At 45.6% G+C, this 71830-nt stretch overlaps 1 protein-coding gene across 1 annotated transcript; it reads left to right on the top strand.

Annotated features, from left to right (window-relative positions):
• Nucleotides 1-35810: 35810 nt before the first annotated feature.
• On the top strand, nucleotides 35811-67135 carry CASQ2 (calsequestrin 2). Its single transcript, XM_062512801.1, has 11 exons — nucleotides 35811-36044; nucleotides 49973-50057; nucleotides 51505-51605; nucleotides 53805-53916; nucleotides 54986-55059; nucleotides 55522-55652; nucleotides 59117-59162; nucleotides 61894-61948; nucleotides 62583-62683; nucleotides 63082-63156; nucleotides 66926-67135. The coding sequence occupies exons 1-11, from the start codon at nucleotides 35811-35813 to the stop codon at nucleotides 67133-67135; spliced, it is 1224 nt and encodes a 407-aa protein (XP_062368785.1).
• Nucleotides 67136-71830: the final 4695 nt, after the last annotated feature.

Here is a 71830-nt window from a genome sequence, read left to right as displayed (position 1 = left end):
CCCTGCTGCTTGTGCTCCCCCCCGGAGGGCTCCCGCCCGGCCAAGAGCTCGCTTTTCGAAGAGGAGTGTAAAACCGGATTGTCTCTTCAGGCTGTCAAGTGCCCCTTTATATATATCCAAAAACATCTACTTGTGACCTTAAACGTGTGACCCATGGGTGCAGTTAAAAATAACTATTTTTTATTTATGGTAGAAGGAGTTGACAATTTATTTTTTTCAAGATTTATTTATTTTTCAGAGTGGTGGCAATTTTACTTTGGATACTTCGTGCCAATTGGTTTCTATAGTCGGGTGTTTACACTTTCTCCTGTGGAATATTATGTTTGACTTTATGAGTGTTTGTTGGGATCAATACAGTGTTCATTTTCTTTTCTTTTTAATTTATTTTTTCCCTCCAATTATATTGCACTTGTGTACCACCAACGTCCCCTCCCTACCTGTTTATAAGTATATTTTATATATATCAATGCATTTGTTCTTGACCTTTTTTCTTTCTTTCCTTGTATGGGATCAACAACCACTAGCACTTAACTAGGAGAGGTTTGTTTTTTTTTTTTAAACTTGTTGTTATTCTGATCTCTAGTTGCGTCTGAAAAGTACTTTGCAAATCGTTTATAAGGGAAGTAGTTTCTTTGTGGGTGTTTATGTGAGTGTGCTATACATGCATGTGTGTGGGAGTGAGCGTGGGTGTGTATGTGTGTGGTATATTTTTAGGAAAGGACATTTTTTTCCTAAAAAAAAAAGAAAGAAAAAAAAAAGTAAATCCAGGACTGCTTTCCTTTGTGACAACCAAAAAAATTCTATAACCTGAAAATGTTTCATGTTCTTTGCTGTGAATCTCTTAAAACAAGAAGCGCATTTTAGGGACAAAAGAGTAAAAGAAAAAAAAAACACATCTGCTATCCAAAGATTTTAGTCTTTTTCAGGGTTTTTTTGTGTGTCTATGTTGCTTTATATAATGCAATATTTTGTAGTGAAAATAGATAAATCTGGTTTCTATCTGATGCGTTTTTCATATCTCTCATGAATGGTGAGCTGTTTTGCATATAAATAAAAGTATCAAATAAAAGCTGTTTTTTCCTAATTATTTTTCCCTGTTGGTCCTTCTGTCAGACAGACAAGAGATGACCTTATGGATAAGGATTGCAAAGGCTTCTCAAGTCATCTGTGGGAAGCTTCAACAGGTTACCTGTGTCTTCCTAGGGAGACTTGAACTGCAATCCCTCCACCACAGCTCCCCTGCTCCATCTGTTCTCAGCTGGCTGCCCTGCCCAAATGCAGACACAGGACCCGTGCTGTCACTTTCTCCCAGTCTCATCATGACTGGTATCTGGTCACATGTTCCAAAGTTCAAGCTGTATAATCCAATCTGATGCTCACAAGCATCTGTTTTGCTACCTCACTCTGGAATGTCTGGTTTTGCCACCCAAATGTATGTGCTGTGTCCTGCCTGAGTGTGCTGGGATTTCTTTCTCTTGTTTAAATTCAGCTTTTATCCTTCTCTGGGCAGGTCTTATTCTACTGAAGTCAAGGAAAAATCAAGGAAAAATCTTCTGCCCTTTCCCTGCTTTAGAAAACCTCAGCCATAATCTTTTATATAAGGCTTCATTGCCAAATCTTGTCATTTGAAACATGGAATGATACAGACTCAATGGCAGACAGGTTACTACCCGAGACTACTTCATTTATTAAACCCTTTTCTCATTTATCACAAGGGGTTAATTTTACCTATAACTTGAATACTGCCATTGACTCTGGTGGCTTCCTCATCCATTCTTACTTGCTGGAGAGATAAAACCCTCCCCTCCACCCCATTTTTATGGCTGACACTTAGCGCAGCGATTTAATTAAGTGTAGTCTTGACCAGCTGAAAAGCTCCATGAAGAAAACCTGTCAGAGAGACTGTTAATTCCATTTCCTACAAATATACACTTGCCATGTCCCAGGGGAGCACACACTGGTTTGGTAGTTCAGTGCACAGGTTTCAAATCCTGTATTTCAGGGCTCCATCAAGTTTGTAGCTGGCTTCCTTTTGGACAGGTTTGTTTCTTAGGTTCAATATCAGGGAGCTTTGTTGAATTTGATGTAATTGCCTGAGTGATATTATAAATCCTGCCATCCAAAAAGCATTCATGCTACCAGAATTTGGGTGGACTTAGTTAATAAAAACATAAACATATTATTTCCTTCTTGACCATTGGGAAGGCAAGTTTTAGGAGAAGAGAGTGCTCTGCAACACCTGCCTGTGAAGTATGGCTGCAGTCACTGGCAGTTGTAGGTGTGAACCCTACTTTTCCGCTAGCCTCACTTCCCCTTCTGGAAATCTCACACACATATCAGAGGCACAGGCTGAGACAATGCTTGAGTCTCAGGTTCCCAGACATGTGATCCTGTGCCCAAGTGATAAGCCAGAAAGGCTCCTGTGTTGTGAGCAAAGAAGAGCACAGCTTGAAGATGTATGGGAACAGGCTCAGGAAGTCAGAAAATTTGTGGGTTATTTCATTCTTATCATCCCTGAGACAACAAAGAGCCTGTCTGCACTCAGAGACAGAGCAGCAAGGGCTTTGCTTTTCGTAGTATCCAAAGGGTCAGATCTCAAGTTTAACCTACAAAAGGGTCAGGGCACTTAGCCTGAAGAGATGTCCTTTTCTTCCCAAGTTTTATCTGATGGAAGAAATTGCTTCTTCCTACAAGTCCTGTCTCACTTCCATACACTCACCACCTGTTTTAAATCCTGTCCCCACCATAACATCCCTCAGCTTCTATTTTTCCTGCTGGTGCCGAGAAGGAAGCTCATTCTCATCTAGAAGTTGAGTGTTGAAAACCACAATGTAGGTTTGACTCCCACATTCCACACCTTTTTGTGTTCTTAAGGAGCTGACTAGTATGCACAAGTTACAACTTTTTGCCTGTGCAAAAAACCAAAAACAAAAATAAACAACAACAACAAAACAAAACAAACAAACAAAAAACAAAACAAAAAAAAATGGCTTCATTGCTAAGTGCTCAGAAGTCTGGATTTATGAAGAATGGGTAAACAAATACTACTCCATCTCATTGCAAGTCTGGGTTAGATAGCAATAAAGTCTAATTATATAATAGAAGTTTGCCTATGTTTATGTTCCCTCAGCAATGAAGGAATGAATGACCTTGAATAACAATGCTATAGGAGGACTGGGGTTGGAACTGCTGAATGGAAGTTTATATCATGCTCAGCCATTACAACAATTGGCAGGGAAGAGACACAGTTAATATTTCCTGGTATTTTAGCTACATTCAGATACCTTCCTTTCACAATTGAAGAGGAGCTCATCTTACAAACCACGAAAGAAAGTGCACTCAGAGACAGAGAAGGCAGAGCACAGCCTCTGGACCTCTAGCTGACTCTAAATCAGGGACTTTAGGCCAGAATTCAATACGATATATAAAACATTTAAAACATTATATAAGAACTATATAAAACATTGCATGGAAACCTCCAGCATTCACAGAGAGCAAGCAGTTCTAATGGATAAACCTAGAATATCCCAGTACAAGGGATATCCAATGCATGCTAACATCAGGTTACAACACCTATTAAGACACATTTTCAGGCCTATATGGACTCACAGGGACACGGTGCAATACACACTCACATGGTATCATTAGGAAGCAGGGCAGCTAATGCATTCATCTGAACCCTGGAAATAGATCCTGACCCTGATACAGCAAACGAGGACAGACAGCAAGCCAAAAGTAACTTGTCCAAATAAACATAATGGTTTTGATAGGACTGGACAGCTGAGGGGGAACTGTATCTGAGTATCATACAGTTTCCTAAAAGATTAAAATATCTCAAGCACAAAATATTCCAAAATATAAAATTTATATTCTAAAATTTATACTGCTATTACATATGCACATACAAAAGGAAGAATTTCTAGACATAGACCATCACTATCCAGCAAAGTGCATGGTACTGTGCATTCAGGATCACATTACTCCCCAGCCACAAAGTTGTGTCTTATTGTTTGTATTAAAAAGTGCATGAGCCAGGTAGGATATGACCACTGATACTTAGAGCAGATGAATTCTGAGGGTCTTGGATGTGATTTGGTATTTTTGCTATATTTCTAGCAAAGGGAGTGTGTGTGTGTTTGAGAGAGAGATGGGGGGTGGGGATCCGAAGAGGATGCTGTATATGATACTCAACAAAGAAATGGATCTTTTCCAGTATATGGCTGTGAAGAAATAGCAGAGACATTCTATCTATCTATCTATCTATCTATCTATCTATCTATCTATCTATCTATCTATCTATCTCTATCTATCTATCTATCTATCTATCTATCTATCTATCTATCTATCTATCCACATATCTATCCATCTAGCCATCCTGTAGCCCAATTAACCCACTTCTTTTAGGGTGAATAAATGTGTTCTAATATCAGCCATTATTTTTCAGTACTCTCAGTTTATTCTCCAGGGTAGGACAGATCAATAACCACAATAGCAACCAACCCAAAACAAAAAGGCAATCTCCTGGTGCTTCTTATTTATTTCTTCAGAGCCGATTTAGTTTTTCCTGCCTCTTCCCCTGGTGACGGATTTTGCCTTTCCTGCCCAGAATGGCCGTGTTGTTTTATCCTGAGCTCTATTTGCATGTGAGCTTCAGATTCATCTTTGGCTCCTTGCACGGTTAGGGATGAGACCCTCCTGTCCCCAGAGAGGGGGGCAGGTGTTGCTCCAGTCGAGCGAATGGAACCAAATTACAGGACCGTCTGTCGCCTCCTCTGGGAGCCGGCAGAGGGAGGGGAGGAAGGGGAGGGGAGCAGGATGCCGTATGACAGAAAAGCAAAGCAGAACATCATACTGACGCCGATAAGAGCTTGAAAACACGAGTCGCCCCAACCCACAGCCCCACCCAAAACCATGCAGCAGCCACCTGAAAGAGAAATGTCAGGAGCAGAGACAGAAATAAATTGAGTCACTGAGCTGGAATAACTCAGGCTCAAAATGAAAGAGAGCTCAGACCCTGTCCCCTTTCAGACACAAGTGCAGGCACAAAGTTGCTGTTTTTCTCAGCGTACGGCCGTGCTCTTTCATGTCACCTCCTCTGTCCTTTCAGAGCAGGCTCCTCTGCCCACCACTGCTCTCCACCAAGTCCTCACAGCCCAGCTCTCACAACAGCTCCCTCGCCCTCCCTCCAGCCGCTCCTTCTGCCCTTCCCACAGCCACCCTGCCCTTCAAGCTCCCCAAGAGTGGCACAGCTGTGCAGAGGTGGTTCTGCTTGTCTGCCACCTCACCAGCCCATACCCTGCAGTGCAGCCAGTCCTTGCTCTCACAGGGAGCTCCTTGGTGCTCCATCTTAGGGCTGGTGTCTCACTTACCCGAGCAGACTTCTATTCAACTGATCTGAGAGGGGTAATGCTACAGAACTTAGACTTCTCAAACCCCCTTATTTGCTTCAGGCATTCTTACCAAATTAATAAAAGACCCCCATCTACCCCACCCCACCTTCCACCTTCTTTTTGCTGGTTTTTTCCTCCCAAACTTTCCTAGATATGAGTGTGCACACACATTGATGTATGCAATGATTGCTCTCAGAGCGGCTGGGCACAGAGTCACTTGGAAAGCAACAGGTGAACAGTTGTTCTGCTGTTCCTCACTAAAACAAGAAGATGATCAGAGAAGAAATCTGTGGAGAATTCAGAGGAGGAAGAAGTAATGAAAAAAGGTGCCATTAGGAGTGCTTAAATCAAAGTAGCATGGAGTGAATGAAGGGCAGAAGAAGCCAGGCCACATAGGTGGAGGAGCCTCATCAGTCAGAGACTGGGCATAACATGAAGGATTTTCTGTGGGGGTGGTGGGGTGTACATATGAACCTGAGGTCTACACCAGGGCATAATGAAGAACAAAGGGCACCTGAAAAGGCAGGCAGGAAACATAGGAAAAGATGACAGCAGGAAATGTGAGGAAGGAGAAGGATATGAGTGGCTGGGAAGAGCTGCTGGTATGGGTGGATGGGGAGAAAATGCTCTGGCAAAGTCAGAAAGAGCAGTTCGCTCAGGGGTTAAAAGTGAGTTCAGTCCAGGAACAGACAAGAACCAGGCAGGAAGGGAACTGGAAGGAGCTGTTAACTAAACATTCAAAACTACTCAGGAGAGATCACCACAACTTTAGTTGTGGTGAGAGTGATAGACTGGCACAGGAACATTTTTTCAAGGACCGAAAGACAAGGGGTTTGTCATATAACATCTATCCTCCAGAGAAATTCTGTCTCCTTGCTCAAAATGATTCTGTGCATAAAAGTGGCAGAAAGATTTGCAAACTCTAAATCTAAAGCTCAGCAAGGACTCACAGACAAGGTAAAAACAAAGAAAGAAAGAAAAGAAATGCAGAACAGAGCAAAGCAGGAGAAAGCAGAACTCCAGTGTGTGCAGTCACAGCATTCAAAGACAACTCTTTCCCACATATCATGGCCAGCATTCCCAATACCGAGGGTCTTCTGACCATTTAAGCAATTTTAAGATTTAAAACAGGCTTCAAGACTATCCCAGAAATTATCCCTATAGAATAGAGCTACAAAGCTGTATTGGACTTTTCTTATTCAAGATAATAAAGACAAGGACTGACCATGAAAAATTGCAGAAGGAATGTGTGAGACTGATAAAATAGCACAAGAAATTCAATTTAAATAAAGTGATAAGGTGATGCATGCAGGGAAGAACATTTCTAACTTCACATATAACTGATCAGTCCTGAGCCAAGCATAGAAGCAAGATCTTGTAGCTATGATATATTGATTCATGATAACATCAACTTGGGTCTTTGTGTCATGGAAAAAGAAAATGAAACGTAAGATTTTATTATACCACTGAAAGAACAGAACAGAACAGAAAAGGTAGAGCAAGGCAGAGAGCATCATTATGCCATTGCATAAAACCAAAGTAAGTCTGTATCCTCAATTCCACATGCAGCTCTGGTTCAGTCTCAAGTAAGAACAAAGTAAAAGTTCAAAAGCATCTGAGAATGTCAGCAAGGGTAATACAAAGCATGGAATAACTTCCATACAGCAAATGACTAAGTGAAAAGGACTGAGTCAGCAGTGATTTTACAGAAAGCCATCATATCCCAGTTAACAAGGGGATGGTGGAGAGGGATCAGTTGTTCCCTGTCTCATCTAATATAATTTCATACCAGGAGACATCAAATGAAACTGTTGGATGCCAGGCTCAAAACAAACAAAAGGAGGTGTCTTGTCACACCATGTGCAGTAAAACTGTGGAACTCCTCCCCTGGGATGTTGTGAAAGCAAAAATATTATACAAGTTCGAGGATAGAAGCTCACAAAGTAGAAATCTCCTCAGGACTTTTAAATATGTAGATGTCCCTCCCAACTCAGGCTCTCCTCAAACCACAAATGGCTAAAGGTCAGCAGACTTCAGTCAGAAGTATAATATACACCGCTGCTATTGTGATATTCCCCAGGCATCTGCTTTAGCTCCCATTTGCACCGGGATGCTGGGATAGATGAATTTTCAGTCTGGCTCAGTCTACTTCTTCATGATCTGAAGGAAATAGATCTTTGGCAGATGCCAGCATCTTTCAAGCCTTAGTCTCTTTGGACCTGAACACAAAAGCTGTCTGTAAGGTGAGTCTTCAGTAGGCCAATGTGACAAGATAAATATGATCTTTTAGATAGGGAGGGTGGAGGACTTGTTCCCTGGGGCAATAAGCATAACAAATGTGGTTTTCCTGAGAGTCAAAGGGTTGGAGTTCCATGTCAAACACATGAAGGTAAGCTTACAGCAGTTCCATGATCTCAAAGGAGTTATTTCTGATTGTCACCACAGTAACAATCCTAAGAAGGTTCCTGAAGATAATCATGGTATGGTAGGATAGTCAAATGTAAGAGAGGGCCTGCCTTGAATTCAGGCCCAGTCTCCTTGTCCTGACATATTTTGAAGACTTTACTTTGACAGGACTGCCTTCTGAACAGGTAGGTCCTATCAGTCAGGGTCACAGACTCTTATCTTGCTTGAATTGCCCCAAGAAGATCTAAGCTCTGGAGACCTTAAATAACATTGGTCTAGCAAAATGTTTGAAAGAAGAAAGGACTGTTGAGAGACTTGAAGAGTTTAGATTCAGCCATTGTGGTCATTAAACCCAGTAAATTTTGACATACTTTAGATTCAAGCCTCAAAAATGAGGAAGAAATAAGGAAAATTAAGGAGAAATTAAAATGGTAACAAGGAGAGAATTGAAAATAGTGGTTTAAATGAACTATGGGGGGAATGGACAATCATCTTCTAAGTTCATCCCACTGGTGCTTTTTTTGGGTGATCAAAGGTGTCTCAAACAAGCAGTCTCAGACCCCATATGCAGTCATTCAGAAAATCCCAGTACAGACCAGCTTAATTCTTGTGGCCAGAGGCCACCTCCAGTATGATCCAGGTCCTGCTGACCAGCTAGGAAGAGAGTCTTCAAAAGTAGTTTTGGGGCACCCAGTATGTTTTTTTTTGATGGGGACACAGAACACAAAAAGGATCCAGAGATTCCTAAATTATCTTTAAACACTAAAGACACTTTGCTGTATGTAATCATATCACATGTCTCAAAGGCTGCAATCTCTAGTTCAGGGTCTATCAGAGAAAGCATTGCTTTCAAAGTGTCTTAAAAAACTTTAGAGCAGCCCCCTTGTCTCTCCCAGTTCAGTGTTCCCCCCACAAGGCTCATCAGCTTTCTTGACCCATGAAATATCTTCAACAATGTGCAAAGTAAATTAGCACAAAACTTTCCTCCTCCATTTGCCTTGTAACAGTATTCTAGATTTTAACTGATTTGAACCTTACTCTGTGAAGGTGAATTTACCTCACTTGACCTTTTCTTGAATCATTCTTAAAGCACCTCTCAGTGGTGCATTTACAGTGCATTCTTGAAGTACAGACACTCATAATACCTCCTCTGTATCATTTCAAGACATCCAGGACCCTTGCTACCACACAATTTGCTTCTCAGTAGCACCCAAAAGGTGAAATTACAACATAAAATGGGATTCAGAGTACATATTTAACGAGTTCCTAGAATACAGTGTTATATGGGACCAAGGCCAGGGTCAAATCCCATCAGTTACACAGGGATTCTAGCACAAGGCTGCGTTGTAGAGCCAAAGGGCATCTTTTTTAAAACACGCAGATATTTTCAGCAGTCTCTTAAATGCCCCCACCAGAAAGAGAGGTTCAGGTGAGAGCTTACACAGGATGAACTATTGAGGCAGATCCTTGTGGGACAAATGTTTTGAAATATCAGAATCTGAAACCCAAGGAGCATTAATCACCAATGTTACTTCATGAACCAAGGACCAAATGCATGGTGAAGCTTGCACATGGCTGAGCACAGACTGTCTAGAGCAGAGTTAAACCATGCTGGTGGGATGGCACAGAGGAACCTGCATTACTTGCTAGCATAAACAAACTGTAATAGCATTCACTGCCCGTCTAGTCAGACCAACCACATTTAATTACCATGTATCCAAGTTGCAGTAATCTGGATACAGATAGATTCAAAGTAAATTGAGAGGAAATGAATTTAATGTTACAATGTAGAAAGGAAAAACACATTAAGATAAAGATGATTAGGTGGATTGGAAGAACCTTGTAAAAGACAATTAGGTTCAAAACTTCAGCGGGGGAATTTCTGTCGTGTGGAAACTTTACTACTGTCACACTGAGAGAAGCGTCCACACCTTGTCTTCTTCCTTTGCATGGTGGCTCCTTGAGTTTCTCTAAGAGTTGCAACTTCTAGCTTGACTGACACCAGCAAAGCCATTTCTCTAAATCTCTGAATCTCACAGCCAGTCTGGTATTTCTCTGTGTCTCACATCCTCCTGGGAGACAACATATGCTTCCCTTTTCCACCCTTTACGTGTTTAGACTGCAAATGCTCTGTCAGCAGTAAAAGGACCTGACCCACACAGCAGGAGAATTAGCAACCTGCCCAGTCCCACCCTGTCTGTGAAGCTGACCAGTCCCATCTAGCTTCATCCCACCATGAAAAGTATCTAAATCCTTGGCTAACACAGGTGCTCTCTCAGTGCCATGAGGTGACTGAGCCACTATGGTACATGCCTCTGGAGAAACAAGACCTGCTCTTACTTACTGACAGTAGTCACATGGGGATTTAATCACCCTTCCTAGTAGTGACATCTGAAAGAGATAAAAAAAGGGAGCTGGGCAGCCTGTGTATGCCCATCTGCAGTCAGCCAGTTTGTCAAGGCATTAGATTCATCCACCAAACTAGGAGTCAGCTTTCAAACAGATCAACGTCCCAGGCTGTTTTGATCCAGAGCTGTAGGTTAGCCTTGCTTTATTGCTGGCTACTGCTTTATGAGAGCAGGAACTATCTCTAATTATGGAGTAATTAGTGAGTAAAAGGTTGCACCCTTCAGCAAGCACTCAGAAGCAAGGAGGTTACCATCATTCTCTCCTGGAGGGACAGGTACAGGATGACCTTAGTCTCCATATGTGCTGCACTACAGCTTTGATTGTCACAAAATCCAGTTACTGATGTGTTTCACTATATAATGGGATCCCTGCTTGACATCCCTGCAACTTTGAAAAAAAACTTACAAAAAGCAGAAATATCCAGTGAGCCTCTGGATTAGCTGATTCAACAACGCAGAGTCTATTGTGTCTTAATGTCTCCTTTGAGAGAGCAATGCCACGGCTGGCAAGCCGCAGTAAGCCTGCTTGTTGTGCTCGTGCAACATCAACTGTCTCCTCGTGATCTGCTTGTCTTTGTCTGAGGCCCTTCCAGAATAGAGAGTGCATCATTCCAACTTCATTTTCACTCATGTTGTGAGAAGCTGCTCCTTATTTCTTCACTGGATGTATTTACCTGTCTTCCATAGTAGCAGGGCTGAACTCACAATTTGCAACTTTACCTCTGATTATAATGATGCATTATAGCAACTCCTGGGACCATGAATCACATATCACTTTTTTTTACGTTGGTTTTTCCTATGTTAGAGTCACCAGGGACTCTGATTCCCAGTGCTCTTGTCAGGATTTTTCTCATTCTTCAGTTTCCTACTGACCATGTGACAACCCACACTGTTGAGGTATTACTCAGAACTGTAGCAGTGCTAATCATCTGTCTGAATTTGGGTCTGTGTCCATCCTCAGTAAGTACTTTAGTACCCAGTCTGATAGATTGTAGAGTACAGATATTTTGGTATCAGGTATATTGATATATCCTTTATATGTTCTATATCGATCAGGTATACCATATGCAGGAAAAATGGCTTCCATGCAGTTGGAACCCTCTTGCTGGCTGACAATTACCTGCTTTTGGAATGGGACCTCTACACTTTTTCAGAGTCAGCAGAATCTGTGGGTGCAGATTTTGCTTCACAGTCTTGTTCACCTCATCCTCCAAAAACCCTAGGCACAGCTGTCACACAACACCTCTGAATTCTAATTTTGAGCATCTCATGGTTACTTGCCTGCCTTCCTTTTGGGATAAGGGAAAGAACAACGGCACGTTCAATCTGCTGCAACCTTGCTGCAATCCTCCTGTTTATCAGAGCTGGTACCTGCTGAGGAATTGTCTGTGCTGGGGTCCTGTCCAGGCCTGACATAAACAGCATTTTCCTCAGTGTTTACAGTTTGATTGCTTGATGCTCAATGCAGACCAGCTTAACAAGTCTTGCTCTATTGATTCTTGTGGTTTCACACAAACTAGCATTTTTGTTCATGTTTCCTTTACAGCGATCTTACTTTTTCACTCATGGTAACACTACTATTTCTGTTACTTATCCCTAGATATTTGACAAGCTTCATCAGTTTCCTTGATGCCACTGACCTTCTGGTGCCAGCATGAAACTTCTTTGGCTCCACTCTTTGATTTTTTTCAGTTCCTGAACACCTTTGATGTAATTCTTTGAACATATTTTTCTTGCCTACCTGTATTAACTTCTCTTTCAGGCACACCATTTCCACCATAAGAAACAGACAGTTTTGCTAGTTCATCTGGAACCTCCAGCTTTTTCCAAAGTAGCTCCAAGTCACCAGTCACACTATTCATATGATCCTTTCCATATCCAAATACCACTTCTGCAGACCTAAGTATCTTAATATCATCAATCTTATTGTTATTTTCCTAGGAAGCAGGGTAAGATATGAAACATGACCTGAATGTCAGAAGAAGGAAAGGATGTTTCCTAGAAAGGGTGTTGAAAACATTGCCAACAAACACTGTTTTTCTAAAAGCCTTGTGCCGGAAGCCGCTGATACATCACATCCAGGGAATATATTTGAGGACAACAAAAAATGTCTCTGATTGCCTGCAATTAAAAACGCTCCCCTTTGTTTATTTCTTTCACATCAGGAACTAATGGAAGAATTTTATCTATTTCATCTGTGACAGCAAATAGCTATTTAATAGACTTTTCTCCTTACTCAGTGATTCCTGATACACTTAAGTCTATCTGGTTACACTTTTAACCATCAATGAAATGCAAAAGAAACTTTTCTTTGTGCACCTCTCAGCTGTACTCCCACAGCCTGCACTTGTGGTACCCATCACCAAGGAACTCCCACACAGTTAAGCGCATTCCAAGAAAAATGTAGCTCAGGGCTGTGCTTCACAGGGATGGGTCAGGCACTGTGGTCATACATGCCAAGGATGGACAGGCAGTTCAGCTGTTAAACTCTGACAAAACTCTAGTGCCAAGTGCCAAAGAAACTTAGTCTGGTTTTCCCTGGAGACTCACATTCTGGCCAAACTGGGACAGTTTTTCAGGGTATGACAGAAGTTATCCCCTGCAGTAGAGCTCCTTTCAAGCCAAAATTCTAATCTCTGCTCCACAGAAACTTTAGATCTTCTCAAAGAAAGGCACTGCTAGTCAATTTTAAACTACAGATACATCTGTTTCTTTTTCTCTAACCTCCTTCTAAGATTAAACTCAGCTCCCTCAACCCAAACTACCAGAGACATCCACCATGGCGAATCTCAGCCTCCAGAGTTACATTTGGCTGGTTTGTAAAACACTGGGAACAGACTCTTAAAACCAGCCTTGTAGAAAGCATTGTCAAAAACTCATTTTTCTTGCTCTCTATCGATAGCTGTAGCAGAAAGCAAATACAAGAGCTGAAAGCAGCAACCTATTGATCTGCACCTATCTGCAATGCTAAGGACTCTATTTCTGCCACATTCATTTCTCTGTCTTTTCAGTAAGCCAGCTACTACCACAAACCTTTCCTCTTTCAACCTCTGCATGCACCTACCACCACATTAATCCACGGAAATCACTTCCTGCGGCTGCTTGATGGATGAATTCAGCAGAGGCCTGTCCTGCAATACATCAGTGGCGCACGGTTAGGCCAGGCTCAAGAGTCTGCTTTCTAATGACAGACATGAGGGCAGCCACAGGGTGCAACCTATGTGTGAGATGGATGCCCTGTGAGAAGAGGTGTAGAGATGAGAGGGGATGTGCTGCTCATGTAAATTTTATACATTAGATTAGCTGCCAGCATCAATGTATAGAAGCAGGTTGCCCCCAATTGCTAGGATTCCAAAGAAAAGAGACACAAAGGAGCAGTACTAGATGTTCCCATGATCCCTTCACCTTGTTTAATACCTCCCTGGAGAAGAATAACTGATGACTGCTGAAACCAAACAGCTCCAGTCTGAAAGGAACATGTACCTGCCTCACCTGGAGTGGGAGATACCAACCAAGGGAGGATTTCATCCCTAAGGAAACAGCCCCACCTGTGTGATTGAAATAAGATATGAGACATTTAGAAAGATTCCTAAAGCTAGCATGAGCACAACTACTGCTTGTACTCATTGTCTTTCCAATTTATTTATTTGCATTTCTATTAGTGAGAACAGATCAGATTCAGCTTGTTCACTGTTTTGGATATGTTTCATTTTTTTCTGGCACCCTCTCTTTGAGTGTACCCTGGAGTTAGGCACTCACATCCACATTAATAAACTTGCTGGATGGGGATGATGGACACATTCGGTGGGATTTGCTATGCGCCACTTCTGAAAATGAGGCAAAGACAGTAACACAGCGCTAGAAATATCACTTGAAATTACTTTTTCTGAAAATCTTGGCCAGGATCAGAGTTTTGTTTTGCAAAACTCTCCTCTGCTTCCAGACTGATGATGCTACTTTGGCATATTTTTTACAACCTGGGTAATAAAGCCAGTTCTCATGATGAATATCCCTTTAGCTGTCCTATACCAATTACTCATGTGCTACCTGCTCAGTGGAAAAGAACAAGTGAATCTCATTTCTTCACTCACCAAAGATTTCCCTCCCTACTTTTCCATCGTTACATTTCTGGAAGCGCTTTCCCTCTTCTTTTATTTTAGTCTGGGGTGTCCCCTGAGCTTGGTGATTGCATTTAAAACAGACACAATGACATTACGAAGCATTAAACTAATGGCATTTGAGACCATTTTTCTCCCGTAAACCATTATGACGTCCCTGGAACGGCTGGCAGAGAGCTGAACACCAGTGCCGCCATCCAGGGCTGCATCCCTCTCTGCCACTCAGTACCCGCTCTGGGATTCGAGGTGCCATCTCTTGTGCTTCTCTTGCTGTTACAACTCCCAAGAAAGCTGTTTTGATCTTCAGATGAGTTGTTTGGCATGACCATAATGACAAATATGTGAATGGGGGGTTGACCATGAATTGCAAAGTACCTATCAAATCCCCAAGGTGGAGAGGAATATATCTTTCTTCACACCCTTTTGATGTATAGTTAATTACATGAATCTGGAACTGTAACCATGTGCAAACAGAGTGAAAATTGACTTTCTAAGCCATCCCTGGCCCCTCTGCATATGTCACTCGCTCTAGCCCAATATCATGCTCTGTCTGTACACACACAAATATATAATCAGTGTGGGTTTAGACCCTTTTTTCTGATAATCCAGCATTATAAAATGTTAGAGGGAAAGAACGGAATGTAGCATCCTTCAGGCCTGATGCAGCTTTTCTAAAAAGAAGAAAAAAATCCTTATTTTATATTGGTTGTTCTTTCTCTTGCCTGAATAAAAGCTTTAGCACAGCTTGAAAGGGTTGCATGTGCTGAAATGTAGCCCAAGGATATGTGTTATTATCCATCCCCTCTTGACCAGCAGGGTCTCAGCTCTCTCTCCCTTTCAGCCTTTTGTTTGAACAGATGGGATTGGGGAACGAAGGGAAAGAAAGGCAGTCTGTTCTCATTAACGCTCCCCGTACACAAACACAAACCTGAGCACAGGGGACCTACAGAACAGGACTGCTTCCACTCCACACATATCCACTGAGACCATATGTACCCACACACAAAGGCAGAGAGAAGACCCACATTGAGCCAGCTACTAGGCATTTACCAAAGATGACTCCTCATCAACTATTTAAATTTCTTTTTTTAATAGAAGTCCTTACAGGTCATTCCTTTTTTTTTTTTTCTTTTTCCAGCTACCCAATTTAAAAAATAACCTTCACCAATGTGGTGTTGAGGTTGTTTTAAAAGAAAGATAGTCATTAAATCAGCCTAACACCTGAGCTGGGAGCATTTGTTTTGTCTTGGTCTGATGTGAGCTATGTAAAGAGGTTTCAGGCTGAACCTGCCAGACTAAGGACAAGGTTCATGTAGCTTAGTCTCTTGGTATGGGCCAAGGCTGACTCATCTGGAAAAAGTGCTCAAAAACTTGCTGTCCTCCATGATGGGCTACCAGTCCATTGAAAATATCTCATGAACATCATGGCCAGGGTAGGCTGCAACATTTCAAAGCTGGGTTCTTCCATTTCCCTCATGGATCTTACATATTTTTGCATATTTACTGATAGATTAATTGGAAGGCCCACTAAAATTAATATTTGATGCTTATTTTGAACTAGGCATAGTCATTGGCCTCAGTGATCTCCTGTCATAGTGAATGTCTTCATGGGCAGTATGTGAGGAAACATCTCCTTCCAGCAAAGCTTGACTCCTCGCTTTGGAAAAGGGCAAGGAGCTCCAAGCTGTGCAGCTTGGTGGCTCACAAACCCATAGCAGCTGAGCAGAGATCAATGCCCGCAGCCTGTGACAAATTCAAAGCCACTTGAAATAGCAAAGATGAGGAGGTGAGGTGGCTTCCTCAGCACCCCACTGCACACCACACATCCATCACACACAGATGGCTACCGCAGTGTGGCTGACATGTGGTAACTCATTAAGCTGCTGTACTGCAGCCACACACTGGGCTCAAACCATGCTTGGAGCTGCAGCAGAATGAGTTTCTGTCTGAGCATGGCAGGCTCCTCCAGAAATAGAATTTCCCCTGCTCCCCTTTCTGGGTGGTGACCATCACTGCAGTGAGGAAAGCATTTCTGGGCAACTCAGGTTTCCCTGCCTCTTCCTTCCTCTCTAGGTCAGCTCTGGCACAGCTTGTGTTCACCTGTCCTCCCCAGAATCAAATGTGCCAGACCTGAAAAGAAGATGTGCCAGGTGTCTGCAAATGCTTAACAAGGACCTCCCAGATCAGAAGCACAACAGACACCGAGGTGGCTCTGAAACAAGCACTGGTGAAATGAATAGTCAGGAGCCAATTGCCCAATAAACGTCTTTGGTTAAAGCCCCCATCTGATCTTTGTAGTTGATCATATTTCCCAAAGAGCCTCACTATACCCTAAAGAGCACCATATCATTACTTTAGGTGTCTGGTAGCAAAGTGAGTGAAGCTAGAGAATAGCTCTCCTCCAGCTGCAGCAGGCTGCAGTGAGCTGGAGACATGGCAGGTTCTTTCCTCAAGTGCAGAATGAAACACCCGTGTATTATGTCCAGCATCAGGTAGATCTATATTTCATTACAGCCCCAGGCATTTGACATGTAGTCTCAAGAAAAGAGAACTGTCATTTTTTTTCCCCAGGTACTGTAAGTATAGGGAATGCAGAGCTGAAAAATGAAGTGGTTCTCCCCGCAGGGCTGTTTGCAGAAGATCACAAGGGAGCCAAAGTAGAGGGGCATTAGTACCTCTGTTCACAGGCTCTCACATGCTCTCTGGGCATGCAGAGGCAGGTTTCCATAGCTGCACACCTCCTTTGAACACCACTGCACACACACGTGCTCTGCAGGTTACTGCCAGCAGAAGAGCAGTTGGCAGTGTACCCTCTGCCAGCTTTTATCCATGAACAGTTGCCCAGTTTCCATAAATAACAGCAGCCCGGGGCAGAGCCCAAACGCAACCCACTGCTACCCAATCATGGACTGGCACAGAACAAGCTAAAGGCTTGCAGGCAGTGGGTTCAGGTTGCACATGAGCTGCGCCATGAAGGTGGAGGCCCTGCACCGAGCCCCATGGCACAGCAGGTCAGACACCACTGCTCTCAGCAGCTGAAGCACAGCTCGTGTCCTGCAGCAGCACCACTTCAGCACAGTGCAGAGTGCAGCTAATAAACCTGGAGGGGCCCACATCAGCAGCAAGCAGGTGTAGCACAGCTCTCCTCGGTAATGGCTGCAACAATAGCATGGCAAAAGGAGCCAGGGCCAGGACACATCACTTGGAACAAAGCAATGTTCAGGAGAAACCCCTAGATCTCTGTAGCATACCTCCCAGTGCTCCCAGCCCAGGACTGGACTTCACATCTGCTTTAATGGCACTTTAGGCAAGCAATGGTTAGCAGGAGAGACCAAACCACCAACCACCATTTTCTGCATGCTGTAAGAACAATATTGTTATCTGGAGGCTGACACTTCACCCATTAGTATGTCTACATGGCACAATTTATCGAAAATAGATTCTATTCCTAAAATCCCAGTTAGTCAACCTAGCAACACAGGCCCCCAAGCTCTTCAAAGAAAAACACCTGGAAATTTGAGCTTTGCAAACATGATACAACTCAGCAGCTTGCACTCTTCTTAGCAAGAAATGGCAATGCTTTCACCCAGACCATTGCAACAACAAACCCACCCCCCTAAACTTAGCAGAAGGGTCAGCTGGAGTCTAAGAGTATCAAGGTTCCATAGTTTTCCTCTGTCTCTTCAGCAGAGGCAATTCTAAAAAATCAGCTCTTGTGTTCAACCCATACCAGAAAAGCAGCCTGGAATTTGAAATTATACATCAAGAAAAAACTCTTTGCAAATAAGTGAGTTTCAGATCAATTAAAACATTTTGCTTCATCTTAAACAAAGCCTAAGCAAGAAGCTGCTTGAAAGTGAAATACTAATACAGAACATTTCAATAACTTGGAGATGTTCTACCTTTAAATTACCTGTGAGGGCACAAGTGCCTGTGCACAATGAAAACAGGCTCTGAGTACCACTGCAAAATCAGCAAATGTCTTGGGCTGTGAGTTATCCAGCTTCATTTAGGCTCTATCATGGAAAGATTGATCAAACTCCTCTCTGTGGATATTTCCAGAATGTCCTAAGGCTACAAAGGTAGGCCTGACAGTGATTCTCCTCCTGGTCACTATACCTTTTCCATACACAGCTGTTGCTAGTCATGCTTGGAAACAGGATGCTGACAGACAGCTCTTTGGTCCAATAGAGCTGTCGTAACACTGTGTATGATGTTTTGCACCAGCGTGTACAAGAGTCTCTTTCAGACCATCTGTGCCTCAGAGCACAGGACAGCACTGTGCTACCTAAGCCAGCAGTGCCACGGGAGAGGTCAGCACCCCTGACACCACCTGACAAACTACTACTTGAGCTCCATCTTCTGACACTTGATGGCATCAGTTCTCAGCAGCTGGATGCACCCTGCTGTTCCCCAAGCTCTCATATTGTCTCAGATTCATGGAACAGGAAACAGAAAAATGGCCAGGGTGCCACCACCAATAGGACTCAGGGGGTCAAATCCCAGATGCCACCTAGACCCATGACTAATGCTACCAGGAGCACTCCTTGGGCCTGTATGATCTGTCAGTGAAGATATACCTGTTTATACCCAGCTGAAAAGGACCAGCAGAGGCCAAGGAGAGTGTTGCCATTGCAAATAATGCTAGCCACATTCTAGACTACACGAGGAGGAAGGTGGCCAGCAGATTGAGAGAAATTATCCTAGTCTGCTCCTAAGTGTTGGTGAGACTGTGCCTAGATTGTTCTGTTTGGACCTCCCTGGTTCCAGAGAGATGATGAAAAACTTGGAAGTATCAATTGAGATAGCAAGGGGCCTGGTGCACATAACCTATGAGAAAAGGTTTTAGGAGCTGGGCTTGTACTCTGACGAAGAGAAGCTACCACACAGTATAAGAGCAGCCTACACTTATTTCGAACAGAGCCCCAGACACAATGAAGCCAAACTCTCATACAGTCCTAGTCACCCAAAAGATGGGGAGACAGTGCAGAAAGGCTGAAGGGAAAGCTTAGGGTGACAGTTCCTAAAAACAGGAGGAGCCATTCAGGAGCCAGAGCTGCTGGAGGCAGAATGCAAAGGCCCTCTCTGAAGTCTTCCTGAGATCAATAACCAGAGGTCTCAGTTCAAGTCAGGGGTCAAGTGTTTTCACTGAGCTTCAGAAGTTGTAACTGCTCTGTGCAACACAGATTGGTCCAGCTGTGCAGAGGTGTTTTTATACTGGTCCTGGCTCTAGGACTTTTTGCATTATGTCCCTCCATCTCCCAGGTGAATGTGGGAACATGACCATCCTAATTCATCTATGGTGTTTAGACTTGGATCACAGCTAATACAAAGGGGCTGGAAACAGCAAGTAAAACACCATCTGTCCATTAGTTTTAAAAATTGCCTAAGTCCAAAGCCAAAACTTCACTTCCTTTGAACCCTGCAGAACTGTAGATGTGGATCTGAATCTTGTCTCTGGCTGATCCAAGTGCTCCTAAGTGGCAAGTGGTGGGGGAGGATGGGCTGGCTGCTGGACTGCCACTGCTGGCTGCTGTCAGTTCCCAGTACTTCAATGCTGCCTGGCCTGACACTCGCTCTATTCTCAGTGAAATAGCTGGAGCTGGAATGCTCAGCTGGAAGAGATCTTTAGCTTTGCTGCTTGGACTGGTTTCTACCTGACAGCTCACTCTTTCTCCCAGTTACACACATATCCAAGGCACCCACTGACACATACTGAGGTGCCAAATTGTGAAAGAAAAGGGAAACTGGGGTGGGTAAGGAGGCCCATTTGAAGATGGGCACCACTTTGCTGCTTGCTGCAGGACTCAGCTCCATGCCATCAGCAGTCATAAGAGCTCAGATCCCCACCAGCTGGTTCTACACATTCATATTCAAGCCCTGTGTGTGAACGTGATTTACGGTCTTCAAGAAAAACTAGGTCCTTTGGTCCCTGACAGTGGGTGCACAGGGAGGATAACAGAGAGAACAAGCCACCCCTCCTGCAATCCAAAATAAAATCAGAGGGATTGGCAGTGGCAAAATTGGCAGGAGGAGCAGTGGCCCCTCTGTGCAGTCTGGACTATTTCCCAGAAGGGACAGGAAGGCCTGTGTAATCAGGCTCAGCTGGTAATCAGACAAAGTCCAAGCTAGCATAAAGACTAAATTGTCCCTTAGTCCTTCCAGCTCAGGGGAAAGGATATTGATAGGGGAGGCGAGGACGGCTGCTGGACTGCAGCTGCCAGCAGCAGCCCATGCAGGCGGAGAAATATCTCTCTGTCTATATATATACCTAACCTGCCCCTCGTCCCATTGTCATTTAAATAGCCGGCGCCTGGCGTGCAAAGGGCACATGCAAATCCCAGCGCCCTGCTCAGCCGCGCACCAGCATTGCTGTGGGCACCCCGCAGCCCTCGGGGGAAATAACACCATCTGGAGACCCCACCGCTCCTCGCTGCGCTGTGTGCCCCGACCTACCCCTCTCTCCGGTGCACAAAGAGGGGGACTGATGCCAGGCTGTCTGAATTGGTGTGAAAAGGGGCCCCAGCAGACAAGGCTAAACCTGAGCCCAACTGGCCATGTAGCTTTGTTTCCATCAGTGCTGGAAGAACGTAAAGAAAAGCATCCCACTGTGGGGAAGATGGGGGTGTGCCTTGGTGATGGATTCAGCCTTGGGAGAAGGGTTTATCACACCCCTAAAACGCAGCAGACCCATCTTTACCTGTTCAAAAATCGCAGCTGTCAAAGAAATTACATGACCATTTTAAAATCATAAGATTTAATTTACATAAATAGACTTTTATATGTGTATTTGGTTGGGAAGGGGTGAGAATTTTTCCATTTTGGTTTCTGAGCCTTTAAAACCCTGCCATAGGTCATGGCTTCAAGCTGCCCTTTGCAACTTTGGGGGCCAAGGGGAGCCTCAGAATTTAAAAATGGAAAGTCAGGTCCTGAATCTCACTCTAGCAGTTACCTCTGAAGTCCTGTGACTCCCCGCAACTCCTTCTCACATTGCAGACACTCTGTCAGCTGCCCAAACACTGTCCATGGGGACCACTCTGGAGCCCAGACCTCTCTATAGGTCCTGGTTAAAACACAGAATTTCATAATGTACAAGGCTGGAAGGGATCTCTGTAGATCATCCGGTGCAACCTCCCCACTCAAGCAGGGTGGGGAGCACACTGGACAGGATCCTGTCCAGACCGTTCTTGAATATTTCCATGGAAGGAGATTCCACATCCTCTCTGGGCAATCTGTTCCAGTGCTCAGTAACCTGTACAGTCAAGAAGCTCTTCCCCATGTTCAGGTGGAGCTTCCTGTGTTCCAGTTTCTGCCTGCTGCCCTTTGTCCTGTTGCTGGACACTACTGACAGGAGTTTGGTCCCGTCTTCCTGGCATCATCCCTTCTGATATTTGAATGCATTGATAAGGTTCCTGTCTTCTCGAGGCTGAACAGGTGCAGCTCCCTCAGCCATTCTTTACAAGGCACATGCTTCCAGTCCCTTAATCATTTAATCAGCTTTTCACTGGACCTGCTCCACGAAGTGCATGTCTCCCGTCCTGAGGAGCTCAGAACTGGACACAGCACTGCAGATGCAGCCTCGCCAGGTCTGAGCAGAGGGATAGGATCACTCCCCTCGATCTGCTGGCATTGCTCTTCCTAAAGCACCCCAGGATACTCCCGAACTTCTTGGCCATAAGCGCGCACTGCTGGTACCATCAGCCAAACAGGGCGAAGGCGCTTCTAGAACCGGACCCGCTCTCTGGACGGGGCTGAGGACGGAGCCATGAGTAGGGCACGGCACAAGCGGCATCAGGCGCGGACTGCCCCGCTGTCCCTGCTGGGCTGTCCCTGGTCCCTTGGGCTGTCCCTGGTCCTTTGGGCTGTCCCTGGTCCCTTGGGCTGTCCCTGCCGGGCTGTCCCCGTGTCCCCCCTCAGGCTGCCGGGACCGGGCGGCGGGCGCGCAGCTCCACACGCGGGGCGGCATCGCCACCTGGTGGTTCCCCGTGAGGCGGCGGCCGTGGGCAGGGAACGAGGAGGAAAACGGGGATTGGCTGGACACGAGTACGTAAAGCTGGAGAAAAGCTTTTGGGGGTCTCAAAATACACGACGCTGTAACAGGCTGCCCAGAGAAGCTCCAGATACCCCATCTCTGGAAGTGCTCAAAATCAGGCTGGATGGGGCTCTGAGCAACCTGGTCTAGTGGAAGACATTCTTGCCCATGACAGGGGGGTTGGAAGCAGTTGGTCTTTAAGGCCCCTTTCCAACCCAAACTACCCTATGACTTTGATCTGATGACATGCCTCTTCCCAAACATCAGCTTCAGCAACAGTTTTCAGCCATCCCAAGGAGGGAGGTGAGTTCTCCAAGTTTTTGCTAAACTTTCACTGTATCATCTTACAGTTTGTGATTTTCCTATCCTTCTGTAGCTCTTCATGATAGGTTTCATGCTATTACCCAAACATTTCCACTGCAATTTTTGAACAGAGATGCTCTAGTAGAGCAGCTTTTCTCTCTTCTGTGACTGCAAGTAAAAGCTTGACCAGAAGCACCCTGAAGCTGCCATGCTGGAGCAATATAATGAGTAAGAAACTTCTCAAATCCCCAGAACTAGATGATCTTTAAGGTCCCTTCAAACCCAAAACATTCTGTGATTCTATGATTCTAGGTCACAGTATCCTCCTTTGCCTTTGTCAGAGGAGATGGAAAGATCAGTCCCTGTCTCCTGCCATGGCAGGCACACCACATGTGATACAGGGGGCTATATCCTATCACCACGGAGACTCAAGAGCCACCAGCTCAGTCTGAAGACCTGATCATCCTATAGTAGCTGCTCTCAATCTTCTGACAGCTCCTAGCTAAAGCAAAGTCACTTCTGAGCTTTAGAGTTTGGCTCTTAATTTAGTGTTTGGCATGTGGATGCTGGGACTGTAAGGAAGGACAGCCTTTATCGGCTACAAAAAGGCTGATCTCCCAGAGACTTAGATAATTAAAAATTGTGAATGTGTTTATAGTTGACAGTCTGTGAGAAACTGTTGATGGCTGGCTGTATACTTCTGTGCAGCCCAGCCTCCCCATCACAAATCAGCCACTAACAGAAAAGAGAGCAGAATTCCATTACATTAATTGCATCACATCATTTAAGAAACTCTATCTAACTAAATCTTGAAGGACCTTCAGGAGTTGGGCTCTGATGCAGGAAAGCAGTGACCCACATACTTGACTTCCAGTGCAAGGGCAGACCTAATGGGATGCAAAATTAAGCAGAGGCCTAAGTGTTTTCCCTGGCTTCAGGGCCATACAGACTAACACTTCAGAGAAGGTCAACATCTCACAGCCTGCCAGTGTCAGTGGGGAGATAGATGGAATGCTACTTCCCAATTTTACCTATGCTAATAAATTCCCCACCTGTATACTGTAATTAACAGGCCAAAAAAAATTCAAGCTACTGTCACTGGATAGCTACAAGACAGCAGCTGGTCATAGTGTTTGGTTTACTAGAGTTTAATAAAGGAAATCTCTCCGGGCTGGATAACTCTGGGCAGATTTGGCCGCTCCTGCAACCTCTTCCTGAGTATCAGGCTCCCCACGCTTCCTTCTGTTGGGGGTTGGTTTTTCCTTTCCTCTTTGCCTGTGGAAATTTTTCCCATTGACATGCACTGATGGCTAGGTCCTTGAGAGATGAGGTGGGGGGAACCACCCCGGTTTTTTGGCGGTTTTCTCTTGGGGAGGGGCAGTTGCTGGCTCTCGCTTGCTCTTGGCTTCTGAGGAGGAAGGTCGCTCCTAATGCCAACATCCCAGGAGCTATCTCTTCTGCTGTTGGACCCCGCACCACCGGGCCTACTAGGATGCCTTCCCGCTTTCAGCTTGCTGTTTTCCAAGCGTCCTGCCTCTCCTCCATCCCTTCCCATCATGGACACAGCCGCCATTACCCCCGCGCCGCTGCAGTAGTGCGGGATCATCTCATCCGCCCTGTCCACCGGGAGCCTGCCAGCGCTCACTGCCAGCTGTGATGGGAACCGCACCAAAATTAAAAGTGCCTGCAGCCGAGAGGAGTGTTACTAGGTTCCTGTTCTGGTTGGTGTTAATTCATAGTTGTTGTGGTTTTGTTTGCCTTGTTATATAGACTAGTAAAGAACTGTTACTCCTACCCTCATATCTTTGCCTGAGAGCCCCTTAATTTCAAAATCATACTAATTCAGAGGGAAGGATTTACTTTCTCCATTTCAAGGGAAGGCCCTGCTTTCCCTAGCAGACACCTGTCTTTCAAACCAGGACACCTTCAAAATGTTTCCAGTAAATGCGTGTATATGTGTGTGTGTGTGTGTGTGTGTGTGTGCATGTTAAGGCCTGATCCTCAAGCAGTAGTCTCTCATCTCTCATCTGAGACACATTTTAGGTACAGGAAGGGAATTTTGGATAAAAATGAAAGTATTGCAAATATTGAAAATGTTGAAAGACATACAATCACTCCAAACCATTCTGTTGAACTAAAACACACTTTCAAAGTCCTTTCTATTGCAGGATCTGTTCTTTCTGCCACTGGAGAGTTTTAGCTGGGTTTTTTGCAATTAGCACTTCAATTAATGTCATGGAAAGCCTTCCTGAGATAATTGCTGGGTAGTTTTCCCTTTGCAGCATGTGCAGTTATTTGGGTTGACACTGTCAGGATAAATGATGCTGTTCAGCCACACAGTTCTGTATATGATCACAACACATGGAAGTCAAAAGGACTAACTTAAGTCTTAATTACTCAGGGTCTTCATCTGATCTGGAAAATTTTAAATGCATCAATGACACAGGCCCTGTTTTGATTCATCTAGGTGCCTAAATCTCTCCTCTGTATGTCTGATCTGGACAAATAGCAATCAGAACAAGCTCTAGGAGCAGGAAAAAAACATTTGAGTTTCACATCTTCACAAGACTGGCCTTAAGTAACTAATTGGTTGTTTAAACCCCAAAAATCTTCTACTTGCAATTGAAATAATGATCATGAAATGACTGCAGGTTGAAATCGGTCTTTGAAAGGGTATCGTGTTCATAAATCTGCAGGCCTTAACTCTGGCAAAAATAGTCATATAAGTAGTCCAGAAAACACCATTTTATGGTGAGGCAGGTATTTGTGCCTTTGTCAAAGCATCTCAGAGAGCATAATGAAAGCTCTGTAATCCTCCTGGAAATCTTTCTCTCTGTGCTGAATTGAAATGGAAAGAAAGAAAAAAGAAAAGAAAGAAAAGAAACACAGAGAAACAAAGAAAATAAAATAAATTTTTAAAAAGCCCAAGAAGAAGCATACATTGACCAAGCATGAACAGGTATTAGTTATATTTTCTAAAATAAAGCTATCTTGGTTTCCTGCTACTGGCCAGTAAGAACTGAGCACAAACTGCTGTGCTAGATCATTTTAGATCCTCTTTTTACATATGACATTTGCCGGACTGCACTAACTACTCCAGGTCAAATTACTGCATTCCTACCCTGTATATCCACACCTGCTAATCCAGGGAGCTTTGTAGGAGCTTAGTTGCAGCCGTCAGTGTGTGGGTGCTCCACACAGCTGTGGTGTGCGGCTCCTGAGAGGCAGAAGAGCTGAGCTGGCAGTGCTGGTTCCTCGCCCCAAGCACATGCTCTGAGACACAAGAGGATGAAGAACACCATCAGCATACAGCCTGACTTCTAAAACCTGTCACATCCTCCAAGCTGGCTTTTGTCTCCTGCCCATCAAAATACCCCTCAGTCAGGGAGCTTCCTGGCAGTGAATATTGCAGCTTTACTTAAAGATGCAATTCAAAACCTAGCCAGCCTGCTGAGCAGGCACGTACCTGGGTGAAAATCCCAGCTCATCTATTGGACCTTAAGTGCTGATGTATCACTGGTCAAGGAAATGAGTGACCGAAATAGTAACCAAACACCTGTGTGAGCCTGGGAAAGCTCAAGGACTATTTGAGGGTGCTCACACATAATAAAGTTGCTTAAGTCTTGTTACAGTGAAGCACAAGCGCTGTGTCTTTGTCTCCGACCTGGCACCGCCCCACCCCCACCCCCCCCCCCCCCCCCCCCGCCGGCATCCAACTGATGGAACAACTAAAACTACTGTAACAACCTTCAGCATTCACTGGGACCACAGCACCCAGCAAGGGACCTGTTGAGAGCAATGTCATGGCTTGCTGCCAAGCCATGAGGAATATCTGAATGTTGGCCACAGGCTGGCATCTGGTGGTCCGATCTTCTCTTTGGTACAATTCCATTTGGAATGTACCATATGGTACAGCTGGCAGCTCTAAGAGTCAGTCTGAAGCAATCTTTGATGAAGTCTGAGAAGAAGGGACCAAGCTGGAGCCATGCCTTAGTTTTTTTGTGATCCTCCTTACCCACAGTACCTACTAAAATGCACCTAAAGAAAACTCTTCACCTGCCTGCAGACAGCCCAACTCCTACAAGGATATAGTGGTTCCCACTTTCCCTGGAGCAGTAGAGAAAGCCACACACCTACCTCCTACAGTTTACACTAGAAACCAGGCACTGGCACTTCCTGTGCACCCTCTTTCCTCATGCCCTTTACCTCTCAGACTGTTGTGCCATGCTCCTCAGCCAGCCATCCCCAGACCCCATCTGACAGGGGGTGGGAGGCCCCTTGGCAGGCAGGGATGGAAACACTCCAGTGGAATGACTCCCCACTCCTAAGGGAGAGCTGACACACCATGCCAGGGCAAGTCATGAGTGGACCCAGCAGCACTTTATGGAAACCATGACCCAGGCTGCAGCTCAGGGGTGCTACCAGGTGGTACTTAACTAGAAACCTCAAGTCAGAAAGAAAAGCCAAAACCATGCTCTGGCATAACACCCTGCTAGCCCCAGGCTTGGAGAGTCACAGCTACTGCTTTTTCTTCCAGGAAAGCACTGGCTGCATGTTTTGGGGGGTCTTGGCCTTCCTTCCTTCCTTCCTTCCTTCCTTCCTTCCTTGCTTCCTTCCTTCCTTCCTTCCTCCCTCCCTCCCGAGCTGGTGCAGAAGGCTGCTGCTGAGGTATCTTCCTTCAAGCAGGGCTCCTCTGAGCATCCAGCCTACCCAGGTGGAGCCTCTGCTTCCCAGCCTCCCACAGCAGACACAGCCAATGTGACAGTGGTCTGTCCTGGGATTGACTCTTCATCAAGGTAAACCAATGTTTCTTCAAGAGTGGGTGGCATTTCTAAGGAGGGGGCAAAAAGATTCAGAAGAAGCTGCAAAAAGTTTCTGCTGCCCAAGTGTTTCTGCTAACCACAAGAATTGTGAGTAGTGGCTGATTTTCAGTATGGCAGAGATATTTTTTCAATAACGCAGAGATTTTTTACAAGTGCATGTAGTGGTAGGACAAGGGATAGTAGGTTTAAACTGAAGGAGAGTAGGTTTAAGTTACATATTAGAAAGAAATTCTTTACTCTGAGGGTAGTGAGGTAGAGGAACAGATTGCTCAGAGAAGCTCCAGATGCCCCATTTCTGGAAGTGCTCAAAATCAGGCTGGATGGGGCTCTGAGCAACCTGGTCTAGTGGAAGGTATCCCTGCTGAAAGCAGATGATCTTTAAGGTCCCTTTCCAACCCAAACTACTCTATAACTCTGATTTTATGACATGCCTCTTCCCAACCATCACCTTCAGCAGCAGTTTTCAGCCATCCCAAGGAGGGAGGTGAGATCTCCAAGTTTTTGCTAAACTTCCACTCTATCATCCTACAGTTTGTGATTTCCAGATCCTTCTGTAGCTCTTCATGATATGTTCCATGTTATTACTCAAACATTTCCACTGCAATTTTCAAACAGAGATGCTTTAGAAGAGAAGCTTTTTTCTCTTCTGTGACTGCAGGTAAAAGCTTGACCAGAAGCACCCTGAAGTAGCCAGAGAATGATGTCACAAGCATGACACTTTTCATATCTCCATTTTTCTTAACTGACTTAATGACACAAGGGAAGGGGATACTTGAGTCATTACTTCTGAATTCTTGGGAACACTGTGTATCTGTACCCCAGCTATATTTCAATATTCATGGTGGGTTTGCTGCCAGTAGGACTTATTCACAGAAAAATTTGCAAACTTTGCCTGGCACCAAAGGAAAAAGCATGGCCAGAGCATGCATAATTGGCAGCCTGGAAGATATCTGGACTGCCTGGAAATTTATTCACCCCAGAAATGCAAGTGCCTGATGAATTAACTTTTTAGAAAGATTCAGGGCCATTCCAGACACTATAAAACCCAGTTAGAGGAGAAGAAGAAGGTAAAAATGGAGAAGAAATTCGAGAGCAGCAAATACTCCCTGCCTCCTTAAGGACTGCGCTAAGCTTGTCTGGCTCATCATTCAAAAGGAATGAGGTTCCTGGTGGTACAGTGAGCTCACTCCAGTGCTTCACAGCCTGTCAGCTGTAGTCACTTTCCAGGCAGGGGAGGAGGAAGATTCTGAGGGGCAGCACAAGGGGCTGGGAGCAGAGGAGAGCTGAGCAGCCTCTCCACCAAAACAGGTGTAAATCTGCTGGGAACAGCTCTGTCAGCAGCAGCAGGCGCCACGCCACTAAATTAAACACCCCTCCAATCATCAAGCTGTTATTAAATGTGCTGATGCTCCCATGGCTATGAGAAACCTGAAGTGCAGGTGTCACCCCAGATCTGTCCACCCCAAATGGGTGTGCTTCATGTGGCATCCTTCTTTTAGAGTCTGGCCCTACAGAGCTGGGTGGAAGCAGTGCCAGTGGTTAATGCATGCATGCATCGGTGCGTGCAGACAGACACATGGACACGTGCTTGGACATACTGATCATGGCCAAGGCTGGGAAAGAATCCAGTGATCCCATCTCCTCCAAGAAAAAGGCAGGGGACTGATGGAAATGGAGGGGATGTATGTGCCCTAAGGTTTTTCAGAAGGAAACATATTGCATCAGATCATGTGTTTTATTTCTTCTACTTTATTAAGAATGATTAAATTATTATTATATTATTTGCATTTGCTCAGGTCCCTGGGTCAGAGCTGAGTCTGCACAATTCACACCCCAGTTCTTGGGGCACCATCTTTGGACCAAACTTTCACACTGGTTCATGGCTCAGCTGTGGATCACTGGGCTTTCACAGAGATCTCAGCCCCTCTCACAGGAACATGCCTGGCCTGGTTTCTGAGCCAGCTGTCCTGAAAACATGGCCAGCAGCAGTTGCATCTCCTTCTCCAGCTCTCTACAATGCCAAAACCTTCAGGAGCCCAGACCTGGCCCAGGCTCTCTGCCTGCCTAAAGCACAAATCCCTGTGAGTCTGATGTCTAAGCACCTTGCAGCATCATATCATCCCTAGACCCCATTGGCACAGTTCACAAGGAGAACTGAGGCCTGGAAAGGCTTTTCCAGAGCTCTGTGGGAAGCCTGTGACTGTGGAAAACTTGAATATCCATCTCCTACCCACAGCTACTTCCTGTCCCTCATAAAGCACCTACCCACACCTTTTCCCTGTAGGTGAGATTATACCACTGTCTCAGAGGCAACTGCTTTAACTCACCAGTTGTGATATCTCAGCAGAAGAAAGTGGCACTATACAGGACAGGGTGGCAGTGAAATGGTGTGGTGGTTTTTCTGAAGTAGGCTGCCTTAAAAGTATCTGGGGAAAAAAACAGAACCTCTGATCAGTCAGCTTAAAATTGTTGTGCAGGGATCTGTACTGACACCAGCATATTTTAGGAGTTTATACATCAAACGAAAGTTGAAGGTCCAAGCACCAGATGCGTGCCAGACCCCTTCTTACTCCCAGGTCCTACAGAAGAGAAGATGGGCAGGAGCCCACTACAGGCAGCACTGTGGTCAGGGCTCTGAGTGTGCTATTTTGTGCAGCATGACTGGAATAGTTCTGAGTCACAGCTGGAGGGCCCCTACTCATTGTGATTACCAGCAAAGCAAAGATTTTATTAACCAGCTTATGGCTGTCACAGGTACAAAATTCTCACATCCCAGTGTTACATGCAGGAAGCCCTCCAGGGAGTCCCTCCACCCTTTCCAGGGTGAGTTGCATGTGGACAAATACAGCCGTGCTCCCACAGGCTGGCAGAGCTCCCAGTCCAGCTGGGAGGGGTAGACAGGTCACTGCCTCTGTGTCCTGCTGCAAACTATCTGCCACCTTTTCCAGTCCACCTGATGGGTTCCCTAACCACTACAACAGATTGCCCTCAGATGTCCCTTGTCAGACCTCTGCATGAAGCAGTTAACTCTACACATTTTCAATTAATTTCTTTCTCTTTCCCTCCCATTTCCACACATGCCAATGGGCACATTTCCATTTGGCCACAGCGATGTCTTAGTTAAGTCCTTTCTTGCTGTGTAGGGATTATTAGCTCATTAAGGGTTAACTATCCCAGTCCTTCTGCAACAGTCCCAGTTTTGACCTTCTAAATTACTTTTTGACATGTACAAGTCACAGGTGCCAGGCGAGGTCCCAAAGGCAGAGAGGTGCAATGATCTTCCTTAGGTGGCACAGAGCAACTTTGCTCTGGGGGACACAATGCCTAATAAACACAGTAGTTTTTTTGAAGTTACTGTGCATCTGAGAATGAGTCAGGACACCTGGATTATCTTCTTGACCTTCCCTTTACAACTTCTATATAATTTCATAGAAGTGCTTTTGTCTGTCCTTTATTTGTTTTTCCTTATCAAAAACAGTGCCCATGAGTGAGAACAAGTTTGTAGCATCTTACCACACAGCAGGTCTCAAGACACCCCAGTCAAAGTACTGGCAGTACTACAAAGATCTCTGGCAGTTTGTAAGAGGTAGAAAAGGGAGAGAGTGCCAATGATACAGTTCCTCTGCCTTGTACTTGTCTGCCATCACTAGCATGACTGCATTGGAGTACAGGGAATGTAAAGCACCATGAAGGACTTAACCACCATTCAGGGCTGAAGGGAAGGGAGAGAGAACTAGGTTTTTTTACACTGCAGAGCTTTTCTCAGGGTGATAGTGTTCTTTTTGGTCTCTTTAGAAGGGTTCAATGTGTCTCTGAGGCTCCCACCCTGGTCATAGCAGTACACTGCAAGCTATTACTTGCTATGACCTTGCTTGGTTAGCTGGTGGCAAAAGGCATATTTTATGAATACCCCTATCTTGCAAAACATACAAGGTCTTAGAAGCTTGAAAAGAGATTAGCTAAAGCAGAACCCTAAATCCTGAAGCCCTGGTAAAAAGGCTCACTGAAGCATTTGGATCAGCAGTGGCTAGGGACATCTTTTACTATGTGAGATGGAAAGGACAGTGAAGGTGAGAAGAACAGCATGGAGTATGGCTGCAGTGGCCAGGAGGGAGGAACAGCAAGTGTATATTCCTAATTTATAATACATGTAGAAATAAAAATCAAGAAGAAGGATATTTTTATTTATCCTGTGTCCCCACCCAGCATTTCTGCAAGCCTGAATTGAAGGGATGAGGTTGTATTGTTTTGAGCTCTGTTACTGACTACCTATCCTCACAAAATTGGAAGAAATAAAGTAAAATCCTACTTCAATGAATTTTAAGGGTGGTTTGGCAACCTAACCCTGGAGCTAGGATTTTTCTTAATGGATGAACCCAGAAAGCTGACAGTAGTGAATAAACCAATAGCATTTCCTCCTTATTATCTCTTTCTTTGCCTCTAGTTCTGAAGTTTGTTTTAACAACATGGCAACCTGTCACAGTGGACAGGCAGTGAGCCCTACCAGCTCATTCCTCATAAAGCTTTCAGGGAAACGTCTCTGGGATAAGTAGCTGGGGGAAAGCGCTGTACTGGTTTCCCTAGGCAGGCCTAAGAGGCGCAGCAACAGAATGGAAGAAGGAGTCAATGGTTAAGTAATCAGAGCTGGGAGGCTGAACCTTGCAGTCAGCTTGTATCAGAGACTGACAGATGCCAGCTTTGCAAGGAAATGAGATATCTGAGCTGAAAGGCAAGTATCTCAGGATTTAGTTCAGACCATAACATTCCCTTGTGTGACACTGCCCAAAGAAACACATGTGTTGAGGCCATGGGCAGTTAAGTGGGATCAGGAAGACACTAGACTATGCAGGAAGATAGCACAAAGTATTTGCAGTGAACAGAGGAGTGCAAAGGAGTGCAGATGAGTTCTTCACAGAGAAGCCCGTGAAATTTCTTTGCTCCTTTCATCCTTCCTTCCCATGGGGAATCACTATTGCTTCTACCCTATGAGAGAGGATCTGACACACAGTGAAAACTTATGCCAGTGTCCTGTGGAAATGGGCCTTCAACAAAACTCAGGTTCCCCAAATGCATGAGGTCTGCACACTGTACTTTTCTTGATAGTGAACCTAACCCAAAATTCTAAATTTAAAACATTATCTGAGAGTGGATGGACACACTTCAAGATTCCAAGGAGTTTTGCTTCTGGGGTTGAGATGAGCACATTTCAGTGTGGTGCTGTTAGCTAAGAGACATGATGAAAAGAAAGGCACAATACTTATGGCCTTTGTCAGACTGTGGGAGCATCTGCTTCAGTCCCAGCTCTGCTACTCCTCAGGGAAAAAACAAAGCACCTCTGCTCAGATTCAAGTATTTGACTGCTGCTCTGAACATCCCAAAACACATGAATCCAGGATTTCAGATCTGTATTGGCAGGACTGCAAGGAGAACATCTGCTTTTACTAAAGTTTATTGGAATTAAGAATTTTGGGTAATTGAGGCGGTTGTTCCGACTTTGAGGAATTCACTATTATTCCTGCCCTGGTGAACAAGGTGTCTTGAATTTCACATAGATTCAGCTAGAGCTACAAGGCAACAGAAAATATCTACTAGATTTTTCCCTAGCAGCCCCACTGAGGTTCTGAGTGGAGACACAAAGAGATGGATTCTGGTGACCATTACACCCAGGGTTGGTCTGCTGGAAGAATTCCCTTTGATGCAGAAGTGAAGCCTAACAATCACAAATATTTGCTACTCATGCCACAAGCAGATAAACGAGATTCATGTGGGGCTAACAAAGCAACAATTTTGTGAATAAGAAGCATTTTTATTCCTTTTTTGATTAAAAAAAGGAGAAAATAAAAATTGGATTATATATATTTTTAGGTATATTAAAAACTTAATCAGACTAGAGAAAAAGTACATCAAAAATAGCTTGAGCAATATCAAAGTAGAGCAATTGCTGAAGGTCTATCAGAATAAAGAGGTCAGGAGCCTCATAAGCTAGTTTCTGAAGTAGCTGCGAACATTTCATTTTCACACCCTCTCTAATGTGCTCCTGCTTTAAAACACGTGACACCAGTGAAGCCTGCTCTTGCACCCCAGATCCATGAGGGTCCTTCAAAGGCAAGCAACTAGCTTAATGTATGTCTAATCATCCCACAAACTTAGTTTTGTGTTTTACATCCTAAACACTCAGCATAAACCTAACCAACCATTGCCACCCACTGTGACAGAAGTCTTGTGTCTCCCACTAAAAGCAATCAGACTTATTCAGCCTTACCTCTCCCTCTAAAAATGACTGCCCCTGAAGGCTGCCTCTAAGAAATGGAGGCTGTCTTGCCCATTTGGCTTTTATCCAGATTCCTCAGGCTTTTTCATTAGGACTTTAATTTGCCAGCAAATGTTGAAATTCTGAAAAGGCTTTGGAAATAAGACAGATTTTTTTACCCAGAGGTTTTCAGAAGGTTTTACCCAGAGGGTTTCAGTTAGTATGTTGTGGGCTATTCAGGTGGGAACTGAAAGCTGACATAAAAGTGAAAGGATGTGTGCCCCCAAGTGACCCAGGAGATGTGTTAAATCTGCCCAGGAAAGTGTTCCAATTGCCATCCTTGGAGATATATAAAAGACACATAGATGTGATGCTTAGAGACATGGTTTAGTGGTGGTCTTAGCAGTGTTTGATTAATGTCTGGACTTAATGGCCTGAAGAGTCTTTTAAAACCTAATGGATTCTATGATTCTGTAATCGCTAAGCAATACACACCTTTTGCCCCAAATGTTGAAACAATCCCAGACATACAATTAAATGTAAACAATTGCATTAAAAACGGATATTGTCTCTTCTCTGGTGTGGATGGAGCAAAGCTATGATAGAACAGCATGCAAGGAAAAGACCTGATAAGGCCACTTGTCTGCACATCACTTTGACAGGGGGAAGGGAGCTGTGCACCCTGTTAAACTCTTCTCTGCCAGCCCCTCAGCAGGCCTTTTTCAGTGGATCCATGCTAGCCCCAGGGCTGGCTTCTGGCCAGCTGGCCTGCCTCCACCTGCCTGTTGCTGCCAGTCACAGGTCAGAGGTGACACCATGGTCAGAGGATGGGAAGAGCTGAGGGACTGCACCTCTGAACTGCTCCCCCCCATCAGCGCTGTGGAAGTGATACAACAAAGCAGCAGCTGGTGCTGAGCTCCGACAGAAGGAGGAACTGGCCACCATCCCTGGGACATGAAGAAGGAGGAATATGCAGGACAGCCTGCTGGGAAATGCAAGAAGGTTGTGTGAAAAACCCACTCCAGTCTAACAGACGGGTACCAGAAAGGGCAGCTGACATCAATGGTGCCATCTGACCATCCTCTTGAGGAGACCTCTGCCTCCTGCCCCAAGACACTGGCTTGGGCACATGCCTCCCACCCATCAGCACCCTCAGCACGATAGGGTTTAACCACTCGCCAGCAATGTACACAGCTTGAGAACTGCTGTGAAAATGGGAGGCTGCAACATAAGCTTCCCTCTGCTTTTGGGTTACAGGCCCAAGGGCCAGCAATTCTCCTGCTGCCCCACAAGCAGAGGATGTGCTTCAGAAAGCACCTCGAATGTCAGCTAGCAGCTCCAAATGGTGCTCTGGGCAATAGAAAGAAGTCCCAGGAGTGTTCACCTCTTTTGCTGCTGAGGAAACAGGACTTTTTCTCTAGTGGTGCAGATGAGGCTCTGAAACTGTTTAACCTGAGATCTGTTATCAAAAGCCTAATCACTGTGATGCCCAAAGGGATGTAAAGAGAGATACCCATATTATAAATTGCAGTAAATACCTTCTATTTTTGTCAATTCCTAGTAGGACAGCCTGTGCCTTGGTTCCCCCAGACAAGTGAAGTTTGTCCCTCCTCAAACCCTGCCTGCATATTCCCAGGACTGACATCTTCCACGCCCTCCCTCTTGCCCACTCCCTCTCTCTCAGATGATGCAGAGTGCCAGCAAGTCCCTCAATGGTGTCATATCTGTCCTTTTTATTCATTGCAGGGTTTATTTTTAGCCTGAAACAACTGCTTCCTAAAAATGGAGTTCCTAATGACACGGGAGCTGGACACAGCTATGTAAGGTATCCAGGGCTTGGCCTGACAGCTTCTCCCGTCTGTCTCCCTCTTTGTTGTGAGTACAAGACAGCAAAGATTGCTGCTCCCCTCCAGCATTGCAGTGCTTGGGCTTAACACCAGGAAAGCAGCAAAAGAAACTTAGAGAAACTAAGAGAAACTTAGTTCAAACTTCACCTGGAGTCTTCAGTCTCCCTCTCTTCTCAAATTAAGAAAGAGGGGGATATTTACCCACCCTTTGCTGCACTCCAAGGGTACCCCCTATGAAGGTAATTTGCTGGATCCTGGCAGGTTTTTACCTGCTTTTCTGCTGCAAAGCAGAAGAGGGACTGAACTTCCCTACTTATGATGGGAAAGACCGAGTGATTGACCTGAACGAGAAGAATTACAAGCAGGCACTGAAGAAGTATGACATGCTCTGCCTGCTCTTCCATGAGCCTGTGAGCTCTGACAAGGTCTCCCAGAAGCAGTTCCAGATGACAGAGATGGTCCTGGAGGTAAGTGCCACTGCATGTCCAAGTCGCGATCAGTAGCACAGCACTGCTCAGAGTCATGGAGAGGAGCCACAAGACAGGAGAGTCAAATGGCCTCATCCAGGGGAGGTTGGGCATCCAAAAGTTAGTTTAGTTGGATTTCAGTTAGCCCCTGCCTGAATTCTGAAAACTCAGGAAAAAGACTCTTTTGTGCTCTTCTCAGTTTGCTAGGAAATAGTTTTTCTGGATTGTCTGTCAGAAACTCAGGCAATAGCAAGTAATTTTGGGAACCTCAGAAACATGAACTCAGCTCAGCTTAGATTTCCCAAATCTCAGCATCTGAGTCTGTAGCTTGAAATTTTTTGATCCTTTCTTATTCTGTGCAAGCCAGTATCCCACTTGTATTCTGGATTGAATCCCATTTTTTATCCCACTAGGAGCAGTCAGCCAAGAAACCTTGTCAAGCTGTGCACAAAGGGGTGTTCTAATTCCCCATCTCAAAACTCCCCTATTGGTGCAGCATTAAATCCCTTTTTGTTTTTCTGACACTTGGTTGCCTGCTTGGAATCAGTCTATAACTGTTTGTTAATGCAACCATTCACTTCTGTGCTGGAAAAAAAGTGTTATTAATTTTTTCATGAATGAATATTTCATTAATCCTCAGTAAAATAAATCATGGTAAAAGTGACAATGTAGATTCATAGCATTCTTTCTTGTAGTGTAGCTGTAATCTAGGGAATCGTACAGCTGCAAGCGTCAATTGTTAGGTGCATGTTTCTTATCAGGGGCTTGCAAATATTCCCTCTTAAGTAAAAGACATATTTGAAAAGAAAGTGAATGCAGAATTGCAGAAGAAACACTTAGCTTTATCAGATCCAAAGAGAAAATGCACTGCACCCTTAAGAGTGCAGGAAATGTGAATAAGAAAATATGCTTGCTGAGGACTAGGACCCAAAAAAGTCTAGTGTCAAGTTTGAGGCCTGTTGACCTCCTCAGCAAGTCTGATGACTGCCAGAAAGAAAGATCCAAAAACTAACCACGTTTTACTCACATCCCAGGAAATGGTTACTTTCTGCAGGTGAGTAATCAAATGACATTTGGCAAAGAAAAGAAAAAGTAGTGCTTGAACTCCAGCTGAAATGAGTACTGTTGGTAGTAAAATCACATTGTTGTTTAATAGGATAGCTACTTCGTGCTTGATAGGTGTCAAACAGTTACTAGATACATATTTATAGAAACCTGACAGAAGAATGTCCCATCCCTGGAAATGTTCAAGGCAAAGTTGAATGGAGTACTGGGCAACCTGGCATAGTGGAAGGTGTCCCTGTCCATGGCAGTGCTTGGAACTAGATTATCTTTAAGATCCCTTCCAACCAGGCCATTCTATGTCTCCATGACTCTGTGGTGTGATGTCTACCATCAGTCTAAATCCCCATGACACCATTATCCACGCTAACAATGATCCATATCCAGGGTGCAACAGCTGCAATACAATCTGGCTTTAAGCTTTTATTTTTCAGGATTGGATTTCAGCTGTGAGTACATTAGCTTAGGATTCAGGTGATTTATTTGGTTTCCAATTGCTCTCTGCTATGGACTTCTTATGTGACCTTGGGCAAGAGACTGAGGGTTAGACCTGCAGCAGATTTTACATAATTGTAGTGCTCCAGTCCCCTAGTGCTCAGCTTCCAATTAACAGTGCCACACATCAACCAGCACTTGTGGCTTTGACCTCAAAATTTACAAAGCACTTGCAGTGCTGATTCTGTGCATGTATCACAGTTTCAGAACAGTCCCTCCCCTGGCTTGGGAACTGCAGCACCAGCAATCTGACAGCCCAAGCATAAGAGAAATCCACAAACTGAGCACTTCTTTGCTTCTGTCACCCAGAGGGAATCAGAAGAGGAGAGTGTCTCAGTACAATAGAGAAGATATGTTCGATTCTGAGTAAGACACAGGCCAGCTACTGTTCCCACTTTCTGTACTAAATCAACCGTGGGAGCACTCATGAAAGGAGTGGGCAAGGCTGTAATCTGCTACTTCTTGTGAAAGCAATCAACTCCCTCAGTTCAAGCCATAATGTGTCATAGGGAGTCACTCTTACTTTTCCCTGTGCAAGCTCATTCAGCTGCCGACTTCATTGCATGGTCACCAGCACAGGGAGGAGGAAAGAAATGTCTGCAGTGGCTCCTTGAGTGTGATGTGGAGCTGTTCGCCTGTGAGATGAACTGCCTGGGATCAGTATTCCTGGAAGCAGTCAGCAACTGAACCCAGCTCTCTTGTAATTTGAGCAAGTCTTAGAGTGATGTGCTACTCCTGCAGGCACAGGAGCAGTGACAGGGTTCTCCTTTCAGCCAAACCTGAGAAAAGTTCACTCAGAAAGGTTTTACATATCTAATTTCAATAGAGGAATGAGGACTTTGAGTGATGAAGGTCCTTTACACCTGAAATGAGGTATTGAAGAGGTAAGTGCTCCAGCCCTCACTATTCCCTGCCAGCTGGCTTGGGAGGTTCTCAGGACAGGGTGCTGCTTGTGATAAGATGCTCCTTTGTAGAGCACCTCATGTTTTTCCATCTTAACTTACAGTTTTCCTGCTGTTTCACATTGAGACATGCTGCTCTCACAGCTTGGCAATACATTGTGTCTTTAGTCCCCCTCCATACAATGCCATCAGTTTCCATCTCAGGAATAAAAGTGAGCCTCTATCTAATACAAAGTCAGGTGTGGAGCCAAGCAAAGGTCTGAGTTGGTGGCTAAGTGTTGCTACCTCAGATTCTCATGGATCTCATGGACATGTGTGGGTGGGCACACGGGCTAAATGAATTTAAGTCCAGAAAACCCCCAAATAGTCCACCCTTTCCTCCTCTCTGACATGTACCTTATAAGAAATATACAATTCCAAAGATCAAAGACATAAAGAATTACCTTAGACACCAAAGAAAAGTGCAATAGTCATTTGCCGTGGCTCCTTGAAATACGTAGCTCATCAGTAACAAGCTCTGACTGGGGCCTCTCCCAGGAGTGAAGACCACATGAGGCTCTCTCTTAACTGGGTCCTTTGAAATTCCATGGGTGTTGAGCTCATATGGCAACATTTCTTTCTTTTAGGGCACTTCAGCCTTTTCATTTCCAGGTCTTTGCTCTTCACAAAACTTGCAATAGCTTTATTATGCTTGAGATCACTGACTCTGGAAAATTTAGTTGAAAAGGGCCAATAGCTAGAAAATTTATTAGGGAATGCAGCTGATAAGTAGGGGAGAGAGAAGAGAATCACAAGGCTCTCATATACTTAGGAAATCAAACTGACAACCAGACAGCACATATGTTAAGTCAAGCACTTATTTAAGGACTTTACTAAACCATAACCATGAACAGCAGACCAAGAAGTGATAGGATAGGAAAAATTTCCTTCCCAAGAAAGAAGAGTAGCATGTAGGACTGACTGACACTGTCAAAAGCTGAGGGTGCACACCCACTATCACCAGAAAAGGAATGATGTCATCAAGCTGATATTGCATTTGGCACAGCGCATGGGGTGTTCAGCTCCCTGTATCCAGGTGTACTGGATCAACTACTTCCCACGTCGCCCAGGGTCACTTTCCAGTTTAGAAGGGGAATGAAGTACCATTGTTTGTTCATGAGAACAGCTGCCAGCCCCTCAGGTCCAGATTGGAAAGACGGGTTGTTGGGTTGTTCTGTGAGGAAAAATAGCGAAAGGATTGATTTGAGATGCTTACTGCTCCCTGACTAGGCTGGAAAAGAGTTGCAGAAGGATTGTTCTAAGACAACCCTGAGCAGAGATATCATGAGCACAGGCTGTTTCACAGCTCAAGTTAAAGGGTTCCTTTCCTTTGTGTACCTTTCTCCTATTATTCTCCATTCTGCACCACTGGCTACTCAAAAGCACCTGCACCTTGAGTAAGGAAAAGCCTCCACACAGGGCAGTACAGAGTTTGATCCAGGCAGTCCCAGAGATAACAGTGGCCATTCCTACCCTCTGGTGATGTTTACAAGAACTCTGCACTCTCCATGAGGTCAACACAGTGAAGAAGATGAAACAGCCAAGCAATCACAGTAACTGTTTAACAGACAAGTAAAAGAAAAAGCTACTTGTCCTAAATGGTGTCAACTTTAATGACGAAGTGTTAAGAAGGTAAAAGATCAAAGTAGTGAAGCTGAGAAATACTTGTTCTGCCTCTCTGATACCCTCGCTTCTCAGACCTTCTCCCTCCTCATCTCTGAATGTCCTAAATAGAGCGTTTGGCCTTCCAGTGGGCCAGCCCCTGTCTCGAGGAATCATGTAGCAAGAATAAATGAGCATTGGTCTTAGGGGCTTTCCTTTTGCACTTCAGGAGCTCTCTTCAACAGCTGAGATGTTCTCACTATAAAAGCAGACTGCCTGCAATGCACTCTTTCTGCTGAAACTCCCTCAGCCCTGGCTCCCCTGCCATTCTTCCCTTGTCATCTGTGTGCATGTGTAATATCCTTTAAAAAGAGAGGCTCATCAAGCCCAGATATTTTAGTCCCTTCAATGCAACAGTGCCCCTGGACTGAATGTTTGTGGAGAACTGCCCTAGCACAAACCAGTTTGATAAGAAGAAAGAGAAGAAGGATGTGGTCCTCTCCTCTAAAGAGAAGAAGGATGTGGTCCTCTCCTCTCCTCTCCTCTCCTCTCCTCTCCTCTCCTCTCCTCTCCTCTCCTCTCCTCTCCTCTCCTCTCCTCTCCTCTCCTCTCCTCTCCTCTCCTCTCCTCTCCTCTCCTCTCCTCTCCTCTCCTCTCCTCTCCTCTCCTCTCCTCAGTCCAGCCTCTAGAAATAAATGGCAGAACAAAGTGAAACTCCTGAACATATTTAGCCAATTCTGTAACACACGGAAACATAGCCAATATCTCCCTGTGGTGTGAAAGGGAAAGAAGGATTTTTGAGCTCAGTAAAAGGCAAGGATTAAATTGTGTTTAAGCTCTACCTTCTCATTCACTTATTTCCAAGTGCTGAAACTACTGCAGCTTCCAGCTCAGGATGGAAAAAGTAGTTTAAGATCAGCTGGTTTGGGGGTAGTTTCACTCATATGATCTTGAACTCTCTTGAGAGCAGATATTCCCATAAGAGTTCAGAGCCATGTAATACATAGCAAAAGGTCTCTCTCTGCTTCTGATGCAACACAGAGTAAAGTTTTACCAGTTTAGGCCTGTATACTTTATCCCAAAAACCAATAAGAACATGGAGATGAGATTCTACTTTATCCTCATCTCCAGATATATAAATATAAAATCTTAAAAAATACAAAATATTAGTAAAAATATAAATATAAACCCAAGCCCTTTCTTTAAACACCCTTTGCTGTTTGTTTCACAAACTCAGATTTCAGACATTTTCTTTGAAAAGGGACATGTTTATGGGACAGTGCCTCAACATTATTTAGTGTTGAGGTAAATATAAGTATATATGTAATAATATATGAGTATAAATATGGATATACAAGACACATTCAATGAGTGTTACAGAAATTCTCAGTGCTCTGGGTCCCTACAGAACAAGTCCTCAAGGTGAGAGGTGATGGACATCTGGCTGGATGGGTATGTACAGAAGTTTACAGTGCAAGAGCCTGTAATAAAAGAGGTGCTTTAGTTTCTATGCCTACAAAAGAAGTAGACTACAGGCAACTAAATGAAAAAATAAGGAAGGGAGGAAGGAAAAGGAAAAAATGTGCACTAATTACTTCCCCTTTGAGGCCATGTAAGTAGGTCTCAACTCAGCAACAGCTAGCAGAGTACTGATTTTTAGCAGTAGCAGCCAGGAGGATTTCACTCGCTGATATGGCAGTCACAAAAACAGGTTACAGAAAGCCCCCTTTCACAGATGGGCACATTGACATCTAGGGACAACTGTGTGCCTTGATCTTTCTGTAAAAGCGTGGCAAAAATAATTTCCAAGGCTGAATTGCCTATTATTGCCATGTTCCTTTCTTTGAAGTCCCTCTGTCAGTTCTCAGTAGTGACTTTGGACTGGCTGCATGAGCAGCATCTCTCCTAAGACCCCACTTTCACAGCCATAACTGTGCTTTGAAATGCACCTTTCTCATCTGCTAAATTATGACTGGGGAGAGGATTGTACTGACATGAGTTCTTCTGACATGAGCAGAAGCCAGCTGTAATCCCAGGATCTAAAGAATGCAAATGTCTCCTGGAGACATGACAGACCCCGGAGAGCTTGGGCTTGCTTTGCTGGCAGAGTGCAAGGCCAACTCTGCTCAGGTTTTGTGGCCCTTCTCGGCCCTGAAGTGTGGAGCTCTTATCACAGTCCAGCTGTTGCAGACAACTTCTGTAGGTGTGATAGAATCATGGAATAATTCAGATTAGAAAACACCTCTAAGATCATCAAGCCCAACCATTAACCCAGCATAGCCCACCACTAAACCACATCTCTGAGTGCCACATCTACATGTCTTTTAAATACTTCCAGGGATGGTGACTCCACTTCCCCTAGTGCAATTTGAGGCCATTTCTATGCAAGACCTTGAGCTGCATGGAGACTCAGAAATTTCTGAGTCACTCCTCCCTTCAGAAATGCAATTGAGGAAAAATGTGGAGGAGTCCATCCTCTTTGGTCTTGCTAATCCTGCCATGCTAGTAAGGTTCACCTAAAAATGCCAGCAATGGCTCCCAGTGTCTTTGTGCTGGGCTGGTTTTCAGGAGGCAGGGTATCACTTTTGTATAATGAGATGCCTTTCATACAAATGCAGAATGGTTTGTGTGCATGTGTAATTTGAAGGGACTCTAGAGATTACCTAGTTCCAACCCTCCTGCCATGGGCAGGATCACCTTCTGCTAGATGAGGTGTGACTTCCTCATCAGGGTGGGTCTTCACAGCAGGTTGCTCAATGGCCCCTCCAGCCTCGCCTTGAATGCTTCCAGGGATGGGGCATCCATGTTTTCTCTGGACATCCTGTTTCAGTGTCTCACTGGACTCACAATGGAGAATATTTTTCTTGGCCTTTTCCTGAGTGACAGGCCCAAGAAGGGCTAGCTTGAGCTAGCCTACTCACCTACTCAGTGGACATGTGTGGTATTTGTAGTTACCATTTCAAGTTCTCTGCCCTGGACCCTGACATTTCTTGGGAGCTGACCACAGGCTGGGGCAGCTGTTGCTCTGTGAGGCAGAGTGGGTAGGGATGGCCATGCCATGCTCCCCCACCCTGACCTTACACCAGCGTCTGGTCTGCCAATACCCTTCAACTAAAACCAAACTAATCAAAGCCCATGACTGTCCTTCCTTTGTGCCTGGGTGTCATTTGTGGGAAGAACAGAAAGGGGATATGAAAATTCTTTCCAAACACCCGGGAAGGAGAAGAGCTATTTAAGTGCAAAGCCAAAGGACAAATGGGCTATGAATAAAACAAGACTGGAACTACAAAGTCCCTAATCACCAGAGGAGGAAGGGGAGAACAGTTCAATCAGTTTTAAATGGACACTGGCTGCTTTGTGACAGAGATTGAATGATACGATTCTGAGTCTGATGGCCAAAGATGTCCTTTTGCAGCCTATATAGGCAACTGGGCACTAAATCCATGGCCTAGAAAAGAAGTGACTTAGCAAGGTGAAAATTCTCTTTTCTTTTTTCTTTTTTTTTTTTTCTTTGCACGTTGGGATTTACCTACATATATGAGAAAAAGAAACTTGCCCAAGGAAATAGAGTGAGCAGTGACCAAGAACTCAATTCCCAGGCAGTTGCTCCTCCCTTGCCTGGCACCCTGGAGGGTCAGCGCTCCCTCCTGAGCAGTGCTGATGGTGCTCATTCCTGCGTGCTCTCTGACACAGCTCCAGTGAAGGCCAGCTGCTGTAGATATGTTCTTTTTCTGGAAACCCTTTTCGGCCCTGTCAGGAGAGACTGCCATCAGCTAGCAGACCTCTGACCCCTCAAACCCAGTGCAAGGAGGGCTGTGTATATTTAAAGCTTTCCTCAGTTCTTATTTCTCTCTGCTTACTCCTTGGGGAAAAGGGCTTTCTTGTGTCAAGGACCATTCTGCTCCCCCGGGGCCCTGCCTTGCTGATTCTTCCTGTGGATGCATGAGCTACCAGCTCTCGCCTGCAGCATCCTGAACCCTCTGGGATTTCAGAGGGGCTGGCTTACACTCACGTGGGTCAGAAACGGGAGAAAATTGGCTTGTTCCTGAGAGCCAGAGGCATAGGAATTACATGGGCACTTGCAGGTGAATGGGCTTAACACCCATGAAACCTCCCTCCTCCAGCACAGACTAAAAGACCCAGCTTTCTACCCTCCAAGGGCTTCTCAGCAACATCCAGCCTTCAGTTTCAAATCAGCTTTTCTGAGGGCAGAAAGAGAACCAGGAAGCAACGGCCTCACTTTTGTCAAGGACAGCCCCCAAACTACACCGCCAGTCTCTATTTTGGAAAGGGCAGCTTAGTGGTGTGGCCCCTGCCCAGTCGCAGACCCCAGGGACAGCACACGCACACAGAAACACACACACCCATCCCTGTCCTCCCTTGACATGCAAGTTGCACAGAGTTGTCAAAACTCTGAGTTGTCAAAACATCTGCGATGTAGTGCGAGCAGGGACTGGCTGGGAGCAGTGGCAGGTGGCCCCTGCGCCCATGGGTGCTGGGTGGAAGGGGCACCAGCCTCAACTAGCTCATGGCTGGGGAGGTTGTGCTTTGGCTAGCAGCTGGCTAAAATTAGGGATGCCAGGAGCAGATAAAAATACAGCCCTAGCTATGTGAAACCTTTAGAGAGCCAGCCAAAGAGCACGCTGCCGTATGTCTGACCCTGTTGAGCGGCTGCGCAACAATTAAAGCTCCAGGGCAGTGTTTTTGAAGCATTACCTGTGAAAGCCAGCTCTGAGCGAGTGACCTTTGCATGTTCTGTATCTGGGGACTTGCCTTTTAGTCCAAGGAGCAGTGATCCCTAGGAGGGGAGGTTCAGCCTCTCCAAGCATCTCAGGTGGTGAAAAAGTGCAGTAAGGTGGGACCAACATACTCTCTTTCAGTCCCCGCTTCCAGCAAAGTGATTTTTCTAGTGGCAGCTGCTCAGCTGCTCTTTGATCACCACAGAGCTTCAGGACAGCCTGAATTATGGAAGAGCCTAAGACATTACTTAGTGTGGTATGGAAGGGGGTGCTAGTGAGGATAGCACAGCGTTACAAAAGAGAAATAAAAGCCTCTGTTCTCCAAAAACTGCCCAATGTCTCAAACAGAATAGCCAACTATAGCGTGTAGGTGGTAGCCCTCCTGTAGGATTCAAAACTTCTGGGGGAATACACTAAAACCTTGCAATCTCCTACTGGTGTTTCCGAAAATAAAAACCTAGCATTTTGGGATATACAATCATGATCATTTCATCAACCAGGTTCTGACCATCAGCATCAACTGCAGCATTAAAGAAAGTAGAAGAGAAGCAGCAGAAGAGTGTAGATTGCTTGAGGGACATTTTCTCATCATCTCCTGTTGCTTTTCTCCCTGTATTGCTTGAGTTTTGTTCTTCCTCCACTGTTAAACAGCAAAACAGAAAGCTTCCCATGGTCAGAAGTGTACTTATGATGGCTTTCAGAGATACCCAAATGCCCACAGCCCACTTCCTCCCATCCTGAGCAGCTGGGAAAGATGAACCTTACTGTCTGTGGGAGCTCTTGGTGCCAGAGAAGTGGGAAGAAAATCCAGGCCAGAATGCCATAATGTCACTTCACAATGAAAATTGACCATGCTGAGACAATCACTCCTCCCACCCTCATTTTTAACCGTCTTTGAGGGATTTTGTCTGCCATTTAGCAGCAAAACTGACACCAAATGCAAGCTTTAGTATAACCAGTGCTGTCTGCAGCTGGAATAGGAACATGGTTAGGCACACAGTGACATTTCTGCTGCTGTATAACCTAGGATTTCAGAATGGCCCTTTGGGACTTCTTAAATCTCCCAAAACTTCCCAGCATCACACCGAGGTTCAGATAGGTATAGGGTTATGAAGCTGAGATGTTGGGCAGGGTGTTGTGCTTTTCCATATCCATTATTCTGAGTGCCTGTAACTGCTGACACCATCTACAATGAGAGGGTTCTTGCATACTTGGTAGTACTCAAACTTCACTTTGGGCTGGACCTCTCACACATCCCAGAGGGCCATTCACTCTCTCATGCTCACCCAAATTCAAGTGTGGTTATTACCTGAGGGATATGGGAGAAAGGAAGAATGCTGCTGAGCTCACGCCTCCTTTTCCCAGTGCTGCACAGGGCTCAGCTTGGGATCCTGTGGGTAGAAAGTATCCATTGCAAAGACTTCATGTACATGAGAATAAGTCTGCAAAATGTGCATGGGATATGAGCTACAGCCTACTGGGCTCTTTGTTCATGCTCTCAGCCAACTCTGACAGCCTAAATCTCCTGCTCTACCTCAGAGATTGCATTATCTGTTTGGTCCAGTTCTTCCAGAGCAGTTTCTACCCTCCATTGTCTCCTCCATGTGCAGCTGTTGAAGCTAAATTACATGCTATAGAGATAGAGGCTGACACAAAGGCAAGGGCTCTGGCTGGCCAAGACTTCGAGCAATATGAATTTAAAGGCAGGAGGAGGGGCTGTGCTCTTAGATTACAGATGCCTCTGTCCCAAGGTCCTGAGCCAAGAGGATAGTCAAGATTAGAAACATTATCCGCATTCAAAACCCACTAGCATTATGGAATCAGAAAATACTGTAAGGGGATATATAAATGCTTGATACTGTAATGAGTGGGAGCAATTAGCCAAACTGCTGTGCCTCTGGCATACTCTATATTTTGCTGCCTTTTGGGGTTCAGATACAGGTGTGGGAATGTATTGTCACCTATGCATGGGTTAGACTCACCTGCTGCAGTGGAAAGCAGGGAAAGCAAGATCAGGAGCAATGCCCAGCCCCTACATAGCTTGCACTTCAAAAGCACCATAAACACCCTGCAAAGTCTCCATCCAGGCTCTGCCACAGTGGGATAGGCTCACAGAAGTCTCATGTTGCACAAAGACCTCCCTGTTGTGAGACCCTGCTCTGGAGAGGAGCTCAGGCTGTACTGTTCTCCTCCTTGTCTCATTGGCATGAAGGTCTCTGCAGGCAGGGCAGGCTGCCCACTGAGCTCCCAGTTCTGCCCCTGCAGGCAAACTCACACACCAAATGCAAGCACTCTCCTGTATGCCCAAACTATTGCACATCTCTGGGGATGAGCCTCTTCAGAGGAACACCTCCAAACACTCACACCCACCATACATACACCTCCAGGAGATAGTCTTGCTAGACACAGTCACACAAGACCTGCCATAAAAACAGGCACACCTCTAGAATTACTGAGACCATTTTTGACTACTGAGCACTCCCACAGTCACACAGAGAGGCTTTCATCACATCACCCATGTTTCTTTACACTTTTACTCTTTTTCAGCAAGCTTCCATACTCATAGCTATGGAGCTGCACCCACACCACTCTGAAGAGCTACTTTGTGTGAGCTGCATGCTGACGTACATGATTCCTGATCAATGCCTCCTGTCTTGCACATAGCCCTGCTCACATCCAACCACTTGTCTCTAGCAGGTGTTGCAGCTTCTCTGCAAATTTCTAACCTTCTAACACCCACAAGAAATTCTAACCATAACTCCTGTGTGCAGGAATCAAGGACCACTGGGCTTAAACTGCCCTGACTTTGTCTAACATGTGGCTGACATAACTGTAAGTAACTAAATCAAGTATGGACTGCACTGGACATGACTGAACAAGTCTTCTTCCCTTGGCCATTCTGTGTTTTTCTCCAGTCACAGAGCAGCCAGACTCTCAAGTGGTGATTCTCAGGAACAAGCTCTTGCTTGTATACAGAACCACCAACAAGCAGGGATATACTGACGATGTCCCAGAAAGCAGATGATCCTACAGGCTCCATCCTTTTGTCCAGTCAGGGCAGACCCCCATAATGGGAAACAGAACATTTCTTACCATCACTCACTTGCAGATGTCTAGAGAGCTCATGAGAGGTGTCCATCTCTCCTTGCAAATATGGGGCTCCATCTGCTCTCAGGTGCTCTAAGGTGGCCTGAGCCACTAGATGGGATGCCAAACCAGACCAGTGCCTTATCAGCCTAATAAATGGATGTGCAAACACAAACCAGTGCTCTGCCCCTTGCAGGCAGTGTCTGTTGTAAGCACAAGCCCTGAATGTGCAGCCTTACCTTCATTTCAAAGCACTGACAAAAAACAGGGAAAGAGCATTGACACCCCTGTTTCCTGTGTAACACAGGCATCCCTTTTGCCTCCCATGGTGAATTTACCCCTAAAGACAATAGGACAGGTGGCTGCAGGAGGATCAAAGCTGCAGCAATGCTGTGCAGATGGTGGAGTCTATGTCCTCCTGGAGGGCTTTGGGACAGGCCTGAGGATGTGTAATTGGCGGAAGGGAGAAAACAAGTACTTTCTCCATCTCTCCCTTTTGCTCAAGCAAGGTCCCTGAGCCCCGATCACTAGGGTGCCTGCCACCATCCCCCAGAATTTCAGGGACAGGCTGTGTGACGACAGCACAGGGAGCTGGCTGGGCCCATGGCACCCCGTTGCACAGGCGAGGTGGCTGCCCCACCACTTTTGTTCCCCGACACCTCTAATCACCGCTCACTCTCACAGAGACCTGGCACAGGCAGGAGCTATTTATAGCAGGGGAGCCAAGGGGCCACGTGGCCATGGTGGCAGCACTGCTGGGTGACATTCAAACTGGCTTTGAGTCTGGGGTAGGGATCCAAAATGAGGCAGAGCAGAGGGGGAGCTTCCTCATAAATCAACCCACCATCTCTCTGGCCATGGCTTTCTTCTGCCCCCCTCCAGCCTCCTGCTGCCAAGCACTGACAGCTGTGCCCTAATAGGGACATTCCTGCCCCAGAAGAATTTCTGACCCCTCATTTCCATCATCCCCTGCCATCCAGCAGGGCTGGAAGGAGGAACAGCAAGAAGACCATCAGCATCAGAGGCATTTGTGCAGCAGGAAGGGAGAGGGAAGAGGAGGAGGCTCTTACAGGCACTTGGTGGTTCTCAGAGCAGCATTACTACCTTGTAGGGTCTCTATTATGCTTGTGCTGGGGTCATCCAGTGCATAAGTGGATCCATTTACCAGGGTCACTGCATCTCTAGGAGCCAGTTTGGAATTCACAGGGTCTCACCCAGGACTGCTCTCACCACGGGGCCCTCGCAGAGCGTCTCTCCTTTCCTCACATATCTATTTTCACAAAACAGGCAGGAACTCAATATCTTCAAGAGGCCCCTTCATCAAAGATGGTGGAAACAGGGTGCATTGGTTTTGCAAAGTTGTGAGAAAGTGAACATGAACATGGCTGGACTTAGATGCATTTCTTTAGTAAAAACAGGGGACCAGGATCTGGGGGCTTACTGAAGCTTGGACAGGAGGCATAGCTTCAAGCACTTCATAGGAAAAGGAGCCTGCTTTGGCCACCCCAACACATGCATGAAGAAAACATGATGCTGCAGAGTCCTGCACTCACTGCTGCCTGGCACCATGCCCTTCCAGAATTAAAATGTCCATGATGCCCACATCACACTCCCCTGCAGGAGGCCACCAAGGCACCACAGAGGAAACAGGTTTTGCTTTGGGTTGGTGGCACAGGACTTTCTTTCAGCCATGCCTCCTGCTTTGGTGTCCCCAGTTCACTCAGGAGCCCTCTCCTGAGGCCAGTGTCAAACAGCAGTGAGCAGCACACGGCAGAGCCAGCAAACTCCCTGCTGCAACACAATGGGAAGAAACCCAACCCTTGTGACCTCTGGGTTATCTCAGCAAAGAGGCAGCTTATGACACATCCCACCCATTGGTGCTGTTCAACAGCAGAATATGGGTCACTTGTGCCTGTCATGTCATGCTAGCAGGGCATGATGCCCTTTAGCTACCCTGTGGTGTTAACACTGCTAATGTTGGGCTCTCTGCTTCCTCCCACAGCTGGCAGCTCAGGTCCTGGAGCCCAGGAGCATTGGCTTTGGGATGGTAGACTCCAAGAAGGATGCCAAGCTTGCCAGAAAGTTAGGTGAGTCCCAGGTCTGATGTCTCTGGAATAGCTTAGAGAGACCGTGGGAGTGATGTCCAACAGGCAGCCCCATACAGGACAGCCAAATCCTTGTTACTGGGATAGGGAGGATGATGGTGGCACTTGCACACTGACCACCTGCCCACCCCAACAGGGGCAAGATCAGGGATGAGGGGTGAGAATGAGAGAGACAAGCCAAAAAAAAAAAGGCTTCTAGAAAAAAGGGTCTGTCTGCCAAAACAAACCACACCAAGTGAAAAAGAAAGGCAATTCGTGCCGTAATGAAGACAGGGTGTTAAGTTCATAGCTTTCTGTGCAGAAATAGTAAATAGGTGCCATGGAGTAACTTCCTGCTCTTCCTACACAGAGACAAGACCAACACAGCAGTGCAGAACCAGAACAAATGGGGCAAACACTAAGTCCCCCGAATATCATCAGCCCCATGACAGTGACCCCTGTCAACAACTGGGGCAGCCACAGCCTTACAATGGCTTGTCAGTCAGGTGCTAATCATTCTGGATTGTTCCCCAGAGTGAGAGAGGCAATCTACTCTAAAGGTGGAAGGCATTGCCCAGTGCTGGACACAGCTGCGTTCCAGGCTCTGGCTGTCCCTTCATATTTTAGCTCACAAAGCAAGAAGGAAATACTGTGTCACATTAATACAACAGTACACAAAGAAACCACTAAACCTAAGGTTTAAGCATACTGGACTGTAATTTTCTTTCCTAAATTAGAGGCTGAGTGCTAATGGGAGCTAAACCAAAGACAAGAGCTTCTGCCTCTCCAAGAAGGAATGAACTACCAACCTCCTTGGCCCGTGGTACCCTGCCATCCTGCATTGCAGGAGGCCAGTGCTGTTGATTTTGGAACCTCCAACAAGGTTCTGTGGCACTCAGTCCTCAGTTCAGTGATATAGCATTGACATCTATCACCCTGCAGTCTGTGGTATCTCTATCATTGGTTTCTAACCCTTTGCCAAGGCCAGCTAAGCCTCAGACAGTTTGAAGCTCACTTTCAGGCCACTGGTGACACTCACATACTTCAGCCTCCCCTGCAGAGTGAGCACAACCCGAATCAAAATCCAATTTCCATATAGTGACAGGTTGTTAAAATCTGAGCTGCCAGTTAGAGCCCAGTATTTACTGCAAGATAGATAGCCAAGCTAAAACAAGTTCCTGGTGCACAATTTTTCCAGCTGAGACCAATCTGTGACCTGAATGAAAAGTTCAACATTTGAGAAGTTCACACCAGTTCTGTCTGAAGTCTGTCCCCTGTGTCATGAAACATCAGTCAGAGCATAACTCAGGTTGTTTCTAATTAGACCAAGGCAGCAAACTAGCAATTGCATTTTCCCAGGAGGAATTGCTGGGATAACAAGCAAGACACTCTGCACTAAACATGCTTATAACATGTTAACCACTTATTGTTTCTTCTCGTCTTCTTTCAGGCTTGCTTGAAGAGGGAAGTCTCTATGTCTTTAAGGATGAGCGGTTGGTTGAATTTGATGGGGAACTGTCTGCAGATGTCTTGGTGGAATTCCTCTTGGATGTAAGCACATATAAGCTCAGAGCTAGATGAAACCTCTCAGAGAAGACCTTGCAAATACTTACTTTGCTAAAAAAAAACAGGTGTACCTTTGTTTGACATCTCATCTCTGTTTGCTATTCACTGGTAGAGATGGCATTTGGCATCTTCCCTAATATTCATCTGACCATGAGTTCCCAGGAAAGGTGGTACCCTTACATGCCACTAAACACTTGATTATATCTTAGAGACAACCTCCCCTCTTTCCTATTTGATACAGAGTATTTGAATGGAAGTCAGCTACAATCCATATAACTAACTGCAGTTCACCCACCTCAGTTAGCAAGCTTGTATGCAAACACTTTGCCATTCACAAATTTTTTCATGCTTTTTCTTTGTCTTTTTTTTTAAAGAGCTATTTTCAAAAACAAGAATATTCAAAAAGTAGGATTCTCATAGAGAAACTAAAAAGAGCTTAGTGCATTGAAAAAGGCTTATGTTGCAAACTATTTGCCCATTTCTAGACACAAGCAACATAGCATCCCTTCAGTGAACTTGCCAAATTGCACTGCCATGAGTGAGAAGTGATCAGAGGCCCAGAACTAAATGGTCTTGGGTCATTTTTTGCATGGGTACAATGATGTACTCACTTTTGTGCCCAAATGCAAAAGCAATGCTCTGAATCTCACATCTGTATGTTGCACTTCTCTTTATTTATGCTTTATTCCTAGAAGAGGCAACAGACCAAAACCACGGTCTTTGCTTTGTAAATGAAAACATTTTGCAGTGACTTGGCTTTCCTTTGAAGTGAGGCTTTGTAAGTGGCCATGCAGTATGCAGATAAGGGAGGTAAGGAGAGCAGTGGAGCTGGCAGGGTTTGTTCACCAGGGTGGCAAGTTGCCTACATGGTCATTTGCGGTTCAGGACTGCTGGTGAGGAAAGGTATGGCCAGGGAATTAAAACAGATCCCTAGGACCTCAGCTCTCCCTTGACAATGTCTGCATGCATTGGGTGGGTATTGTGACCAAAACACATGCAAATGGCTTCAGGACAGAAACAAGTATCTGCCCCACACATAATGGCCACAGACAGAGCAGAGCTTTGCCATGACCCTGCAGCAGTGGGATCCCAGTTCCCATAGCTCAGGCCACTACAGCAGCAGGAAACTGCACATGCTGCTGCAGGCACAGCAGAGGCACAGCCTCACACTGGAGCATCACTTTCAAGAATTCTGTAAGGCACTTCATGAGGTTTTGCTTGCTATGCCATGAGGTGGGCCACTGAAAAATAATGTCCTGTGAAAAAAGAAAGGGAGCAAGGATTTCTGGTTTTGCGTTTTCCACTCAGGAAGAAAAATATCTGGCAAGGCAAGGAAATAAAACCAGACGCATCTGTGGTGCCTTGGCAGCCTGATCTGAAAAGTAAAAGAAACCCAGAGGTTCTCTAGTCCTCTGTAGGCAGTAGCTTGCCTGCTTTTCTTTTTTTTCTTCTAGTGAAAACACACTTGATTTATGTTGGGCAAAATAATCAGACTGAACCTTTTCACCAGCAGTGACTAGCAAAGAAAAGAGAAACAAAGTTTGGATCAATGACACTCTAAAGTGCCAGACAGGTCTTCCAACTTCCTCATTAACATTATGATGTGTGTAGGACCAAAAACTAGGTTTAAACTATTTTGCATGGGAGGAGGATCATCCAGGAAAATTCACCTCTAGACTTGTTAGTGCTCCAAACCACTGTCTGGCCACCCTCTAGCATGCTGGTTTCAATGTTTTTCAAAAGCAAGGTCTTTGCAATGACACTTGAAAAAAGTATATCTAGATTTAGATTCACAGGTATCATTCACAGATGTTCATAACGATCATACCAGCTCCTTTCAACTGCTCTTCTTTCTTCTTGGCCTCCTTAAAGCCAGCTGCAATTGCTACTACTCAACCCTCATTACAGTAGGTTCCTCAGCATTCCTGAGCATTCATACTCAGTCCTCTATCAGCCTCCTTCTCAATGCTTCCACCTCTGCAGTGAACCTACCACTATTTCCTTTTGAAGATGACCTGCTTCTCTCAGCTCCTCACATTAAGGCAGAGAGCACTAAGTAGGGTTTCCAACAGCAGAGAAATTGGGTGACCTCTTTCTCCCTGCTTAGGCTGCTTGTGACCCACCCTGCCAGGCATAGGTTGGTGCTGCAAATCACTGCGTTACCACATGCATTTGTCATGGCAGCTGCTAGAGGACCCCGTGGAGGTCATAAACAGCAAGCTGGAGCTTCAGGCCTTTGACCAGATCGACGACGAAATCAAACTCATCGGCTACTTCAAGGGAGAAGATTCAGAACGTAAGATAAACATGTTCCTCGTGGGCCTTGGAGCCTGCCTGGGAGCTCTAGGGGCTGGGCACTGGTTGTCCTGCAGGAACATGAAGGGTGTTGTGGTATACGGCAGCCTGTGACAGAGTGAAAATTGCTGAAGGATGTGTGTTTGCAGACAAGTCTCTGCTGGTACAATGCATGAGCCCAGTCCTAAACCAACATTAGTGACCCTTCTGCAAGGTGTCTGCTGGCAAGAGAAGAGGGCCATAAACCAGGGGCTCCTGCACTAAAGCGAGTTTACGTCTCCCAAAAACTAGCTGAGGTTACAGTTATGCAGAGAGCAATGAAAAGGAGCAAAAGTGCCCCTTGTAAGCCCTGAGCCCAAAGGATCCAAGAAGGAAGGAGGGAAGGGTGTGGGGAAGGGAAAGGGGGACACGCAGTAATGCTACCACTACTGTGGGAAACATACAGCAGCAGTCAGCAGAGCCCTTTGGGGCAGCCTGGCAGAGGCACTGACCTGTTCCTCCTTGCTGACCCCCGAGACTGGGAAGAGGCTAGTCCCACGCCCAGAGGGATGTGCAACCAGGGACCATTCTGGGCAAACCCAACATTCACAAGCCTAGAAAAATCCTCACGTGAGAAATTCCCTGTCAAGCCCTGCAGTCTCCTCTGCCAGCCCCAAGTGCTCTCCCGGCTCTCCGGGCAGTGCTGGCAGTGTGCACCCCATCGTGGTATGTCCTGTCTTCAGCAGAAAGACACCTATTCCTACATAAACAAGCCACATATCACCAGGTTTGCAGTGCAATGGCCCACACAGATTACACTACTCCTGGACCTGCTTCACAGAGCTGCTGATTTCAGCCCCAGTTAAGTGTGGCATGCTGGGCTCTGCAGCTTTCCTAAACACTGTGGGACTGCACAGCATGTTGCTGCACATTAAATCATCCTTCTTTATAAGGGTGGAAGAAACACAGGGTAATCACTTGATGGAGTTTGCAGTAATTTGTATTTGTCCTTCCCCAATGCCTTCTGGGCTGATCAGAGTGTGGCCAGCTGTGTGTGAAATACCTTCTTCATTCCCCTTTTCTCCTTCCAGATTTCAAGGCATTTGAAGAAGCTGCTGAACAATTCCAGCCCTACATCAAGTTCTTTGCCACCTTTGACAAAGGGGTAAGCATCCACACATCTTCACGGTAGCTCACATATGCCACCATCCATTTGCTGAGAGCTCAGGATGTTCCCAGATTTGTCTGATTTCAGGTTCTCGTTTTCGGCATTCCTGGATTTTGTGATGTTGGTGTCTGCATTGATATTTTGGCCTTGCTGCAAGATAAAAGGCCATTTCTGCAGCATGGAGGCAGGTCCTGATGTGGGTGTGGAACCCAGCCCCTCTAGGTCTGCAGGCCCTGGGCTGTGGCTTTGCTTTGCCCCACTGCTTGACACCAGTAGTACAGGGTGCATCAGTAGGTTTTAAACAAGGAAAGATCCAATCTGTTGTGTGGGCCACCCCTAAGACTTTGTGCTCTGAGAGAGAGAGCAAGCAACTTCAATCTCAACTCTGCCACCAGCAGACTCTGGGTAGACAAAGAGGCACATCAGGTTCTCTCACCTGTGACTTCTGCACTGCAACAGGTTGCCAAGAAGCTAGGCCTAAAAATGAATGAGGTGGACTTCTATGAACCCTTTATGGATGAACCTGTTCACATCCCTGATAAGCCTTACTCAGAAGAGGAGCTGGTTGATTTTGTGAGAGAGCACAGAAGGTATGTAGCATACAGGACACTCCTGGACAAGGCAAGTGGGTTAAGGTGTCCGTCATTGTGACCTTCCCTCTCTAGAGCATCACTTCAAAAAAAAAAAATTAGGATGATGACCACTTTTGATGATTTTCTGGCCCAGGTTTGAAATTGTGAAATTGCCGGTTTTTTCCTGCTCCCAGAGGTGCACATATCTGCACAGCAGTCATAGTTCACCACAATGGAGCTGTGATAACACAGCTTTCCTCCTCCTGCTCTTCCTCCTCCCTGGTTAATCCTCACTCAAAAATAGAAATACCACTCAGGACAGTGACAAAGGCTTCCTGCTGCTCCTACAACTGCATTTCTCAGCAGAAATTCAAGGGACCAGATGAGCTTGAGGAAAGCAGGGCCATCTCATCTAGAGGGGGGCATCTCAAACTAGGTTCAGCAGGAGGTCTGTGTTCACACAGACAGAAGATCATCTCCAGAACATGAGACTCACCAGAAACAGTTCTCTGCTTTTTCTGAAATATGAAGGGCTCCTCTAATGTTCCATGTACCCCCAATTCACTTTTCTGACCTTCTAAGTTTCTCAGGCTTGGTTCTTCCCATTTTCTTTTCCCCAAGTTCTTTCTGTCAAGCAGCATCATCAGAAGGCTGATTAAACACAGACATCTAAATGCTATCCTAATAAGGAAAATTCTTCACCAGCACAAAATTGCAGTGGAATTCCCTCAAGTCTTAGATACATCAAGATGTTTAGTGGAGCTTGGTAGAAGAAAGGGAGTGGGTCATATATTTTGCAAATGCCAAAGCTCAGAAAATAATTAAAAAGGAGTCCATAAAACCCTATGTCTGAAATCCCAAACCTACCAAGGTGCTGCTGTGGCAGGGGAAGAAGCCTGGAGTGACAGCAATATGTTCCCAGTAGTTCATGCTGACCTTCTCAGTATGCCACCAGTAAAGGACCTAAAGCCACAGGCTGGAATTAGACATGGAGATGATATGTAGATTAAAATGAAGCAACCTCAACAGCTGCCTTGTGCTGGTTCCTTATAGACAGCTCAGAAGATATTTCCTGCAGGAAGGTATAGAGGACCAGTGGCTCTCTCCCTCTCACACAGCAGACTTTCCCTCTTCCTAGACATGGACTATCCCTCCTCAGACGTGCAAAGCCCCACTGCCATCCCACTCTCCATCCCACTGAAAGAGCCCCATCACATCACTGATAAAAGCTACGACTGTCAGGCTCTTTGGCATGCCTTAAACAGCCCTTCCTAAAACAGCTTTCCCAGTACTACTGTGCCCACACAGGATTCACTACCACTTCTTCCAACCCTGCACAGAAACCCAGATTTACTGAGCTTTCATTGCAACCTCAAGACTGGAGCTGAAGCAGGTGCCCAAGAGGAACTCATGCACAGGCTCCCAGCTGAGGCTTCCCAGCACAGCTGCAGGCTGGGGTGGGAAAATCCATCCTCCCCACAGCAGGTCAGGAAGCTGGTGCTCAGCACCGTGGGGTGATGGATCCCTGGCTGCACAGATGGGTGTCCAGCTGGGCACGGTGGTCACTGCCACTCCAAGGTCTCAGCCCAGATTTCACTCTCAGCTGCCTGAATACAAAATCCATGGTGCAGTCCTCTGACTTGATACCCCTTTCACATGCAAAATGCTGGGGTTGGACCCTCACTTCTCTGCAATTGTGATGTAGCAACATGGGGACTGAATTCTCTTCCCCTTATTTATCCAAACCCCACTTGCCTTGCTCCTCCAACACAGGGAAGTATCCAGAGTCAACACAGCAATCTGTATGCGTGGGTGTGGCCAGATCCTTCCCACTGAATTTCCTTTCTCCAAGAGCTTCCCCCAGAAAACAGCTAGAGAAACTGTCTTAAAAGCCAAGTACAAGTATTCCTAGATACATAATATGCACTCACCTGATTTAATCTCTAGTTTTGGACCATTAACAATGAAAGGACTTGCTGGTTCAAAAATTGTATCCCTGATCGTGTGTTTAGTGGCTATGTCTTCAATTTCTGAAGCTGTTTTTACCTTATTTCTGTTTTGATGCTGAATGTACCAAATGGTAATGAAATCAGCAGCTAAAATATACATTGAACCAAAAAAAATCTTATTTTTTAAATTTATTACAGCTACTTAATAATTTCTCTGGGCACCTACTAAGTCTTGTGTTAAGAGGAACAATGATTAATACTTAAGGTTATCTATAGGGAGAGAATCACAGAATATTCTGAGTTTGAAGGGACCCACAAGGATCGTCAAGTCCAATTCTTAAATGAATGGCCTGTGCAGGAATCAAATCTGCAACCTTGACATTATAAGAACCTTGGCCATGTTCTAAGCTACTCTCATTTTCTTTACCATTCACATTTTTTCAGAATACCTGCCAAAACCCTCTTCAGTCACCTCTTTCACAAGATCAGGAATTCTTATCTATTTAATCTTCATCAAATAGAGGTAATTCCATACTTTCACCCACCACTCCCACATTTCCAAGTTCCTTTTTCAGTTATCCATATCATTTCTGGAATGGGATAACCAGAACACACATAACTTTCTGTAAAAGCTCCCAGTAGCTATTGCCATAATGGTATGCTTTACTCCTTGGCCATTTCCCAACTGTTTGTGACCTTCTTTTGGCCTTTTTCCTTTGGAGCTGATTCTTCCTGAATTTGTGACACCTGGGCCCCTTTCCTGAGAGGCAATAACTAATTACAGCTAATTTAGAACCAACTGCGGCACCTGAACAATCAGGGCTGGTTTTCTGCAAGCATGTTACTTGCTATATGCCTGTCTATCACACAGACAGTCAGGTCTCAGGAGATCCTCTGTATCAACTCATAGTCAGGCCTTTGTTGGTTGCCAAAGAATTGGACATCATAAGCAAATGCTGCCATATTCCTATTTCCCATCTTTTTCAGATTATGTGAGGATATGTTATGCATATGACCATGCCAAAGAATATGCTGTGAATCTTAATTGGTTAATTCCCTCTGTCATGAAAACTGACCCTTCATTTCCACCCTTCAATGTTATTAATCCACAGGAGATTCCCCTCTTCTGATCTAACTGGAACTCAGTTCTGTGGCTTCTCAGGTCCTTTAGGAACCTCTAAAAAAATGTTCCCTTGTTTTCATTGCTTTGTTTGAGAGGCAAACTGAAGTGACAGGTTACATATCTCACTTACTCCACCTGGTTGCATCAGCACATCCCAGCACAGAGAGGTGTCTCATCTTCCAAAGCAGAAATAGTGGCTGCAGTGACTCCAATGGGGCATGGGCAGGGTTTTATCACCATAAATAGAGGCATAAATTGACCTACAATGTCCCCATTCTTGCATTCAAAATGTGGTGGCTGCCTCCAGCCACCAGCCAAATGTGCCATGGTGACCTTTCCTATGATGCTGACAGTGTCATGTGTGGCAGTGCTGGATATGTCCTCAAAGAGCTTTTCTGTCTTCCTTTCAGGGCCACCTTGAGGAAGCTGCGCCCAGAGGACATGTTTGAGACATGGGTAAGCAGATGATGGGAACCATTGTGTCTTCTGCCAGCTTCCAACAAGAAACTGCTGCCCAAGGGCTCTAGCCTCTGGCTGGGCAAAAACATTACCTTCCCTTCCTTGCAAAGGTACTCTCCCTCTTCTGGGAAAAAAGGGAAAACCTTGGCTGTGATGCCCAGTGCTTCAGTTCAAACAGGGTGCTTAAACACTTTGCGCATCAGCAATGGAGAACTGCTCCTGCTTGCTTCACAGAAGGAAGAGGGAAAGCTAAGCAGTGGGCCAGGCAGGTGTGGGGCCTGTGTAGTGGTTCTGCCCAAGGATGCTCCACATCAGCTAATGGGCATCAGTGCTGCTGATGGGGTGATTTCTGTGTCCTGCTCGCTGGGTGAGCTTTGGAGATTGTGCAGATGTCTCATGGAAACTCACAGAATCATAGACTGGTTTGAGTTCAAAGGGACCTTAAAGATTATCTGATTCCAGCCCCCTGATGTGGCAGGAACACCTTCCACTAGACCAGGTTGCTCAAAGCCCCATACAACTTGACCCTGCACACTTCCAGGGACTGGGGCATTAACAACTTATCTGGACAACCTGTTCTAGTACTTCACCACCCTCACAGGAAAGAATTGCTTCCTAACATCCAGTCTAAATCTTTGTTTAAAGCCATTCTCCCTTATCCTGTCACTACATGTCCTTGTAAAAGTACCAGAGCAATTGTACAATTCAAAATGGAAGTGGAAGCAGGCACTACAGTTATTTATATAGATTTCACAGCAGATCATGGATTGACTGCATTTCTCAGAGTGCAAGCAAGATGCAAATCAGCAACTGTGAAGAGCTAACCTGCATTTTGGCCCCTATCACACACAGAGGACTCTTGTGAAGAGAGTGGGTGACTCAGGGGTGGGGAAGAAGAGAAGGGTGAAAATGAAAGAAATATATATATTTTTGTGTACAACAAATTTTCCCTTCACTGTGAGTGAACATAGTGTTAAAAGCTAGTCAGAGGGTCTCAAGTGCCAGATGAATGCTGAAAAACAAAGCTGAACAGGTGCTTTACAGACAGTAAGGAAGATGCAGTCATTCTTCCAAAAGGCTCAATACATGTATAACAGCATTCAGATGTCCCGTTCTTGGCTGTGTAACATGAAACACCGTGGGACTCCAAAATGGCAAAAACCTTGGGAGTCTTTAATACAGCAAAACAAGAGGCAATAAAACTGAACCAGGAGTTGTGAGTGACTTAGGCACGATAGCTTTTCATTTTGTTTTGAAATACAGATTCTGTACAGAACACAGCGTCCAAGATCCACCAAAGTCCCTCCAAGGTTTTTAATGGAACTTCAGTGAGTCCCAAATTACACATGCAGTGGTTTCACTTTCATACTGACCATATACTAAAACAGCCTCACAAAAAGTGTGAATTCCCAGTGGTGGGATGCTTGCTCAACCAGCAGCCTGGGAATATAGAGCTCGCCTCTGCTACAAGCAGTGAGCTCATAACTACAGAAGACAGGGGGCTGGATTTTGATCTCACTGCAAGTTCACAACATCCTCCCTGCCTTCACTGGACTTAGTTTGGTTTTGTTTGCTACCTTGTAGGCCAGAATAGAGCTGCATTATACAGGTATATATATGTAATTATATATGGCATATAGATACATACTTTTTATTTTGCTGTCTGACAATGCTGCTGGCAAATACAAAGAAAAAGCAACAACGTAAATTTTGCCAGCTGTAGATGGTCTGAATACCAAGTAAATCTGCCTAGAATGTCCCTGTGAAAATGTATTCCCTGAAGAAGTCCACAAAGGCTGAGCATCCACTATTGTTTTAAAGATAATGTTTTCCACTTAATCTTTCAGGGGTTTTTTTCCCTTTCAGTATTTGATGGTGGCTTTGTCACCTCTGGGCTCAGAAGGGAAAAGAAATTAGCATTTAGATGGGAATTTTTTCTTGCATTAAAACCATTTGAAATGGAAGCCGGGACCAACAGCGGGTGAGGAAGGCAAAACCGATCCATGAGATAATTCAGTGATGACATTCATAGCAGGCAGATGATGAACTGGCCAACAGATCCATTGGCCTTTGCCAATATCATTACTCACATGTTTCATGGAGAAAAGTAATCCACCAGGCTGTAATTTCTCTCCTCCACTCATTGGAGCCCTAAATGAGCCCCCCACTCAATTTCCCTCACTGCTCATGGAGACCCTTACCTAAAGCAGAGACACTTCACCTCCAAAAAGGGCCCCAAATGAGTCACCTTGCCTCTCACACTGTGAGGCAATAGTGAGGCCCAAAGGAGCATGTTTTGGGGCTGAGCATGATGGAGGTATTTGTATCCTTGCAAACCATCTCCGGGGAGCGGAAAATTTATGAGGGTAGGTGGCCACAGGCATGAAGGTGGAGCCTCTAATTTGTGCTAGAAAGCCCTTGAACTTTTCTGCAGAGAAGCTTTTGCCTCACATCGTCAGAAGCTCCCTTGCCATTGCCATCATGGTGCCCACCTCCTTTTTATCTGAAGAATTTCAGCAACACTACCCAAACTACCCCCTTCAGCACTAAATACCTTCATGAGTAAGCCTCACCTCAGCTCCCATTTCTGGTTTCTCAGTGGGGCTCTAGTCAAGCCTCCCTTTGTAAGTGTCCTTTTTGAAGGCATCCCAATGCTCTTCATCTCCAGCAACCACCCAGACTCTGTCTTCCCTCCCTAGACCTTCAGTAATAGTTGTGTTGTTTCCAGGAGGATGACATGGAGGGTATCCACATCGTAGCCTTTGCTGAAGAAGATGATCCAGGTAGGAGGAGGCCATTATCTTCCTCGTGTGACTATCCATCCTTCAAGAAAGCATATTTTCATGTGCTTTCTTTGCATTGTAAATACCTACTGGATGTTTATGCTAGCAGCTGTGCTAGCCAGGACTCAAATTTTGGATAGAAATGGATGACTGGGGGAAAAAAGTAATTCCCTCTCACCCCAGTACGAGGATTTGCTCCCTAATTCTACATCCATCTTGCTATGTGGCTCTGGAAGAGTGCTGAGGGCTGGGTGTGGGATAGGCATGCAGGAAACCCGAAGCCACCAGCTCCTGAAAAGCTGTGGCATGAGTGATTCTCAGAGCCATCAGCAAATTGGAAAGCTTTGGCCTCTTGGGGGCTCAGTTCCTCCCGCACTACAAGAAAATAGTGACATTGTTCCACTCCACGGAAGGATTATAGAGCTTAATTCATGTGTAACTAATTTCAATACCCGAGGAGGATGTTTGAAATTAAAAGCCTTATTATCAAAAGAAAGCGCTGGGAGACAGCATTTTAATGAGAACTATAAACAACTTCTGTGTGCATAGGGGAGCCAGGGAAGCTGTAAACCCCACAGGCAAAAAGTGCCTGTGCATTTGCAGGAGAGTTGCAGTGGTTCATATATAATTTCAGATGGTTTTGAGTTCCTGGAAATCCTGAAGCAGGTTGCCAGGGACAACACCGATAATCCCGACCTGAGCATTGTCTGGATTGACCCTGATGACTTTCCTTTGGTGAGCGGCAGAGGCTCCTTGCCTTTCTTGGTTTAATTCATGGATGGGGTGGGCATGAGGGCTGGACTGGAGGGTGTGTGGGGGTATGCATGTGCACACACGAGTGCAGGAATTGCTCCAGGGAATCTGGGACAGGGAAGGATAGGAAACTGGACCAGAGGCCATTCCCTTGAAAGCTGTTGGTTTGGGTCTGACTCCCAAGAAGGCGTTGTCTTGGGAACAGCCCTGGAGTTGGCATTTTCCTTTGCCAAATGTGGCAGCCCTAGCTTGCCTTCAGCCTCTCCTCTCTCCTGTGCACGCATGGATGCACATTCCTCACTCCACAGCCCAGATGACTGAATTAATGTAATGGGGCCTTGCAAGCACCCCTGTCTGAGCCTTCTGTCTCACTCCTGCAGCTCATCACTTACTGGGAGAAGACCTTCAAGATCGACCTGTTCAGACCACAGATCGGGGTGGTGAACGTCACGGACGTGAGTAGCATGTGCCCAGAAAATTCAGTGACCCCAAAATTAGGGTACTGGAAAGGCTGGACCCTGAGGTATACTGGGATTTCCGCTGTTGAGTGCAGGTAGAACAGGCTTTTCCCCTGGGAAAAAAAAATTTAAGAACTCACTAGGAGTTTGTAACACCTGCTGTGGAGTTTCTAACACCTCTAAGGCTGGGCTAGAGGACTTTAGTATGAGTGTGTTTCTTCTGCCAAATCACACACAAACCACATCTGCTGAGGACAGCACCAGCCTCTGTGGCCTGAGATTCAGGGCTTTGCCCAGTTTTGGTTTTAAGGTCTTGCCTTTCCACCCCAGCTCCCAACACGCACCTCTGTCCATTCCCTGCTCCAACAGCTTGGTTGTCTTCATGGAGAAAAAGTATGTGTAGCAGGAAAAGAAAGTCATGCTTAGGGGAGGAGAAGAGGAGAAAAAGGAGGTTGTTTTTTTTTTCTACAGGAGCAATAGGGCACAGCTTGAGTGTAGGAGAGAAAGATTGTCCCCAACAGATGGCAGGGAGAAACTGCACAGCTTGAAAAAAGCTAAATAAATAACAGCTTTAACAGAAATACAGCATAAACTGGTAGTCAAGGGATCTTGCTGCAGTAAGGAGGGTACACTGAGGTTTATTTCAGCCCTCCTTCCCTTCAGCCACTGTTGCACAAGTGGTGCTGGAGGGATTTGGGTGGGAAGAGGAGACTTGCCTGCCTCGCACCTGGTAACAGTGAAGGTTTCCACACCATCCCACAGGCAGCAGCTGCAGAGGGAGACCTGCAGAGGCAGGTGACACTTTGGCACCGCTGAGGGAGCAACAGTACCCGCAGCACCCACAGCTGTACTATTGGGACAACTTTCTAGCAGATACTGTTTTCACTGTGGTTGTCTTTGAGCCAGAAAGCCATGGGACTGATCTCATGTTGCTCACACACTGTGAGCTTTTAAGGCAGGTGGGAGAGGGACCAGTTGAACCCTCACCAGTAGAGCACTCAGGAGAGCTGCTGAGTGCTCTGTAACTTGCTTCACAGCCCTGACACAGAGAGAAAACATGCTTTCCTCTTTCTGACAATAACAGTCCAGATGATCAGAGATCACATAATGCAGCATGCTCCTGACTGGCTCACCTATTACCTTAGTTTATTTTTAATGTTTAAGTGCTGGGTCCTTGTTTTAATCTCTCTAAAATAAACCTGTGTGGGTATGTGTCTCTGGAAGCAGAAATCTCTCTACCAAAGAAGTGTTTGTAAATTGGTGCTTGACTTCATGTTTGAAATTTGAGTCATAAGTGACCTTGATGTTTCATCAGAAGAGAGCAGTGAGGGATTTAAAACTGGGACAAGTGTGTGGAGCTGGGTGCTGGTTTGGCTCAACACTGACCTTGCTTCCAGCTTCCACATCCTCTCTCCTGTATTGCTTGAAAAAAAGAGGGACAGCTAGGATACTGGCTGGTTGTGCTCCTGTTATAATAGATGCTGCAAGGGTATAACTTGGGAAGTGTGGTGAGGAAGGCAAAGCAGTGGTGTCATGAAGAAAGCAGAGGCCCTGGATCTTGCTCATCCCACTGAGGGGGTTGAGGAGGCTGACTTGGGAGTCACGGAGTAGTTTGCAGCCCTGGCTGCATGTGAGTTTTTTGCCTGTAATAGAGCAGTACTCCACCAGACCATGGGGCAGACACCTAGAGAGTGAAAACCCAGTGAGTCAATGCTTCTTAGCAGAATTGTGAAGGAAGGGACAGACAAAAGGGAAAAGGGCCAAAATGGCATCTGTCACCTAAGATCATGAGAAAAATGAATGGGCAAACCAGAAAGAGAGCCCAAGTCTTCCAGTCTTTTGCCCTTAGTACTAGCCCTTAGTGCAGTATCTCCCTTCATTACATTTAGTGTGACTGTTCATGTTTAAGTCATGTCAAAGCTACCTTAAACAGCAATTGATGGAAGTTCATGGAAGTAGGATTGTCAGCAGCATGAGAATTACATAGAAAGTGGAATTAGGTAGGAACATATGCCTTACTATTCAGCAGTCATTCAGAGACCTGTAAAAATTCATGCATTATCTGGCTTTGATATAGTAAGTGTTTCAGGTTGTTGATTACAGTATTTACAGGTTTTATTTCATTCTTCTTAAGTCCTTTTTTTATTTCTTGAGTGAGATTTAAGAAAGTTCTAGGTTGACAGGTGATATCTAAAACAAACATTGAGCTCATTTTGTTATTTCAGTGTTACATCACTGCATTCAGCCAAGTTACACAGGTACAAAGTGGGACTTACACAACAGAGTGAAAATAAACACTGCTGTTGGCTTCAGTGGACATAACCCTCGTGACCTCATTCACTTCTGTAAAAACCTGCCAATGCAAACACCAGAGCTCCCAGCAGCCCCAGCTGGCTCATCATGTTGTGGTGACTGTGGCTCAGGACTAGGGCCATGATGCCCTGCAGAATATCAGTGTTTTATTTGCACAGCACCTTTTCAAGGTGAAATGGAGCCACTCCTCTTCCCATTAATTAAAAGTGTCATTTTCGTGCTGCACAAACAGTGCAGGGGACGTGAATATTTGAGTGAAGCGAGAGCTTCATGCCTCTCCAGGGTTATTTTTTTATTACAGTTTTGGTGATTTAGGAGGAAAATATTGTATGGGAGACACAGCTTTCCTTGAGCAGAAATTGGTCTGGCTTTTTAGCAAGCCATAAATCAAAGAAAATTAGATACCACAGACAGGAAAAGAAGTTGGATGCATTTGCAAAAGATGGTAGTTATCTTTTGATATGTGAAGATGCTTCTGCAACATCAAATGCTGAATGAGATAACCTCACAGTGCCTCTGCAAAATAGGAGGCTGATCCTGTTTTATGGAGAGGAGACAATGAATGGAAAAACATTTACCCAAGGAACCTATAGTAAAGCAGAGAGGAAAACTTTCATTTCTAGACCTCAGAGATCACATAAGCTTGCTGTCCCTGGGTAATAGTCACAAATTTGTCATTGCCTTCTTACTGAATTCTCTCATCCCCTTTGGTTTATGGAAGTAATGGGAAGTAATGGCAGCTGGAGGGAAAGAGCAGGGGTACCTGCGTCCTGGGCATTTGTGTTTCTCACTCTTCAGCTGAGATGCATGTTATGCCATCTCAGCCATGCATGGCAGCATGGCTGAGATGATCAAAGGGAAGGGTCTTGCAAGAGCAGGAGCCATTATCACACATGGAGAGTCCAGAGCAAGGTCCTGAGGCAAAGGTGATTGCAAAGAGGCTGGGGAGAAAGGGTGCTGACAGGGGGTTGTGAAGGCTCCAAAGAAGAGGTCCCAGAAGGACTCTGGATGGAAGCAGGGAAACCCTGCGATGTCCTGCAAACCGGGGTGATGCAGCAGGTGAAGGCAGAGGTCTCTTTGATATCTCTTTATGTAGATTTGGAGTCAAGAGAACTGTCCAGGCAGAGTGAGGAATACATCAGATGGGCAGTGCTCCTGCTCACAGGTATAGACAGTGGGCACACATCAGGGCACACAGCATGACACACTCCTGCAAACCTGATGAGCAGTCCCACTGCCCCAGTCAGACACAGCAGCACTCCAGGGGGAAGTGGGAATCCCAGAGCATGGACAGAGAGACGCTCTGGCTGAGCCTGCCCACAGGATGTAGAAAGAGGGAGACCATACCCTGCCTCCCACCCGTGCTCCAACCCTCACCTCCCAACAGCCATGTATCCCCTCCTCTTCCCTGTGTCTCTGAGGGCAGCTCACCCCTCATCACCTCTCCCCACAGGCTGACAGCATCTGGATGGACATCAGAGATGATGATGACCTGCCCACAGCGGAGGAGCTGGAGGACTGGATAGAGGACGTGCTCTCTGGGAAGATAAATACCGAAGATGATGATGATGATGAAGATGACGATGATGACGACGATGATGACAATGATGATGATGACGATGACGATGACGACGACGACGACGATGATGATGATGACGACTAACCGTGACTCTGTGCAGTTTGACTTGTGGGGCCCAAGAGCCCTTGCCCTGCGGCAGGTCCCTCCACTGGAAGACCTGTGTTTGAGCATCAGCAAGCACCGCTGCTCCTCTTTTTCCCCCGGCCCCGCTCCCCCTGCCCTCACCCTTGCTGGGACCCCCTCGCCTGATTCCCAGCGGTGCTGAGTCACCAGGACTGTCCCTGCAGAGGGCAGCACCTGCAGGCACCCAGCACCGCTGCAAATCATGCCTCCTTAGTAAGGACAGTAGGAATCTTCAGGGAATCTGCCCCGAGTCAGGAGAATTTGTCCCAGGGCAGGAGAAAAGTGCCTGCCTGCTTGCTGCCAGAGGGACGCAGGGAGCCAGTTTATATTTTCTGTGTTCATCAGCCCAGCACGTAACATCCAAAGACCAAATCTCACTTCAAGACATAGGGAAAACCCAAACTGTAAAGTTTAGCCCTTTCATTAAACGCAATGCCCTTTGCAGCTACTCTGCCAAGACCACTCAATCCTGCAAGTTCTGCTGTGGGAGTCTGTAGCTACTCCATAACATGCTGAGAGCCAGAAAAATGCTTTGGGAGGGGAGGGAGGTTCTAGGGATGCTATTAAAGTTTTCAGTGATTCCCCATAACAACGGGATATTCTTGTCTGGCAGTGCAATGTAAAACCAACCACGGGGTCCCCTGTCTGAACCTCTCTCTTCTTGAAAGCTCAGGCCACAGCTGGAATCAGTGCAGGGGGCCTGACACGAGACACAAAGCTCATGAGTTCCTGAACTGCTGGACAGGCTGGTCCAGCTCTGAGCCCAGTGGGAGTCCAGACCACTGATGCTCAAGATCATGGCACTGAGCCAAGCCAATGAAATCATTCATAGGGGCCATCCCTGAAGTGCTCCTATTTCCCATGACTTTCCAGCTTTGGCTGACCCTTCACTCAAAGCTCGTGCAGCATCTTTTCCCATGATCAAGGTGTTGGGAGGGAACACATCCATCCAAACATATTAAATAGTGGATGAGGTCCTTTGGGGTGTGAGCAGTGGAGGGATTCTTTTTGGCTTTTGAGTATTTAGTTGCACAGTTAATCCCTGCTTAGAGACTCAGATATACCATGTGAGAAGCCTCTTTTGACTGCAGGCAGAGTAGGAGCTCAGGGTACCAGTTTGCAGTCAAGGGGGTGACTCACAAAGCCAAGGGTCCATACCATGGTCCTGGCGAGTGCAGCACTGTCCATGTGCAGGTCACTGTGGCAGCATTAGGCCTTCCTGCTTTCCCATGCTGGCAGACTTCAATTGTCTTAGCTTCTTATGTTTGGCAATAGTGCAATGAATGGAGAGTTCAGAGATAGTTTTATCTTTGTGAGTACATTTATAAAGATGTTCTCCAGTTGTTCAGAGTTGCTAACATAGGTAGTGTAGACATCTCCTCTCTTGCTACAAACAAAAACATTGTTCTGACCATCCTTATACTGGCTTAGGACAGAGGTACGTGATGTGAGGGGAAATAACAGTGTGAGGGACAGAAGAATCAGAGTTACAAAAATGTGAATCAGCCTGATGAGAAACAAGGTTTACACACACTATATATTTCCTTTATCACACAAACTGCAAAGCAAGATTTTATAGATTTTTTTTTTTCCTCCTGCCTGTTGATCAGTTTCTTTGACTCTCTCGCTCTCTATGTTAGCTGAAATAGAAATTCGAAACTACTGGTATAAAAAAGCTGAAGTATTGATATGTTCCCACGTGTGCCATATTCCCTTGGTGGAAAATGCTGGTATGAACAACACATGGCTGGATTTCTCTCTGTCTCTATGCACTTGAATGAATACTGTGCTAACATAGTAGGTGACTGTAGGCCAAGTTAGCTCTTTGTTGAGCATCAAACCCTCAGTATGTGCTTTTCAGACGCAGCCTGTTAGAAGAATAGATAAGGCAGCAAAGCCCCCATGTCAACCATTTGCTCTTCCATGCTTCCTTACGATTTTCTGGAAGATGAACCAAGTTTGTTCAGGGAGAAAAATCAAATTATTGCTCTGGGGTGATGAACAACTTTCAAAAGTTTTGAAATTCAGAGTACTCCCAGCATGGAGGTCTCCTCCTCTCTTCCACTCACACCCTACTCTCTGCTGGCTGACAGGTTGCCCAGCACTCTCCTTCTGCTTTTTCCTCAAGAGGTTTTCTGGAGGACTCAGCTCAGAGAGGGAGCAAGCAGGACTCAAGGTCTCATTTACCCATACTGGTAAGGAGCAAGAAGAGGCAGAAGTAGCTCTCTGGTAGTCTTCTGGTCTGTGATTAATGGAAAACTACTGACCTGAGAAAAGAACTAGCTTATCTTTACTTTTGGGTTATTCCCAGGAGCAAAACAGGCACAGTTTCACCCTGCATAAGATAACAGCCTGCATTGGCCACGTGCCTCCTCATCAGTCACTCAAAACATGAAGAATAATGAAAAGTTTCTCTACTGCAGTTCCTAACTGGCACAATCTCCAGCCATGCCAGTTGTCTGAGTGCTTTCTGTGTGCTCCTTGCCCATTGTGGATGCCCCTCTGTTCTGAAGTGCCCCACTCCAGATGCTCTGAGAGCACAGATTACCCCAGCAGAGCAGGCAAACAGCACCAAACAGCAAACAGCACCGGGGACATGTTCAAGTGCACAGGTGTTTCACAGGTACTTCAACACTTCAAAGCAACAGACCTCTAGGGGGAAAAGAAATAATGTACAGGGGTAGAGGCTGAACTCATCCTGGGGAGTGGTGCCAGTGATTTATGGAAAGTTTCCCTTGAGTTATGCAAGAAAGAGCTAATCCTACAGCTGCCACTCCTTCATGGTGCCAGGTATAGGGCTGCCCTTTCTCTCTTCCCTCAGTCTTCCATTACAGTTCTCATCATTGTCTTTGCCCAAAAACAGGAACTGTTTAGCATTAGCTTTTGGGACAATCATATAAAAAGTTAGGAAAGCATTGACACAAGGAAGAATTGCAGCACTGAGGATGGGTAGGCAGCAAAGCCTTTCCCATTTACCCCTAACACCTCAATCTGCCCCAAGATCCTAATAACCAAATTGTTGAATGATGCAATGCCCCTTGTGAAGGAGATGGCTGCTTGAATTTGAGTGTTTTCCTTGCAGGGATGGGTAACATTGTGGTTTGAGGATGACACACAGGACCCCAGGCCCAGATGCTCCTGGGCTCCTCTGTCACAAGTAGGAGCAACTGGCCTTTGAAAGGCACTGGTGGCCCTGAGGAACAAAACCAGCCTAACCCTGCCCACTATACACTGAGAAGAAAAAAGTCAGCACATTTGATGAGGAATCTGCAAAAAACCCTTTATTAAAAAAATATAATAGCATATTATCTGGAAATATTGGAAAGGTCTTTATACAGATAAAGACAGGAATTTTATTATGACCTCATCAAACCATGAGCGCTTCAAGCTGATCAGTTTCTTTACAGAATCATCCAATTATTTTGGTTGGAAAAGACCCCTAATATCATTGAGTCTGACCATTAATGCACCACTGTCAAGTTAATAGCCAAAGTACTCCAAAACCTGGTCACATATGACCCCAGTGACAGCAGAGACACACTCCTAACATGAGATATGTGGCAAGAACACCAAGTTATGTAGCGCTTCCTCCCAGTCCCCAGACACTGGGCTGAAGGGTACAGCTGACGGGCTTGTTTGGGGTGCTGTACCACAGCACACCCTGGGCTGCTCATGGGCATCAATTAAGGGAGAAGGAAACCCATCAAGAGCAACACACTGCAGCTCTCATACTGCAGCATGGAGGAGTAAGTTTCTGGCTTTGCAGCAGTCACTGATTTAGAGGTTCTGTGAACCCAAAATTGCTCAGAATTTTTGTCAGGGATCTGGGAAACGGCTGCAGGAGGAAAGGACAAGGGAGGCACTCTGGAAATCACAGATTACTCCATGCTTTCCGGGTTAGCAGTTTTTGTGATGTTTCAAAGGAGCGATGAGTTTCCCGTCTCCCTTCGGAAAGGAACAGCCTCGTAGTGAAACCAGAGATCTCAGCTGCTTCCCATCCCAGACTGAAGCTGCTCAGCCAGACACCAACATGAACACAAGAGCCGAGGACACTGGCTGCTTCTCCATGTCTGTCTGCACATCGTACCTAAAGAAATGATGGATTCATTACAGAGACCAAATAGAAAACATCACCTTTTATTCTCAGGAAAATAATTAATTACACAGAAACCTATCACTTCCCAGCTGCCACTGACTTACAGTCTTACAGTGAAAAGAGGTCAAGATTGCATCTGGATTCCTCTCCACTGCAGCAAAGCTTTGGCTTTGAGCAAGTCCCACACACAGCCAGTTGCACACCTATGCCTGGACTTGTTGGGCTGAAGAGAATGGGCAAATAGGCAAGAATCACCCCAGCCCTCTGAGGCAAAGCTCACTACCTCCTGTTTTCCCACCCCAGGTATACCCATGCCATGCAGCGCAGACCAGCCGCTAGAAACTGGAAACAGCAGAGCACAGCAGGAAGGTTAAGTGACGCTGGTAATGAGGCCGTGTCTGCAGGACCGTGTCCTACCTGAGACTCAAGACTCTGGGTCAACCGACTACACTGCAACATCCCCCGCCTTCTCTCCATCCCTTGTACCACCGACCTCTAGCAAAGCAGCCCTTGGCTGGTCAGCGCCCCTGGGGGACAGTTGTGAGGTGACTCTCACACCT

This window comes from Cinclus cinclus, chromosome 2 (assembly GCF_963662255.1).
Source record: "Cinclus cinclus chromosome 2, bCinCin1.1, whole genome shotgun sequence".
Classification (NCBI taxonomy): domain Eukaryota; kingdom Metazoa; phylum Chordata; class Aves; order Passeriformes; family Cinclidae; genus Cinclus; species Cinclus cinclus.
Note: the sequence above shows the minus strand (reverse complement) of the source record. Positions and strands in the feature narration are given on the sequence as shown.

What these genes read in the sequence shown, in the direction of transcription:
- CASQ2 (XM_062512801.1), top strand. Translation starts at nt 35,811, where the DNA reads ATGAAGGTAATTTGCTGGATCCTGGCAGGTTTTTACCTGCTTTTCTGC. An exon ending in CAAGCTTGCCAGAAAGTTAG is followed by an intron (nt 50,058 to 51,504) that starts GTGAGTCCCAGG and finishes GTCTTCTTTCAG; the next exon opens with GCTTGCTTGAAGAGGGAAGT. An exon ending in TGCTGAAGAAGATGATCCAG is followed by an intron (nt 61,949 to 62,582) that starts GTAGGAGGAGGC and finishes ATATAATTTCAG; the next exon opens with ATGGTTTTGAGTTCCTGGAA.